We start from the raw sequence: 70500 nt of genomic DNA on the forward strand, positions 1-70500 counted from the left end.
TCCTCCCCCCCCATGATCCTCCTCCTCCTCCCCAGTTCCTCCTCCTCCTCAGGGTCCTTCTCCTCCTCCCAGCGTCCTCCTCCTCCCAGGGCCCTCCTCCTCCCAGGTTCTCCTCCTCCCCAGGGTCCTCCTCCTCCCCAGGTCTTCCTCCCAAGGGTCCTCCTCCTCCCCAGGTCTTCCTCCCCAGGGTCCTCCTCCTCCTCAGGTCCTGCTCCTCTCCAGTTCCTCCTCCTCCTCAGGGTCCTTCTCCTCCCCAGGTCCTGCTCCTCCCCGGTTCCTCCTCCTCCTCAGGGTCCTTCTCCTCGGGTCCTCCTCCTCCCCAGGTCCTCCTCCTCTCAGGTTCTCCTGATCCCCAGGGCCCTCCTCCTCCCCAGGTCTTCCTCCCCAGGGTCCTCCTCCTCCTTAAGGTCCTCCTCTCCCCAGGTCCTCCTCCTCCCCTCCCAGGATCCTCCTCCTCCCCTGGTCTTGCTCCTCCCCGGGTCCTCCTCCTCCTCAGGGTCCTTCTCTCCTCAGGTCCTCCTCTTCCCCAGGCCCTCCTCCCTAGATACCCCTTCCCCCGAAAACCTCCCCCTTCCTCCTCCCTGATCCCTCCTCCCCACTCCTCCTCCTCCCCGAGCCCACGTCCCCTCCAAGCCTCCTTTCTTGTCCTCTTCCTCAGGCCCACAGAAGCCCCTGTGAAGGCAGCAGACTGAGATGAGGCTATAATTTAAAATACATTTATTTCGTGTTTCCATTTGTTTCCGGTTCTGTGACACAAAGCTGTTAAATAAATACATTCTCCACAGTCCCTCCGGGACGGGCCACACAGATGAGGTAGAGAAATCATTGCACGCATGGAGACTCGGAGCACACATAGGGCCCCTCCCGCCCACCCACACCTGGCCAGAAGTCACCTGGGGGTCCAGGTCTCTCATGACGGGGCCCGGTGCAGAGAAGGTGGCTGGGTCCCCTGGCCAAGGAGCGGGCCGAGCCCCTCCCAGCAGCCCTTTGTCCTCTACTGCCCCACAGAAGAGAAGCGCATGAAACAGGAGGCTCCGGCCAAGCGGCCTCTTCATCCAGCAAGACATTCGAATATATGTTTGTATAGAAACCAACTCGCTAGCAGACATTTCGGTCTGCCTTGTTTAAAAAAATACTTTTCTGAATACTTATGACATAGAGCTAAATGTGGTATTTGATTAAAAATAAAAACCTTCCTCTGACTTGACATCCTTCATAGACCCCAGAGTGACTGAGTAACAGTCTTGTCATGTCATGAGGGTGTGTGGCCAGCTGCGCTGCTCGGGGTCCGGCGGGTGCGGACACAGCAGATGGCAGGGGCCACCCCCCCCAGCCAGGCCTGCACCAGACCAGGGACAAACCCAGCGTCCTGCACCCACACTGCGGTCTGGGGATGCAGCCGCAGCCACGTGTCCGGTGCACTCTGAACCACAGGAGAATAAACGTTCTTACGTACAACAACACAGGGATGGCGAGATGCACAGCAACACAAATAGGTTTTCTTTTAAAAACACAGACGCCCCCCGGGTTTTCTGGAGACCTTTGGGGCTCTGAGACACCCATTCATTCAGTAGTTCCTGTGTCCACACTGTCAGCCCACCCAGAACCCAGCCCACAGCCACCAGAACACCCACCAGATGGAGCCCGGGGTGACAGGCTCTGGGAACGTAAGGCAGCACCACGCCACTGACAGCACAGCACGGCCAAGCTGACCATGTCAGCACACACACATACACACACACACACACACACACACACACACACACTGACCATGCCAGCACACACACTCACACACACACACACTGATCATGCTAGCACACACACACAACCCACACCGACCACGCCAGTACACACACACACAGACCATGCCAGCACACACACAGAGCACACACACTCACCACGCCAGAACACACACACACACACACAAAACACACACACCGACCACGCCTGTACACACACACACACTGACCACGTCACCACACACACACACACACTGACCACGCCAGCACACACACAGACACACACACACTGACCATGCCAGCACGCACGTGCGCGCGCACACACACACACACACACACACTGACTATGCCAGTACACACACACTCACACACACACTGACCAGGCCAGTACACACACACACTGACCACGCCAGCACACACACACACACTGACTATACCAGTACACACACACACACACACACACACACACACTGACCAGGCCAGTACACACACACATTGACCATGCCAGCACACACACATAGCACACACACTGACCACACCAGTATACACACACACACTGACCATGCCAGCACACACACATAGCACACACACTGACAACACCAGTATACACACACACACACACACTGACCATGCCAGCACACACACACTGACCACGCCAGTACACACACACACACACACTGACCATGCCAGCACACACACCGACCACACCAGCACACACACACACAACCATGCCAGCACACATACACAACACACCGACCACACCTGTACACACACAGACACACACACACACACTGACCATGCCAGCACACACACACACACAGTGACCACGCCAGCACACACACTGACCACACCAGTACACACAACACACCGACCACACCAGCACACACAACACACACACTGATCATGCTAGCGCACACACACAACCCACACCGACCACGCCAGTACACACACACACAGACCATGCCAGCACACACACAGAGCACACACACTCACCACGCCAGAACACACACACACAAAAAAAACACACACACCGACCACGCCTGTACACAGACACACACACTGACCACGTCACCACACACACACACACACACACACTGACCACACCAGTACACACATTGACCACACCAGTACACACAACACACTGACCATGCCAGCACACACAACACACACACTGATCATGCTAGCACACACAACACACAGACCACACCAGTACACACAGAACACACACGCTGACCACGCACACACACACACTGACTGCACCAGTATAAACACACAACACACGCTGACCACGCCAGCGTGCACACACACACACACAAACACTGACTGCACCAGTATAAACACACAACACACGCTGACCACGCCAGCACACACACACACATACACACTGACCGCACCAGTATAAACACACAACACACGCTGACCATACCAGCACACACACACACACACACCGACGCCAGCACACACACTCTCACAACACACATGCACCACACCCTCAAAGCAAGCCAGGTTAGTGCAAGTCACACTGTCCCCAGCAAACAACAGCAGGGCCATAAAGCACGGCGTTCTGCGGCCAGATTCGAGCCCGAGACTCCCTCCACTAGCCTGTCCCAGTCTGTCCCCCAGTAACACAGAGCAAGTGGCTTCCTCATGATATGACATGAACCAAAGGGCCCTCCTGCCCCTCACAGTGCCCACACCCCACCACCATCCCCAGCCCGAGAATCTGCACTGAGCTGCCAGGCCGGGTCCTCTGCCCACAGGGTGCAGGGCCAGGGCCCCCGCTGACCCACCACGTGGCAGTGGTCAGCTGGCACGGGGCAAGGGGGGCTGCTTCCAGAAGCCCCAAGGGCTGTGGCCAGACACAGCTCACCGTATTTCCTTAACTACACACATCTATCTCGATTTAGTGGTTTCAAACGACTAAGCAGATCAGAGGCGGGGTTGGGAGGGAACAGGTCAGGGACGGAGGCAGGGCCTCCCAGACTGGGGCTTAGCCGAGAGTGGGGAGCTGCAGCCGGGGAGGTGGCAGGGATGGAGAAAATAATTATTATATTAAATAATCATAATAATTTAAAAGTCACTGATATTTACTCCAAAGAGAAGTGCTCAATGTCAGAGGTTGGCAGTGTCCCCCGAGCCTGGCACCTGCACGGCCAGGCCCCGCGGGGGCGGGACAGGCTGCGTCCTCTTCTAGTGGTTTCACTCTCTGAAGACAGTGCTGGTGTTGGGGCAGCCTGGGCCAGGCCAGGCCCCCACGGGCGGCCCACACAGAGGCCACGTGGTCACCAAGGTACACCTGCCCCTGTGCCTCAGAGGCGGTGGGGAGCAAAAGCCAGTGGGCTGGCGTGGGGCGCTGCTCCCCGGGGACTGGTGTGCTGGGGACGGGAGACAGCTCAGAAAGCATTGGAGCAATGCTCTCGGGTCAGACGGAGGAGGTCGTGGCCCAGGGCGTAAGCAGAGAGGTTGCACACACCAGACCGGAGCCAGCTCCCACCTCTGGGTCCTGGTGACAGGGAGACACAGGGCTTAGACAGCCAACTCAGATGGCCCCCGGCCCCCTGCTTCAGCTGTATGCCCCAGGGTGCCAGGAAAGACCCTCAGTCCTTGCAGGTACAGACCCCTCACACTGCATGCATGGCCCTCACCCTGCACAGCAAGGATGGCCAGGCCCAGGCAGTCATCCCTTGCAGGTGGAGACCTTCTCACACCATGTGCAATACTTGCACCCCAGGCAGCTGGGCTGGCTGGGCCCAGGCACTCAGCCTTGCAGGTGGAGATCCTCCACGCCGTGTGCAATGCCAGCACCCCGGGCAGCTGGGCTGGGCCCAGGCACTCAGCCTTGCAGGTGGAGACCCTCCACGCCGTGTGCAATGCCGGCACCCCGGGCAGCTGGGCTGGGCCCAGGCACTCAGCCTTGCAGGTGGAGACCCTCCATGCTGTGTGCAATGCCGGCACCCTGGGCAGCTGGGCTGGGCCCAGGCACTCAGCCTTGCAGGTAGAAACCCTCCACGCTGTGTGCAATGCCGGCACCCCGGGCAGCTGGGCTGGGCCCAGACACTCAGCCTTGCAGGTGGAGACCCTCCACGCCGTGTGCAATGCCAGCACCCCAGGCAGCAGGGCTGGCGGGGCCTGGGGACTCAGCCCTTGCAGGTGTAGACCTCCTCGCGCTGCGTGCACTGCCGGCACTCCACGTAGCAGCACCAGCGCACCTGGCACTGGCAGGGCCTCGTCACCACCCGGCTCTGCGTGTTATGGCCGCGGCCGCAGCAGATGCTCTCGCAGTTCTTCTCACGGTGGCACCTGCGGCCAGCAGTGCCTGGGGAGAAGCGGCCGGCCAGGCAGAAGCTGGGTGAGTCGTCCAAGTGCACAAGCTCCGGAGTGCGGGGCAGGGGGTCGCCACCACCCGTCCCCGAGACGCGGCCCCGGGGTGGGGAGATGGCGCCTGCCTCGCCCGCAGCCTCGTTGGTGGTGCTGCCCACCTTGAGTGCCGTCTCATACTTGTGCTTCAGGTGCTTGCCCACCTCGTGGAAGGGCGCCAGCTGCCGCCAGCAGGTCCGCACCGTGCAGGAGCCCGATACGCCGTGGCACTTGCAGGTGGTCTCCACCCCGGCCTTGATCACCTGGCAGGAGGGAGCAGGAGGGAGGACAGCGTGAGGGCTGTGCGGGGGGCCCAGTGAGCGGCCCCCGCCCCTGACCCCCCGGCGGACCCCGCACCTCTGCCCAGGCCACCACTGCGCCTCCCACATCCAGCTCAGGCTCCTGGCATGCAGGGCCACTCTGCCTCCTCCAGGCTGCTGACTGCACGGGACAGAGGCTCCAGGCACCTCAGCCCCCAGGGTGGCCGCCCCTGCACCTCCATGAGGGGGCTCCTGCCTGATACACACCCTGCATTGGGGGCTGCCCTCGACAGAGGCTGGACCTTCTGTCCCCGTGCTCATAATCCCAGTCCTACCCAGACTTCACGTCTGCTCTCAGCACAAGGCTCGCTAGACAGGTGAGGACAAGCGTGGCCTCACCCAGTGGCGTATGTGAGAACTGACCGTGACCTCCCTACCCCTAGAATCGGGAACCAGGTGCTATCGCGTGCAGACGCGGCCCCCAGCCCACCAGCGCTCTGGGTCAGGATGCTGGGAGGCCAGTGCAGGTATGGCAAGAGCAGGGAGGCCCACACTGCAGGGGAGAGAGCCCCTTATGCCTCTAGAGAGGGTCCAGGCCAGCCCCAGAGAGGGGTGCACCCCTCACCCACGGCAGGGAGGGCCAGGTACCCACAATCCATACTGGGGGCTGCTACAGAAGCCTGGCTGGGTCTGTCCCCTCCTGGGACTTAGGGCCCCACCTGCAAAGATGGCCTGGTGGGGAGGCCCCTTCCCAGGTGGGACCCGAGCCAGGCGGCTCAGCTCCCAGGCCAGCAGCCCCCAGGAGGGCTGGCTCAAGGAGGATAAAGACATGGCAGCCGCCTCTGGCCAGCACCCGAAGAGTCACCTTTAATGATGCTTTGCAGAGAAGCTGGGACCAATCTAATTAAAATGTGGCTGACCCAGGCTCTGTGGAGCTAAGGGCTCACCCTCCACGTTCCGCCTTCTCATTCACCTCTTACAGAGCGTGAAGAAGGGAAGGGGTCAGGCACAAAGGAAAAGAAGGAGCCTTGCCTGAGGCTTGAATCCACTCTGCAGCCTCTCCCCTGCCCACCAGCCATCCCAAGAAGGCAGAAGGAGGCACAAGAGGCCCAAAAAAGGGGGGCTGATCCTTTAGAAAGGGGGCGACTGGATATTCGGACTTCTCCACAAGTAAGGCTCAGAGCAGGGCCGGCTCTTATTACCTCGCCCTCCCCAGGCTGAGGCTCCACATTCCCGGCCTGCCTGGCGAATATGAAGATGAGGGCAGGAGGGAGAAGCGCCCCTCAGCTTCCAACAGAGGTGCCCACCCTGCCCATCCCTGCTCAGGGACTGCGGAGATGCCGGGGGCTCTGTGCGGAGTGGGGTTACAGGTCCAGCCCCGGCTCCTCCAGACACGCAGACCTGGGCACTGAAGGGCTGCAGGCAGCCACGGTCACCCCGGGCCAGCCACGGCCGCAGCCAGTGCCCTCCGCCTGCTGAAGGGCTCAGGAGAGAACTGATTCCTTTTACCTCCAAGTCTTTAGGGCGGGATACTGTCCCCCAGAACAGAGGCCTGGCCACGGAGAGGGCTGCTGGGAAGAACTGGACTCGCCCACTTGGGTGAGTGGGTACCATACCCTAGCCCTTCCCTGGGACCCCCTGCCCACCTTGCCTACCATCTTGGTCTGTGGGGGCATGTCTTCCTCCCACCAGTCTTGGAGACAAGCCTGCTGACTGGTTGGCACATGAGACGCACAGTCCCATGATCCTGGTTAGACCGCCTAACCAGGAAGACCCTCCTGGGGCCCCATGGGGTCCGGGCAGACACGGGGCACCCCTCCATGGCTAGTGCCCTGTTTGGTGGGTAGGGAGCCGTATGGGCATGAGAGGTTCCAGGGCCCTGGCTGGCACTGTACAGCCTCCATCCTCCTACAGGGAACACTCTGCTATGTGCCACCCCGGCCTGCAGCAGCCCCACCTCACCCCATCCCACCGCCATGACGCTCTTTCTGGCCCTCCCCTCCCACGCGCCAGCCCCGCGCCCCGCCTCACTTGCCTTCACACCCACTAGGTTGTTGTGGAAGTCCACACGGGCTCGCAGATCCTTGCTGGACCGCCGGCCCAGGAACTCCTTGACGAACTTGCTGCTGTACTTGAGGTTGTCCCCGCAGCCCCCCCACTGCCAGGCCTCACGGTTCTCCAGGTCGGGCGCCTCGTCGCAGGTACAGCGCTCCATGCGGCCCGCGCTGCACGCCTTGGCCAGTGCGTGGGTCAGGCCGGCCGAGGAGATGGCATAGAGGAAGGCGGTCTCCTTGAAGCCTGCAGTCGGCAGGGGCGGGTCAGTAAGCTCCCCCTTCACTGTGCTGAGCCAAACCACCCCAAGGGTATGAATCCCATGTGGGGGCTCCAATCATCTTTCCTGGGGCTGCACTCGGGACAGGATGTGGGTGTGCCCCAGGCGCAGGGCTGGCTGGGCTGGGGAGAAACCAGAGCCGTCTTGGCCACGGCTCCAGGTCCGTGGTCACAGTCCTCGTCGGGCCTTGAACCTCCCAGCCTCATCATGGGGCCCCTGGCAAGCTCTGCCTTGCCCTGGGCCTCGGGTCCCCAGTTTTTAAATGAGCTGCTGTGCTGCAGTGCGGAGGCACACGGCTGCAGCCCCAGCTACTCCCGAGGCTGAAACAGGCGGTGGAGAGCCCGTGGGAGGGGGTGGGAGGAGCCCCAGGTGGGAGGGTGGCTGAAACTAGGCGGTGGAGGGCCCCCATGAGGGCGGGAGGGGTGGGAGGAGGGTCTGCACAGGCATAGCCTACTGGGCACTGGGCCATCTGGCAGAAGCCAAGGGCTATCAGGGCAGCCCGGGGCAGCCTGGGTCCCTGTCAAAGGCTGAGCCAGCATACCCTGGCCACCAGCAATGACTGTGCCTACAGCAGCGCAGGGCAGGTGGTGCCCAGAGAGGTCAGGGGCTACCCTTTCCTCTGGCAGGAGGGTCCCCAGGAGTGCAGCCCAAGAGGGGCCTCCTGGGACACGGACGAGGCCTGGGCTGCCGCCTCTGCCCCGGCCTCCCTGAGGGCCGGGCCGGCCACACTCACCTCGCTTGAGCAGGCTGGCCCGGTAGCGGCCCTCCAGCGTGCAGTTCCAGCGCTCAAAGCGGAACTGGAACTGGCACTCCAGCGCGCTCATGCTCACGGCCTCCAGCAGCGTCTCCGCCACGCCCGGGTCCCGGCGGCACATGCGCCGCTGCTTCCGCTCCAACTTCAGCCGGTCGCAGGCCTTGTAGTGCGCCTGGGCGGCCGCCTCGGGCTCCAGTGTCAGCGGGAGGACAGTCAGGGGCTCGCTGCCTGTCAGCCTGGGCACGGAGAGGTCAGTGTGAGCCCGGCCTCGGGAAGCCCTGCTGGAGCCGGGCCAGGTGTCTCGGTGACCAGGGGACAGGGGACAGGCGTGACCATCCACGGGTGAAAGGGGCACACAGAACCCAGGATAAGCCAGGCAGGGGAGGGGGAGGGACACCCACGGCCCCCACTCCAGTGAGCATGGTCTCAGCAACCGCAGGGCTGACTCTGCTGCTGACTCCACCCCCACAGTTTCAGGGAGTCTAGCTGACTCTGGGCACACTGGACGGACGAGACCCCCACAACACACACATACGTAAGAGGACAACCCGACCCAGAACTGTGGGCAGGGAGGAGGTTCTGGAACCTGAACCCCAAGCTATGCCTGATGGGCATCTGCCACACCCTCCACCCTCTTCAGCCCCAGCTGACCCACAGGACCCAGCGTGAGGTCACCCGCCCCCCGCCATGACCCGCTGGGATGTCCCCCGGTCCTGTGGGCCCTGCAGCCTCCTAGCACTCCTACAGTCTGCGCAGATATTCTCAAGGTCCCCCCCTCAGTGGCTCGGTGTGTGGCACTGAGAAGCTGGCTCTCGGTTCCCTCCACTCCCCTCACCTCCCCAAGCCCGGATATCCTCCTTTGCAGGACAGACCCCAGCTAAACCATCCCTTAAGCCACCCCTGAGGGCCTCTGAGCTAAGGCACACCACCCTCATCTTTACACGAGGCCCGAACCGCCCCAGCACTGAGGACACACCCCCAACCTCCACTGCCCCGGGCACCCGGCTCCACCCCACTGGGTGCCCGATGTCGCCAGGCCGCCGCTGCTGGGCTCACTGCACAGGCTTCCCTCGCACCCCACCCTGGCCCAGCCCAGTCCACACTGAGCCAAGGCCGCCCAAGCCCCGAGCCCGCCCCATGTCACCTGTCTATCCTGGGACTGACTGCCCAGGCTCTGCAGCTCTGTGTCAGACCTGCCAGCCCAGTGTCCCCACACTGAACGTCAGGGTCCCCAGGCCCCATGGGGAAGGCAGGAAGGACCGGCCAGTCTCGGAGCCTAGACGCTGCCGTGGCTGACGCTGGGAGAGGCCTGGGGTGAGGGAAGGAGGCAGTGCACAAGGTCCCCTCGGACACCCTCAGGGTCAGGACAGGAGCACCGGTGGCGCTGTGGGCATCCATGCACAGATGCTTCCAAGTCCCAGGTCCAGCGATGGGCTCTCCCAGGACAGCTGGGCACACAAAGCCGGGCAGGGATGGGGGGCAGGCTAGGGAGCAGGGCCAGGAGACCTGCACTCCACACACGAAGGCAGCTTGCAGGCGGGGACCTCCATCCCCAGACGGAATGCCACAGCTGTGCCCAGAATAGCTCTCAGGAGGATGACAGCCTCCCACCTGTGCCTCTCCCCAGGCCTGGACCCGCCAGGACCCACAAGCCCAAGCCATTGTCCCAGAAAACCCCCAGAGCCAGGCTGGCACGGGCCCTCCACAAGTATGGACGGGGGACAGGGAGGCGGGAGCTGGAGGGCGCTAGGAAGAGGAGGGGGAGGGGAGGAGAGGAGGGGCCCCATCTACCAGAGCCAGCCCTCCCTCCCTGTCAATGGGGACTGAGAATATCAGCCTGCCCTGCCCCCTCCCTGTGACCCACCACCTCGCCCACACTGGTCAGGGTGAGGCCGGAGCACGCCGGGGCACTGAGAACTGGTTTGACGGTGACAAGCTGAGTCCTCCAGCCTTCCCTAGGGTGTCCCTGGAGCAGGTGGACAACAGGGCAGCAAGTGTGGCTGCACCTGGAGACTTGCTGGGCCGCTGCCCTCCCCTCCAGCCCCAGGACACCCCTCCATCAGAGGCAGCTCTATAAACGCAGCCGCAGGGGACTGACCCTGATCCAAGGCCAGGCAGGGTGGGCTGTCAGCACTGGCAAAAGGGTGTGGAGGGACAGTGACCCCCACCCCAGGAGCCATGGGGGACGGCCTGAGGCCCGAGGGCGACGTGGTTCCCTGGAGTAGTCACTGCGTGCTGTGCTGCTCTGACCACGCCTTCTTAAGCCCCCGCCGCTCACCTCTTCCGCCCCGGGTGGCCCCTGCCCCATGCCCCCTTTACTGTCAGGGTGGGCTCAGCATTGGCCAACCGGGGGAACTCAGAGCCTCGGGGGTTGCAGGTCTGAGGATTAACAGGCAGACAGGGCCAACGGGCATACTGGGGAGCATGACGGGTGATCTCGGGGTGTGAGCCCAGCAGAGGAGGCCCAGGAAGGAGGCCCAGACCCTCCTGACAGGTGCGGCTCTCAGGACAGGAACCTGCCACAACGGCTGAAGAAGGGAGGTGTGGTTCCCAACACAACCTCAGAACTGGGAGGCTTTCTTCCATGACACTCAGAACCCAGAAGACACTGAAAAGCAAATACATTTGACTACTTAAAAGTATAAAAATCAGGCCGGGCGTGGTGGCCAATGCCTGTAATCCAAGCACTTTGGAGGCCAAGGTGGGCAGATCACCCAGGTCGGGAGTTCAAGACCAGCCTGACCAACATGGTGAAACCCCGTCTTTAAAAAAAAAAAAAAAAAGTAGTATAAAAATCTCTGCATGGCAAAAACAAAACAGAGGCGGTGCAAAGTCCAGAGACCAACTGATGAACGACACCTGAGGCAAACCCTGCAACTGGCATCCAGACCAAGGCCCAGCGCTGTGCACACGTGTGTGTCTGTGCCTGCACATGTGTGTCTGTACGTGTGTCTGGATGCAAATCTCTTCCTATAAACCAATAACAAATGAACCGAATGAAGACAGACAGTGAGTATAAACCCACAGGTCAAGGGAAGGAAACCAACTGGCTCTTCGAACCCATGAGCCGACACTCAGCCCCGCTCCAAGACGTGCTGTGCCTGCTGTCCCAGCCGCTCCGGAGACCGTGACAGGAGGGTCCTTTAAGCCCCGGAACTGGAGAGCAGCCCAGGTAACAGAGCAACACCCCATCTCAGGAAAATATATATATTATATAAATAGATACATTATGCTTCATTAATTAATAAGTACATATCAAACGTGATGAGAATATTGTTAAAGACACGGGGAGACACTTCCATGGCTGGAATTCCAGACCGACATATAACCCACCGCAGGGCTCTGAATGTTTGCATCTTCCCGACATTCATATGCTCAAACCTAACACCATCGAAGTGGTGGCATTAGAGATGGGGCCTGTGGAAGATGATTAGGTGGTGAACAGGATTATGTCCTTATAGAGTCCAGGCCGGGCGCAGCGGCTCACGCATGTAATCCCAGCACTTGGGGAGGCCAAGGCGGGAGGATCACCTGAGGTTAGGAGTTCAAGACCAGCCTGGGCAACATATTGAGACCTGGTCTTTACAAAATATTTAAAAATTAGCCAGGCACGGTGGTGCATGCCTGTGGTCCCAGCTACTCAGGAGGCTGAGGTGGGAGGACCACTTGAGCCTGGGAGGTCAAGGCTGCAGTGAGCTGTAGTTAAAACACTAATAAAACAAAAATAAATAAAAGGGGCCCTAGAGAGACCGTTTCGTGAGGACACGGTGAGGAGGCACTGTCCATGAACCAGAAAGTGTTCCCACCAGACACAGAATCTGCTCCACCTTGACCTTGGACTTCCAGCCTCCAGAGCTGAGCAGCACGCTCCTGTGTCTGCAGGCTCGCAGGCTGTGGTGTTTCACCGCAGCAGCTGCGTAGACTGAGACGCCCGCCAATTCTCTTTCTGGAAGCACAGGCTGCACGCGCACTGCACCTTCCTGGCACGCCATTCAGCACAGCCTTGTGACAAGAACGTGCTGGAGACGGCAGAGCAGCTGCGGGCGTGGGACCCACATGCTCCGTGGCATGTCACGTGGTCCGTGAGAGGCAGCGCCGATGTGCATCCACGCCGAGTCGCCCCGGGCGTGCTCAGAGGATAAGCTCAGCAAGTGCTGCACGTGCATGCACGTGTTTGTGGCTGCACCGGACCAAGCAAAGACCCAAGATGGAGGAAGCGCGTTCTTCCACATAGCTGTGAGTTGTGCCGGTGCACGGTCTATTCAGAATCCACGCAGCTCATGCCACACTCAGCAAATGGTCCAGGCCCGGGCCCAGGAGGTGGGGGCTGCAGTGAGCCACAGTCATACCACTGCATGCCAGCCTGGGTGACTGAGTGATACCATCTATAAACTAACAGAAAAACCAGCTTGCATCACCCCGGTTTATATGAAGGTGACAGCAGCTACCCTGGTCTTGTTCTTCACCTTCAGAAGAATGCTTTCAACATTTCAGCATGAAGCCTGATGCGCAAACACCGTTTCAGGCCCCAGAGGCACCTTTGGTTCTTTGTTTGCTAAGAACCTTTAAAATCATAAATGGGTCCGGGCACAGTGGCTCACACCTGTAATCCCAGCACTTTGGGAGGCCAAGGCGGGCAGATCACTTGTGGTCAGCAGTTAGAGACCAGCCTGGTCAACATGGTGAAACCGTGTCTCTATTTAAAAAATAACAACAAAAATTAGCCAGGCATGGTGGCGCAGCCTGTAGTCCCAGCTACTCGGGAGGCGGAGGCAGGAGAATCACTTGAACCTGGGAGGTGGAGGTTGCAGTGAGCCAAGATAGCGCCACTGCACTCCAGCGTGGACAACAAGAGTGAGGCTCCATCTGAAAAAAAGAAAAATCCTAAGTGGATACTCAATGTTATCGAATGTCATCCCTACATCTTTCGAGGTATGACTCCTCTCTCGTCTACTAAGGTGAGAAGCTACAGAAACTGGCCCACGTTCTGTAGAAGTTTGTCTTTCCAGGCTCAACCTGACCAGGACAGGCTCCATCCTTTTCCACAGGGCTGGATGTCTTCTGATAGTGTCTTCCTAGGATTTTCACATCTGTGTGTGTGATTTCCTTCCCACTGAGTTTCAGTGCCTGGGTGAGGGGTCCTCTGTTTAACTTTCCTGGAAGAGTTTATATCAGGTGAGAATTGTATCTTAGCTGTTCTGAAGAACTAGCCATGACGCCAGCTAAGGAGTGAGCTATTCTCGGAAAAGATTTCCTTTCTGATCCAGTTTTTCTTGTCTTTCTGAACAGCTTTACTGAGATACACAGGCATACCTCGGAGATGTTAACGCTTTGGTTCCAGACCATCACAATAAAGAGAAGGTCACAGCCGGCACAGTGGCTCACGCCTGTAATCCCAGCACTTTGGAAGGCCGAGGCAGGTGGATCATGAGGTCAGGAGTTCTAGACCAGCCTGACCAACATGGAAAAACCCCATCTCTACTAAAATTACAAAATATTAGCCAGGCATGGTGGCACATGCCTGTACCCTAGCTACTGAGGAGGCTGAGGCAGGAGAATTTCTTGAACCTTGGAGGCGGAAGTTGCAGTGAGCCGAGATCACACCACTGCACTCCAGCCTGGGCAACAGAGGGAGATTCCATCTCAAAAAAAAAAAAAAAAAAAAAAAAAAAAAAAAAAAAAAAAAAAAAAAAAAAAAAAAAAAAAAAAAAAAAAAAAAANAAAAAAAAAAAAAAAAAAAAAAAAAAAAAAAAAAAAAAAACAGAGAGAGGAGGTTATATTAAAGCAAATCACATGAGTTATTTGGTTTCCCAGTGCTTCTCCAAGGCCTGTGTACACTACAGTCTACCAAGTGGGCAACGGCATTATACCTAAAAAATACTAAGAACACTTTAGTTAAAAACACTGGATCACTAAAAGGCTAACCATCATCTGAGCTTCACTGAGTTGTCATCTTTTTGCGGGGGGAGGGTCTTGCCTCCATGCTGGTGGCTGCTGACTGGTCAGCATGGTGGCTTCCATGGTGACTATGGAAATTTCTTAAAGCAACGCAGCTTTGAAGGCTGCCACCCACATCGACGGACTCTCCCTTTCATGAAAGGCGTCTCTGTAGCCGGTAATGCTGTGTGATAGCATTTTACCCACAGCGGAACTGTCTTCACGATAGGAGTCATTCTTCTCAACCCCTGCCACTGCTTTATCCGCTCAGTTCCTGTCAATTCTAAATCCTTTCTTGTCATCTCAACAATGTGCACAGCATCTCTACCAGGCGTAGACTCCATCTCAGGAAACCACTTTCTCTTTTCTTTTTCTTTTTTTTTTTTTTTTTTTTAGAGTCTCACTCTGTTGCCCAGGGTGGAGTGCAGTGGTGTGATCTCGGCTCACTGCAACCTCCGCCTCCCACATTCAAGCAATTCTCGTGCCTTAGCCTCCTGAGTAGCTGGGATTACAGGCGCCCACCACGACGCCCAGATAAGTTTTGCATTTTTAGTAGAGATGGGTTTTCACCATGTTAGTCAGGCTGGTCTCTAACTCCTGACCTCAGGTGATCTGCCCGTCTCGGCCTCCCAAAGTGCTAGGATTATAGGCGTGAGCTACCATGCCAGGCCTAAGAAACCACTTTCTCTTGTTGATCCATAAGAAGTAAGTCGCCGTCCATTCACATTTCTCACGAGGCTGCAGCAGTTCGGTCCCACCTCCAGGCTCCACTTCTGACTCTAGTTCTCTTGCTGCTTCCCCACATCTGCAGCGACTTCCTCCCTGAAGTCTGGCACCCCTCAGTCACCCATGAGGGCTGAAATCAACACCTTCCGAACTCCTGTTCACGCTGCTGTTTGACCCCCTCCCATGAATCATGAATGTTCTGAAGGCATCTAGAATGGTGACTCCTTTCCAGCAGGTTTTCAATAGACTTCTCAGATCTGTCAGAGGAATCGCTGTCTATGCAGCTGCAGCCTTATCAAATGCCTTAAATAGTAAGACTTGAACATCGAAATGACTCCTTAATCTATGGACTGGAGATGCATGTTGTGTCAGCAGGCATGGAAACAGCATTTATCTCCTGGCACATCTCCGTCAGAGCTCTGGGGTGACCGGGACATAGCCAGTGAGCAATAATACTCTGCAAGAATCTTTTTTTCCGAGCTGTGAGTCTCCACAGTGGGCTTAAAACACTTAGTAAACCATGGTGGGAACAAACGTGCCATCACCAGGCTTTGTTACTCCATTTCTAGAGCACAGCCAGAGTAGATTTGGTGTGATTCCCAACAGTCCTAGAACTGTTGCAATGGTAAATGAGCATTTAACTTTCACCAACTGCATGAGCCCCTATCAAGAGAGTCACCCCGTCCCCTGAAGCCAGGCACTGACTTCTCCTCTCCAGCTATGACCGTCCCAGATGACATCTTCCGGTAGAAGGCTGATTCACTTGCACTGAAGATGTTGTTAAGGTGGCCCCTGGTCAGCGGTCTTAGCCAGACCTGCTGAGAACCTGCTGCAGCGTCCCCATCAGCTCTTGCACGTCCGTGTTACAGAGATGGCTTCTTTCCTTAAACCTCACGAACCAACCTCTGCTCGCTTCCACCACGCCTTCTGCAGCTTCCTGGTCTGTCTCAGCCTTCAACTTCATGAAGAGGGTTGGGGTCTTGCTGAGGTCAGCCTTGGCTGAGGGGAGTGCCGTGGCTGCTTTCTCTAGCCACACCACTCACACGCTCCCCCGGCAGCGGTAAGCCTGCCTCACGGTATCAGGTGTGTGTTTACTGGAGGAGTGCCTTCCGTTTCCTTCAAGGCTTCGAATTCTTTCACTGCTTGGCTGAGGCGCAGCTTCCAGCCGGCCGTGGCCCTGGACATGCCTTCCTCACTAACCTGAATTGTAGTGACCCCACTCACAGCCTCAGGCCACCAAACAGAGCCCAAGTCGCAGGCTCCGGTCACGGCAGAGCCTGGGTCACCCACTGGCTCTTTCCTCCTCCTCCTCTGGAGATTCCCTCCGTGCCCTAAGCCCTCTGAGTTGGCGAGTTCTCTCCCCTCATGTGACATTCTATATCCGCCGAGTGTCTCTTACAGGGAATCTTAATTAGCCCCTAATCACACCTCAATTAACGCAGCCTTACACCTGGAGCAGTTCATCTCCTAGGGTCTAGGGCCTCAGTTTACCCTCTTGTTTCACCCTTTCTGCTGACCACACGTGTGCTGGTTTTTCATCCTCTTTTCCCCTTTTGGGGTTTGTTGTTCCACATTCTCCTTCTGCTCATCTGAAGTTGACATAGTCTATTTTGTAATTTCTACGGTCACCTTCAATGCTATACCATGTGTCTGTGACCTGCCCAAACTTCATGCTGGTCAGTGCCTTCTCTACCCAGGCAGCACGGGGCCAGAGAACACATTCCCTTTGACACTCCCACCCTGAGTTATGTGCTATCGCGTGTTTTAGCCCCATTTAGGGGCCCAACAAGAGCCTGTTTTGTCGGTCAGCACTCCCTCCATGGCACCTTCAGAGCCCACGCTCTGCCCTCACTCCTTCCTGCATCTTGGGAGGCGGCAGGGCCTCGGCTTCCTGAGGTTGGTGCCAGCTCGGTGGTGTCCTCACACCTCAACTGTATTCTGCTTTCTCAGATGGCTTTTATGATTCTTTGTCTTCAGTGTTGTGACTTTTTTTCCCCATTTTTTACATTTCTTTTTTTTTGAGATAGAGTCTCGCTCTATTGCTCAAGCTGGAGTGCAGTGGCGTGATCTCAGCTCACAGCAACTTCCACTTCCCAGGTTCAAGCGATTCTCCTGCCTCAGCCTCCCCAGTAGCTGGAATTACAGGCACCTGCCACCACACCTGGCTAATTTTTTTGTATTTTTAGTAGAGATGGGGTTTCGCCATGTTGGCCAAGACGGTCTCGAATTTCTGACCTCAGGTGATCCACCCACCTTGGCCTTCCAAAGTGCTGGGATTACAGGCATGAGTCACCACACCTGGCCACTTGTCTAACGTTTTGGTGTTTTTAGTAGAGATGGGGTTTCACCATGTAGTACAGGTTGGTCTTAAACTCCTGACCTCAGGTGATTCCCCCCACCACAGCCTCACAAAGTGCTGGGATTACAGGTATGTGCCCCTGCGCCCAGTTTTTTTGTTTGTTTAAGGTGTGGTCTTGCTCTGCTCAGCCTGGAGGGCAGTGGCTCTACCTCAGCTCACAGCAGCCTCCACCTTCAGAACTCAAGTGATCCTCCTTCCTCAGTCTCCCAAAGTGCTGGGGTCACGGGCATGAGGCACTGTGCCCTGCCTGCTGTGCTCTTCCAATGTGTCATGTTCCAGCGAGATTTTTACTTTCTGCCTGCGAAGAGGCTGGGCTTCTGGAATCTTCTTTACAGCTTTATTCAGTTTTGGAAAACGCTCTTCTCCCCTCATCCACACCAGCCCTGCTCGGCTCCCGCACCCTCTCGGCCTCTGGCATAGCCTCCCCGTGCCATCGAGGTACGCTGCCCTCTGTCCGCCACCTCGCCGCCTCCCCGCTACACTCCGGGTAATTTATTCTGACCTATCTTCCTGTGTGCGAATTCCCTTCAGCTGTTTCTAATCTGTAAAATCAGGCCATTACTTACTTTTTTCCCCTCTAGCTCTATTTGGTTTCTCCAGACTTGCTGGGTCAGTCTTTGTGGTTTCCCGAGCCTCGCAGCCATCCTGAGTGTCTTCCTTCCTGAGGTGCAGCGAGGAGAGCTGCTGGCTGAGGCTGTCTTTTAGAGCCCCCCCCCCCCCCCCGCTGTGTTTCTGTGCAGGCCTGGTTAGCTCTGACCCCGGCTACTCACTGTACTTGGGAACAGCTGGCAGGAACAATTTGAAGCAGAGGATAAAGGTGCTACAGTACCCTTAACCCCAAATGCAAATGGCGTCCCCACCAACTGTGTCTAACAGAACCTCAGATGGGCCTTAGGAGGAATAAGAGGCTTTGCAGAGATCACTGAGATAAGAATCTCAAGGCAAGACCATCCCAGACACGGTAGGCCCTGAAGCCAGTGGAGCCTGTCCTTACAAGAAAAAGGAGAGCCCGGGTGCTGCGACTCATTCCTGTAATTCCAGCACTTGGAGGGGGGCTGAGGCGGGTGGATCACCTGGGGTTGGGAGTTCGAGAGCAGCCTAACCAACATGGAGAAACGTTGTATCAAAAAAAAAGGAAAAGGAAAACGGAGAAGACACAGAGCCGGAGGAGAGGGCCATGTAAGGATGGAGGCTGGCGTATGAGGATGCGGGTGAGCCTATGAGGATGGGGGCGGGGCATGAGGATGGGGGCGGGGTGTATGATGGGGGCAGGGCGTATGAGAATGCAGGCGGGGCATATGATGGGGCGGGGCATATGATGGGGCAGGGCATATGATGGGGTGGGGCATATGATGGGGCGGGGCATATGATGGGGTGGGGCATATGATGGGGCGGGGCATATGATGGGGTGGGGCATATGAGGATGGGGGTGGGGTGTATGAGGATGGAGGCGGGCATAAGGTGCAGCTGGGAGAGGCAGGAAGGACCCTCCTGTCAAGCCTCCAGAGGGGCTCAGCCCTGCAGACGCCGTGATTTCAGACTTCCGGCCTCCAGACCAGAGGCAGCAGTCCTGTTGTTTGAGGCCAGCTGGTCTGTGGTGTCTGACAGCAGACCCAGGACGCTGGCACAGATTTGGAAAGGGTCTTGTGTGCACACTAGCCCAGCTCCTAAGGCCTGCAGTCCCAGAGCCAGGCCACCCAAAACCCAGCACCAGTCCAGGGCTGGACCACGTTGGTGACTCAGGCCTCTGCACACACATGGTGACTGTGTCCTGCCCTGGGGGCCACCTGGGGCCGTGGGAGGGTCTCCTCTGAGTATTCTCTCCTGAGCGGGCCCTGGCCTTTACCACGCAACCTCATCCCATGAGACCAAACGGACTTCACACTTTCTTGTACAGCATCTGTTCCTGCTATTTGCTATTTCTCGGGATCCCCGTCATCCATCCAATTCATCAGCTCCTTGACAGTTATAAAGTTAAATATACATGCGCACACACACGCACACAAAGACAATGACACACCCACACAAACTCACACACAGACACACCCATACATACAGACACACATACATACACACAGACACCCATACAAACCCACAAACCCATACACACACAGGCACACACACACAGATACACCCATACTCAGACGCATGTGTACATACACATAAACACACACAGATACACCCATACACACCCATACCAAGCCATAAACCCATACATACAGACAACACTCATACACACATGGAGGCACACCCAACACATACACATGGGTATACCCATACACAGACACACATGTACACACACACACAGATATGCCCATACACACGGACACATCCATACAAACCCATACACACAGACACACGCATATACATATGTACAGGAATGAACACACCCACACAAACCCCACACACACAGACACATGCATACACATAGACACACCTATACAAACCCATACACCCAGACATACACATACACACATGCACAGGAACAAACATATCTACACAAACCCCACCCACTCTGGCTATGATTCCAGGTGCAGCCACACAGGAGGACACAGGCCAGCTGGAGAGAAGGAAGACGGCGCAACATCCACACGTGGCTGTGGCTGCGGCTGCCTTGCCACAGAACAGTTCCACACTGTAGACAGAAGCGGTGACCTGGCCACCTCCTTGAGCCCTGGAAGCTGGCTGGGGTGGTCAGCACTGATCCCTGCAGAACCTCCGCAGAGACCATTCCCCAGCCCCACAGGGAGCTGAGCTTAGCACACACGGTGCTGAGTCTGAGTGGGGACGGCCCCTGCTCCTTGGGCTGGGCCTGTCGCTGCCATGTCCTGGCTGCTTGGGGATCGGGCCACCCTTGGAGGACCCAGACACTCAGACACTGCCCTGGGCCTGAGGGTAGCCAAGCGGGCCTTGTCCCCAGAGGCAGCCCGAGACACACAGGCATGGCCACCCTACACTGCCAGTCCGCAGAGCCACAGGCTCCTTCCTGCTCTTAGCACGATGGACAGGAAGTCCTGTGGAGGGAGCTCACATCCCCAAGCAGGCCTCCGACCTCCCTGCCTCCCGCCAGCAGGCCGGGCGAGAAAGAAGCTGCAGTTCCAGAAGCCGCAGCGCCTCGCCAGCAAAACCTCAGTCCTGCCACACAGTGTTTAATTTCTGTGTGAAACAAAATCAAAACAAATTCTAGCACTGAGAAACCGGGGCTGAGATCAACCTTCCACCCTCCCCGTGGTCTGCAAGTCACCCCAGCCCCAGCCCAGCTTCCAGCCCAACTCCCCATTCGGGGCTGCAACACCTCCGGGGCCCAGCCATCCGCAGGAGCAGGCGGGGCACATGCCACAGGGGTGCCGGTGCAGGTGAGGGGGCTCCGGTGGACTGCAGCTCGGCTCACCCAACGCAGTCCCTAAGGGAGGCGGGGCTCCTGGGGATGGAACACCCATGACACCCGACAACCTCCACTGCCCTGACACCAGGTGCCCACTAGGCCAGGCGTCCTCGGGCCTGACAGAAACACCCCCTACCCTGCTAAAAGCTCCAAGTCCCACAGCAGCCCCTGGAGCAAGCTCTGCCCTGCCCGTGTCTGCAGTACCCATGGGGTCCCCCAAACCAGACCATGGAGGCCAGCCCAGCTCCCCCAGTCCCCGAGGGCCACTTGAGCTCACTATTCTTTTCTGGGGCAAGGCCCTGGACCCCCGAGGGGGCCCCAAGACAGGCAATGCAGGCTGCACACAGGACCCCTGGGAGGACGGTGAAGAGCAGAAGCTTCTGTGCTCCGTGACCACAGCCCCCATGGCCTTCCCAGACAGCAGCAGACCCACACAGCTGCTCAACTGGTCGGAAGGACAGGGAGAACCATAGGACCTTCCAGCAGCCACCAGTGTCACCTCCCACACCATCATCCCCTCTGGAGCTCACTCCCATGGCTGTCATGGAGGGGGCATCCCAAAGTCCACCTGGCTCTCCTACCCACCCCATAGTGACCCCAGGGCTGCAGCCTCTGTCCCCATCTGGCCAGGAGGGATGCCGGCCCTGACATTCTCCAGCTCTGGGAGGCTCCAGAAGCAGCTCCTCCCGGGCCAGACCTCCAGCCCACTTCCCCTGGCTGCACCAACCTCAGGTATCGCTAAGAAAAACAAGCGCAGCCTGCGGCTTGCCTGTTTCCATCGTCCCGTCCGGCCACCGGTCCTGAGGTGCTGCGGCTGCCAGCTGGACAGCTGGGCTTCCTCCGGCGAGCAGCGGCACCCAGCCAGCCACGACCACGCCGGGAGGGGGACAGGCTCCAGGGAGGGCCCAGGCTGCAGGTCACGAAGCCAGGGGTGGCCCAGTGCCACCCAGGTCAGCGGGCACAGTAAGACCGTCCCCATCCACCTGCCACCCTGCCCGGCCTGGCCCACAGATGTGCTTGAAAATGACCCCTGAAGGAAAACCAGGTCACATCCCTGCTGAGGCTGCGCTCTGCACGGCTGCTCTGGGGCGGTCATCAACACGTGGCCCACCGTCCACACACAGGAAACTGCAGCAGCCTGGCGGCCAGGTTGGCACTGCGCCACGTCTGACTGCAGCTGTAGACACAGCCCTGCCAGAGTCAGGGTCCCATAGGAACCAGGGCTGGGCTGTCAGGTGAATGAGTGACACAGATCCTCCTGGCAGGGGGAGCTTGGGCTTGAGGGAGTCTTGGGCTGAGGGGTGCACAGAACGCAGCTTGGAGGAGACCCCACGGGACCCTCCTGGCCAATCCCAGAGCTGTGACCAGGGAGGGAAGGAGGCATCTGAGGAGACCCCACGGGACCCTCCTGGCCAATCCCAGAGCTGAGTGACCAGGGAGGGAAGGAGGCATCTGAGGAGATCCCCCGGGGATCCTCCTGGCCGACCCCAGCGTTAGGTGCGCAGGTAGTGAAGGAGGCATCTGGCAGTCACTGGGCTTCATGCAAGAAGCAGCCGAGGGTCAGGTGAGCCCTGGGGCACAGGAGAAATGGCACTGCTGTCCCCCCAGGACCTCACCTGTCCCTTGGGGACAGCCCCATCAGAGATCAACTTCCAGCCAGAAGGCTGGGGTCTGGGGAACCCACACCTGTGGCTCACCTTCTGGGTTCGGGGGCCTGGCTCAGTCCCCAGTCCCATGGACGCTCCTGCAGGGGCCGCCCTACTCCCAGACAACTGTGCCGATCTTGACCCCGCGCCCAGCACAATGCACAAAGGGAGCCCTGGGATCAGGCGGGAGACCCACGGAGGCCTGTCGACAGGTGCTGCTTCCTGCAGCCCCACCCTCCCGCAGCCATCACCTCCTCCCCTCCCGCCCGGGGCCCAGAGCATGGGGAGGAATCTGTGCCTGCGCACTCCTTCCTAGGGGAAGAATCACCCACACGCTTCTTCAATGGCCAAACCCCAGAGTGGGGCACCCGCAGCCTTGGGGCACCCCAGCAGCCGTCGGGGGGTCCGAGGCCAGGGTGGGCACTGGGGCGTCTGCAGCCAGCAGCAGGCAGGAGAGAGATGAGGCCAGCTGTCTCCCCGTCCAGACGGCCGCCGGCTGTGTGCAGGACACCTGCTCCCTCAGCTGTGGGCAGCCAGGCGCTGCTGCTCCGTCCTTACCACACACCCTCCACAACCTCCAGGGAGCCGGGACCCCAGGCGGGTGGGGCAGGGAGGGGCTGGGGGTTCCAAGGCCCCTGGGCACGGAGTGGGAGGGAGGAAGGGCCTCAGAGCCAGCAGGGGCCACCAGGCTGCCACTCCAGGCCCTCCCACCTGTGGCCCCACTGGCTGGGAAGCTGGCCACCTGGGTCCCTGTGCAGGCCATGGAGGTCCCAGGCCAGGAGTCCTAGAGAAATGCCCCCATTATCCACTGCCCCGTCCTCTCCTCTCCATGTTGAGAAGTCCCCAGGGAGCCCTGCTGTTCCCCAGCCCACCCCCAAAGCCCTCTGCTGAGGTCTGCCCCACCGAGCCACTTCCATGGTCTCTTGAAACAAGGCAGCCGCCTGACCCCTTTCCTCCCCGCCCTCCTGGCCTTCCAGAGCACTCTGTGTGGCCTTTCCTCCTGAGGCCAGGCCCCACATGCTTCCTCGGGTGTCCTAAGTGGTTGGGGGGTCTCCAGGACAGCACCTGCCCAAACCTAAGCCTGTGCTCTCAGCTACTCCAAAGCCCGTGGCCTGCAGTTCTCAGAGCATCCAACCCAGGCCCCAGCCAAGGGCTTCCCCAGATGCCCCCTTCCTGCCAGCCCCTTCCCAGGGTTCTCCTTCCCACCACACAGCCCTCTGATTCCACACCTCAGGCCCACCCCTCCTTCTCTGGCACCACCAGGGACCTGCAGGTGCCCCTCATCGAGGCAGCCAGCTGTGCCCCAGGCCTGGTGCTCAGAGAGGCAGAGCCATGGGACCAGCCAGGCTTGCCTCACCCACAGCCGGCGGCCTCCCTCTTGGACCCTGTGGGGTCTGATGTTGGCACTAATGTGGGAAACACGGCCCCTCCCCTCACCCTCGACAGCAGCTTCTCTGAAACCTCCTCTGCCTGCCCCTGGGCACCCACAACTGCCCCACACCAGGCTCTAGGAAATGGGGGACGTCCTGGCTGCCCCCACGCACCCAGTGTGGCTGTCAGGGTGTGGCTGGCTCCTTGTGCAGGGGTAAGAGTGCCCACAAGTTCAGGGGTCGAGAGGCGAGGTTCTCCTCAGTCCAAGGAGAGATCCAGAATATGGAAAGAGCTCTCATAACAGGAGAAAGACAAGCAGCCCCCGCTCACTAAAAACAGGCAAAGGAGCTGCAAGGACATTCTCCAAAGAAGACCCACGGCCCATGAGGTCAGGAAAGGGTGCTAGCGCCACTGGCCACCTGACAAACGCAGTCAGAGCCACACAAGGTGCCACTCCACACCCACTAGGACGGCCGCAGGAGAAAATAGAAAACCAGCGTCGGCGACGAAGTGGAGAAACGAGCCTTACGTGCTGCTGGCGGAAACGTCAAACGCTGTGTCTAGAGGGCAGTTTGGCAGGCCCTCAAAAACCTCAACGCAGGTGGGGAGGGGGGCTCACGCCTGTCACCCCAGCACTTTGTGAGGCCAAGGCGGGAGGATCACTTGAGCCCACGAGTTCAAAATCAGCCTGGACAACATGGCAAAACCCTGTCTCTACAAAAAATAAAACTTAAAAAAATGAGCCAGGCGTGGTGGCGTGTGCCTGTGGTCCCAGCTACTTGGGATGCTGAGGTGGGCGGAGGCTGAGCCTGGCAGGTGGAGGCTGCAGTAAGACTCCAGCCGGGTGACAGATCAAGACCCAGTCTCAATAAAACAAAACAAAAACAAAGACATGACGGGCAGAGTTCCATGTGACTCAGCAGCTCTGCTTCTAGGTATGTACCCCAAGAACTGAAAACATACACGACTTCACACATCAACGCTCACAGCAACAGTATCCATCAGAGCCGAACGGTGCACATAATCCAGATGAACGTCAACTGATGAACCAGCCAAAATCTCTGAGATTCATCCAGTCGGGTCTAACTCAGTGAGAAGGAGGAAGGCACTGTGACGCGTGCGACAGCGGTGATGCTGAGTGAGGGAAGCCAGGCGCGGAGGCCACACCGCATAGGATTCCATTTCTAGGAAACGCCCGGGACAGGCGGACCCGTGGAGACAGAACGCAGACCAGTGCTTGCCAGGGACTGGGGGAGGGGACAGCAGCGACTGCCTAATGCGCATGAGGTTTCTGGGGTGAGGAAAACGTTCTGGAATTAAATAGTGGTAAGAGCTGCAAGGCCCGGCGCGGCGAACGAGGTACTCAAAACCACGGGGATGTGTACTTTAAAAGGGTGGATTTCACAGGACGTGAGTTACATCCAATAACAAACAGCCTCCACCAGGCCCCGGTTCACAGTGGTCACTCCCTCCAGCCTGGCCTCTGGACCAGTTCTAAGCACCTTCCAGTCCCGATGGCTGGCTCTGGAGCCACAGCCGGGGCACCTCAACAATCCCTCAGTGCCAGCCTTGCTCATGCCTCTTCCAGGCAGGCCTCCAGGCTACTGAGGCCCAGAGAAGGGGACAAGCTGGCAGGGCCCGGCCTCCCACCATCTCGGCCCCCAGAGTGGTCTGCAAATGTTTCCTGAGTGATGTCATCTGCAAGGCCACCACCACAAAACAGCCTCAGGGCCTTTGGAGAAGAGCCCCCGTGGGAAGCTGCAGCCCTTGTCCAAAGCCAGCCGGGACCCCTAAGGAAAAGGCCACAGTGCCAGGGAGCCAGGAAAAGGGGCGGGGGTCCAAGCCCCGCTGGGCACCAACAGCCCCCAGCCCCAGCCCCAACACCACATCCAGAGCATGTGGGCCCAGCTGAGGAGCAGCCCCAGTATCTAATCTGGATCCACTATCTCACCTGAGACCACAACCCAGCAAGAGTGAGGCCAGAGGGGCCTCCCAACGGAGGACAAGCCATGTCCTCAGGCCACCCCCAGACCCACCCTCTCGCTGCAGCCTCGGGAGAGGGTCTGAGTCTGCACCCCAAGCCCTCCCCATGGCCTCGGGCTGGCCTCCCTGCTTACCCCTCTGTCTAGAAGGGCTTGGGGCCAGGCCAGCGAGGAGGCATGGGGACACAGCCCTGGGATAACCAGATGGAAACTCCACCTGCTAGTCAGTCAGAGGTGCAGGGCCAGGCCAAGGGAGCCTCTTCCCCACAGGGGGTCCAGCCTTGTCGACAGAGGCCTCCAGGAGGGCAGCGGGCACTGGCCAGGGTTGGGTTGCAGCTCAGGGAGGGGGTAGGGAGGGCTCCCGTGGGCCCACATGACCCTCCCCCGGGCCAGCCTCTCCCCTCCGGGTTCCTGGGCTGTAACTGGAGCCGCGTTCTTGCCCGGGAGCCTCCGTGCCAGGCAGAGCTTTCAAGAGGGGGAGGGAAAAAAAGTCCCTAGATCCCAGCCCCTTCTCCCTGCTCCCTGGACTGGAGCTGGGGAGTGCCACTCCAGCCCCGCCTGGCTTCTAATGCCCTGGGCCACCCCTGCCTTCGCTGGGCCAGGAGCCACAGCCCCAGACCCCAACCAGCAGGAGAGGCCTTTCTCAACACAAGCCAGCCTGCAGCCCTTTGTGCCTCTTCCCCTCCCCAGCCCAGCCTCAGGAGCTGACTAGAGGGGGGAGCCTGGCCTGCCCTGACCCACGATGCCTACCCAGCCCCTGGTTCAGGAAGGCGCTCACTCTCCGTCAAACAGAGTCCCAGCCGTCCTCTGCAATGCCAGCTGTCCCTGAAGGCTTTGCCCTCTGGACTTCCCACATGGCGGCTACATGGAGAACTGCCCTCAGGACAGGACTCAGGAATCCTCCCTAGATGGGTCCTTTGGAGCCAAGAAGCAGGGCCCACGGGGCCTGGCAAAGAAGCCACCACAGCATGAAAGCCTTTGCTGTGTGCCGGGCACCAGCCTGGACTCACTGTCTGCAAGAGAGCAGAAAGACACGCACACACCTAAAGCAGCAGAGCCCCTTGGCCTCCTCCAGGGCGCAAAACCCAGAGACAGATCGGAGAAGGAGAGGCCAGGACCCAGCCCCACCCCATCGCCAGGAATCGGATCACAGCAGGGACAAAGCCGCTGCAGCCCAGACAAGCCCAGGGTGTGTCCCGAGCCCAGGAGCAGAGCCTCCGCTGGGCCGGAGAGCAGGGAAGCACAGCTGGCTGGCAAGTCCCCCGTGACTCACCGCGGACCTGTGGCCCTGCCTCCTGCCCTCCCGGGTGAGGCTACGGGCTGCACAGATGGCGTGCCGTGGCGTGCCAGCCCGGGCCCAGGGCCGTACCCACAGTCGGAGCCAGGAGAGGGTTGCGGGTGGGGGCCCCAGGGAACGGAGACACCGAGCTGACCCTGGAAGACGACCCAGAAGAAAGGAACGGAGAGAAAAAAGGGGGAGAAAGAAAAACACAAAGGGAAAGTTTCCCATGAAAATATTTTATTTTCTTTGAGAACAGGATACACCTGCAGGGCTCCTCGGCCCAGGCGGCCTCTCCCCGCCCTGGCGGCTGCCAGATTCCTGGACCAACGGGGCCCTCTGCCGGCCAGGCCGCCGCGCGCCGGCGCTCAGGCCAGAGGGCCGGGAACAGGTGACCGGCGGAGGGCGGCGGCCCAGGGCGCCCAGGTCGGGGGCTGGGATCCGAAGGCCAGCCAGGGCTCCCAGGGGCGGCGCCCGGGGCAGAGGGGGGAGGGTGGCGGGGAGGCCGGGGGCGCTGCCTCGCACGGTGCCACTCTGCACCTCGGCGTGCCCGAAGCGGAGAGAGGGTCCCTATAAAGGTCGCTGGGCTGGGCATCCCCGGCCTGGAGTGGGGAAGGAAAGGCAGAGAAACGCGCCGACAGCCCGGCAAAGCGCCGCGGCAGACACGCGAGCACGGACAGTGACACCGCGGGGCGCCCCGGCCGGGCCCTACAGACGCGCTCCCGCGGGCAGCGGTCCGCGCCACGGCGTCAGAAGCAAAGCGCCAGAAAAACAAATTCCTCCAGCTTGGAGGGTTTTTTTTTTCTCTCTCCCTTTGGGGCTCAGCGCAAGGAACATCTGGATTTTGTACGTATTTTTGTTATTGTTAAATTAACTTCTCGAGGAGAGAAAGGGGGGGAAGCTGCTAGGTGGGCGATGGGCTGCGGCCGAAGACTCGGGCTCCAGCCGTTTGGCAAGGACAGGGCGGCCCCAAGAAGCCAGGACCTGATCCCAGTCCCTAAGCGAGAGGCAGTCCCGCTCACCGCCGCGGCGACCACGACGATTCCGCGGTCACGGAGGACCGCGACCCCGCGCAAGCCCGACGGGTCCGCCCGCCTCTACCGTGCCCCGCCGCGGACGGAGCGACGCGCGCGGCAAACAAACAGCGCCAGGCAACCCGGCGGCCCCTCCGCGCCCCGGCCCGAGCCACCCCGGGTGCCTCGGGGACTCCGGCGCCCCCGCCCCGGCCCTGCCGCCCCCGCCCACCCGAGCGCGCCGGCCGCGGAAGGCACCTACCCGAAGTAGGCGGCCGAAGGGCGCAGCGCGGCGAGCAGCAGCGTCAGCCCGAAGGCCGCGGCCAGCCAGCGCGCCAGCGGGGGCCCATCCAGCATCTTGCCGCGCCGCGGCGGCCGACCATCGCGCTCCCAGCTCCGCGCAGGGCGCGCCGCGGCCGCCGCCGTCTTATAGCGCCCGGAGCGCGGCCAGCTGGGCCCGGCCCCGCCCCGCGCCCGGGAGGGGATCACGCCGGCGCCGGGGGCGGGCCGAAACCCGAGCCGCGCGCGCCCGCCCGCCCTCCGCCCGTCCTGGCCACGCGGGGCCCCGGCCGCCTCTCCCGGCGCGGGTCTCAGGCGCGCCCCGCCCGCGGGGACGGAGGAAGGAGGGGCGGAGGGCGGTGGGAACCGAGGGCCGGGCGGGCGAGATCTTGGGGCGACCGCCGCGGGACTGCATTGGGGGGCCGGGGGCGGGCACCGGGACGCGGGTAGAGCGTCGGGGGCGCTGCCGGCGGAGCTTGGGGTGGCCCCGGGGGCGGTACTGAGGGGGAGGGGAGGGGAGGCGTTGGCGGCCGGGCTAGCTGCCGGCGAGGCTCCAGGCTGGGACAGTCGGGGATGCCGAGGACCCGGGCGTCTGCCCCGAGCTGGGCGCTGTGGGGCTGTTCCTGGGGAAGCCTGGCGAGGAGGAGGCGGGCCCGCCGGTGAAGCCTGCGCCCCTTGCGCCTGCTGACCCCCGCGAGGAGCGGGGCCAAGGAAGCGCTCCTCCCTGTTGGGCACGGTGGCTGCTTTGGGCCTGGGGATGAAGCGACGTGGCCTGTTGGGGCCGAGAGGTGAGTCGCTCTACCTTTTGGGGTCCTGGTGCTCTCCCCATTCTTAAACTGTGAGAGGGGAGCTAGCGGCCAAGACACTGCCACACCAGCCATCGGGCGACGCCCTTCTCCTGTTTCCTGGCCGGGACTGGGGAGAAGGAGGACTCCTGGGATGGAAGGTGCACGCCCAGGCAGCTAGAAGGGCAGAGTCGCCGCCCAGAGACTCGTCCCCGCTGCTGATGCGGATTCAGAGCTGCTTCTGAAGCAGGATGGTGTCAGAGGACCCAGTGCAGGTGCACACGTTCTAGACAGACCTGGGGGTGGGTCCAGAAGGCTTTGAAGTTCTTTGGATGAGGCCTCTGTGCCACAAAGCAAGAGACACAAGAACAGGTTCCGATCCAGGCTGGTGGTGGCATGTCATCCACCTGCCGCCTGCAGACCCTGGTCAGTGCAGGGTGGTGCCGCCCACACACGCCAGGCTGCCAAGACCAAGAACACTGATGGCCAGCAAGCCTGCCGGGCCACGTGCTGCAGGGGCCTCAGAGACCTGGGCTTGGGGGCCAGCACTGCCCCCGGGAAGGAAGGCCTCTCTAGACAGGGACCTCTGCACCTGCAGGGGCTGATTCTGGCACAGTGACCGCAGGACCCAGGGGGAAGAGCAAATGCCCTGGAAGGCTGTGAAACCTTGCCCATCAGCGACCTGACTGTGGCAGTGACAGGTGGATATGAGGGATCCTCAGAAGAAAACAAAGGAGAAGATAAGAACAGCAGAAAATGGCCCCCACGAGGGTTCTGAGCCACCCTCACCACCCCTTGAGCTCTTGGCGCTGCTTCCCTGGGAAAGCCTGGCCACGTGGGCCACCCTGGTGACCATGCCCTTCCTGAGTCCATCATGGCCAGCTTGCCACGTGAGCTCCAGGTGCATGTGGGGCAGGGCAAGGCTGGGGCAGGGAGGAGACCGGGCCTGGGCAATCACTCCCTCTCGGGGCCTTGGTTTCCTCATCTGAGACCCATCCAACTCCAGTGAGAGATGGCTTTTCTCTAAGGCGTGATGTCCTGTATGAAAGCCCTGGCCCCTGGTTCTTTCTTTTCCACTGAGTGTGACTGGCCTCACATCCCTCCCTAGGACCCCCTCCTGTGGGGTGGGGAGAGGGCACTCATTTGTCCTCTTTTGCTCATGAGGGGCTGGGCCACCTCCCTTGAAATGGGGCTGGCTCAGCAAAGGGAGGGCAGACAGCAGCCCAGCCACCCAGGCTGCAGCAACCCCGGGGAGGCCCACCTGCTGCACAACCATGGGCACCAGTGAGCCCCCAAGGTCCGGCTCCAGCACCTGGAGACGAGAGTCAGCAGAGGAGGGCAGGTGGACGGGAGACCCCCAGCGATCACATGCTTAAAGGCACAGAGGTTGCCTCCAAGAGGCGTGATATTGTAAATGTGCATCACAAGCCTCTGGCCACACAGAGCTCTCTATCCCAGGCAGCTCTCCCGGTTAGCTGTCCCAGGCAGCGTAGTGGTCCCCAAGGAAGGAGCAGCTGCCTGGTCGGCTGAGGGCGAGGGGTCTCTAGTCCCAGCCCTGGACTCTGGGACCACATCTGGTGCACGAGGGTGCTGAGAAGGAACATCCAACATCCATGGACTTGGGAAGGGCCCTGCTGTTTCCCCAGCAGAGAGAGGCCATCGGCTCCTGGCAGCCTTCTGTGGTGGTGGGACAGACAGGCCAGCCCTGAATGGCCCCACTAAACCCCACTTGAAGCCCCCGCCCAGCCAGGAGCCTATCAGGACCCAGGGCATGTGGCTGACAGGACCCAGGGCACGTGGGTGGTAGGGCCCAGTGCCCCTTGCAGGGTAATGCCAGAGATATACCTGAGGTCTGGCAGACTGGCCCAGCTCTCACCTCCCTGTACCTAGGATGATGGTGGCAGATAGAGGTGGTCCCCTCAGCCTACCCAGACCCGAGGGGAACCACGCCCCCTCCCATGAATCTCCCACGCCCCCTTCCACAAATCTCCCAGGCTCAAACTCCCTTTCATGTCTGGCTGCCCTCACCCGCCACGGTCTGCCTGCTGCCTCAACCGCAGCCGCTGGTGGCCCCTCCCAGAGGGCAGTGTTCACCCGCCCAAGGGTGCATGGCGCTAGGGAGGCAAGCGTCTGCTCCTGCCCCCTGCTCCTCCCACCTAAGCCACATCCAGACAACCTTGGGCATGGTGTGAGGGGGAGACGTTTCCCAGGAAGGGTGGGCTTTTTCACTGTCATCCAGTAGACGGCAGTCTGGCCCATGGCAAAGTGGCCCCTGTGTTTCCATTGGAGAAGCCGAGGCTGCCGGTTCTCTGCCTGGAAGGTGCATCGTACCCACAACTCCCCACAGCCTCCCAGCCCTAAGAAGCTCTCCAGGTAAGGGGAGGGGAGTAGGCAGGACAAGCCATCTCTGGCCCACAGTCAGGTGAACAGAAGTCTAACTCCAGTCAAAACCAGGCCAGGTGTGGGGGCTTACCCCTCTACTCCCAGCACTTTGGGAAGCCAAGTATGGACGTCTGAGGCCCAGAGTTCAAGACTAACCTGAGCAACATAGCAAGACCTTGTGTCTATTAAAAAAAAAAAAAAAAAGAAAGGAAAACAAATTACCAGGCTGGGCGCAGTGGCTCATGCCTGTAATCCCAGCTCTTGGGGAGGCCGAAGCAGGCGAATCACTTGAGGCCAGGAGTTCGAGACCAGCCTGGCCAATGTGGCGAAACCCTGTCTCTACTAAAAATACAAATAAATAAAAATGAAACAAGTTAGATGGCCATCATGGTGTGCGCCTGTAGTCTCAGCTACTCAGGAGCCTGGGGAAGGAGGATTGCTTGAGCCCAGGAATTCAGGGCTGCCCTGAGCTATGATTACACCACTGCACTTCAGCCTGGGCAACAGAGCGAGACCCGGTCTGAAAAAAATTATATTAAAAATTCCAAAGTCCAGGCTCCTCAGTCAAGTCCCAAATTTGAACCAGTTTGCAGACCCAGAACCTCCTGGATGGCGGGGAGGCCAGGCCCCTTGAGAGGGGACCCACTGTGCTACCAAAATCTTACTGTTCTTATCGCTCTCCCAGCCTTCCCTAGAGGCGCTTACGGCCTTTTGCCAGGGTGACTGTGCAGTGGGGAAGGAGATGGGCAGACCTTTCGGGGATAGCCAGACACAGCTCCCAGCAGACATCGACTCTAGGAGACCCAGCAGGGCGCGGTGGCCCCAGGCAGAGCAGGGGCTTGTGAAGGTCCTGGAACCCATGGAATTGTAGCTCAGTCAACTCCCAGTGGTTCCCACGGCGCCCAGAGCCCCTTGTGCGGTGTCGTCCCCAGCTCCAGATGTGTAATTGGAGTGGACACGCTGGGCAGCCGGCCGAAGCCCCAAGGGACTGCAGGAAGTGTTTAAGGCCAGGCTGGGTTTTCCCTGCCCCACCCGCCCTAGGGTTCAGCATGCTTTCCAAGGGATCGGGGAGGCACAACACAGACAGGTCCTGACGGCTGGGGAAGGAGCCTCACCGTGGAGAGAAAACGCAAAAGCAGGCCGGCTGTGAACGCGCCTCACGTCCAGGCGCTCCTGCAGACATCCACCTTCGTGCAGGCCCCTGCCCTGTGAAGTGCCGAATCCCCCACAGCCGCAGCCCCTGACTGTGCCCGCAGGACGGCATGTGCAGGGGCTGCCCGGGCTGCCACAGTGTCTGGGTGCTGCTGAGACGCTCTGCTTGGCAAAGGCAGCCACCCGCTGAGGCCAGGCTCATCCTGCCCTCCCTTCCAGGCCGGTCTGGATTCCTCAGGGAAGTGGTGTGAGCTCACACCCACCCCAAACGGTGGGCCCCTCTGGAAAGCCAGGGTGTCCACACCAAATAGAAGCCACGCTCTCCTCCGTGGATCCACTCAAGTCACCATGTGGCTGGGCAGAAATGAGGGCTTGTTCCCCTAGGCCTCACCAGGAAGCCCAGGAGGCAGGACCCTTGGGAAACGGAGCGATGCCTCCCCCGGGGCTCCTCCTGCCCCACTGCCCCTGGCCTGGGACTCCTACCCCCTCCCTCACCCTGCTCCACCTCCCTAGTCCAGTGATCCAACCTTCTCAGGCCTCTGCTCCCAGGGCCAGAGTCACAGAGAGAGGGAGACAGAGATGGAGAAAGGGGAAGAGAAAGAGAATGAGAAAAATGGAAAGACAGAGATGGAGAGACAGAAAGAATGAGAGACACAGAGGGAAGGAAAGAAAGATGGAGACAGAGACAGAATGCGAGGGAGACGAGGACAGAGAATGAGAGACAAAAAGAGGCAGACAATGAATGAGACAGAAAATGAGAAACGGAATGAGAGAATGTGAGAGAGAGAGAGAGCAGGAACGAGAGAGAAAGGGAGCGTTTCCTGTGGGGCAGGGAGGACAGAGCAGGAATCCCCGACATCGCAAGCCCCAGTGGCGTGTGCAGACCGGGTGCCCGAGCGGCCACAGTGTAGGTGCTGCCGGAACACGCTACACCCACCCACCAAGGCCTCAGAGAGCAGGGGCAGCCGTCCTTCCCAGCTGATGTGCCCCGCTCTGGACCTGGCCCAGCTAACAGGTACATGAGAACGGGGTTCTGGGGAGCCCAAACCACTGCTTGTGCCAAGAGGCCGTGGGGAGGCCTACAGTGGGGAGGCTGTTGGCACTGCCTGGGAAAGGGGGCCAGTCTCTTGGGTGGTCTTGGAGAAGTGGGGCGAGGGGCTGCTTATCAGGAAATGGTGCCTCCTTGGGAAGGTTTATGAGGCCAGGCAGGGGCTGTCCCTAGGGGAGAGGGCAAAAACCACTGATGAGTCACTTGAAATGGAGCCGGACAAAGAGCTCACGCAGAAGCAACCCACCAAGACTGCCAGCCATGGGCAGAATGAGCTCCTGGGCTGCGTGTGTGTGTGTGTGTGTGTGTGTGTGTGTGTGTGTGTGTGTGTGACACAGAACAGCCCCTGGGCTCACAAGGCCAGGCATGGGAGGCTGAGCCCAGCCCAGGGGCCTCTGGGGAGACCGGGTCCCCGCGAGGTGGGGCTGCCCCATGCAGGCCAGCTAGAGGAGGTGCCTGCATCCCTGCCGGCACACACACACACTGGGCGGCATCCAGCACAGGACCTGGCCTGCTTATTCCCATGGATAACACCATGTCCTCTGTGAGATGCATGTTGGGCACTTGCATAGGAATTGTGCAGAGAGGCCGGGCGTGGTGGCTCACGCCTGTAATCCAAGCACTTTGGAGGCCGAGGGGGGCAGATCACCTGAGGTCAGGAGTTCAATACCAGCCTGACCAACATGGTGAAACCCCGTCTTGTAAAGAAAAAAAAGAAGAAGAAATTGTGCAAAGAGACCCCTGATATCCTTCCCCTGGTTCTCCCCAATGGTAACCACTTGTAAAACTCTGGGACAATATCACAGCCAGGAAATTGCCATTGATACTTTCTACTGACCTTGTTACAGGCACTCGTGTGTGAGGGGGTGTTTAGTTCTATGCGAGCTTCATGTGTCCACTGCCGCAATCAGGATACTGGACATTTCCGTCAGCACGGGCTCCTCATGGCTGCCGCATAGACGCAGCCCATCCCAGTCGCCCACTTATCTGCTCTCCAGCTCTCATTCTGTCTTTTTGAGGATGCCATTTACCTGGAATCTTACAGCAGGTAACTGTGGGATTCACTTTTTCACTCAGCAGAATTCCCTAGAGAGCTACCCCAATGGACCAATAGTTCCATGGATCACTGGTTCATGACTTTTCACTTTGGCAGAGTGTTCCACTCCACAGATACCCTACAGTGCATTTCACCGTGCACCGTGGAATCTGGGCTGTCTCCAGTTTCTGGCTGTTACAAATGAAACTGCCGTAATATTCATGTCCATGGTTTTTGTGAACATAAGTTTCATATCTCTAGGAAATATGCCCAAGAAAGCGCAGTCTGCGTCACAGGGCAACTGCATGTTGATTTTGTAAAAATCTACGAACTGTCTTTCAGAGGGGCTGTGCCAGCAGGTACATTTTACCCCCTCACCAGCAGTGGGGACTGATGCAGCTTCTCCACACCCTCACCGGCATTTTTGGTGGCACTGTTTGTTTTTGTTTTGTTTAAGGCGGAGTTTTGCTCTGTTGCCTAGGCTGGAGTGCAGCGGTGCAATCTCAGCTCACTGCAACCTACATCTTCCCAGGTTCCAGCGATTCTCCTGCCTCAGCCTCCTGAGTAGCTGGGATTACAGGCGCATGCCACCACACCTGGCTAATTTTTGTATTTTTAGTAGAGACAACGTTTCACCATGTTGACCAGGCTGGTCTCGAACTCCTGACCTCATGATCCACCCGCCTCGGCCTCCCAAAGTGCTGGGATTACAGGTGTGAGCCACCGCTCCCAGATGTCACTTTTTTATTTTAGCCATTCTGATAGATGTCCAGTGATATGCCATTGTGGATTTAATTTGCGTTTTCTTCATGGCTAATGACATTGAACATTGATGATGTTTATTTGCCATGTGTATATCCTCCTTGATGAAATGTCTGTTCATCTTTTGCCCATTCTCTTTTTTATTTTAACAAATATTTTAAATATAGATAATTTATTCTTTTTGCCGATGGAGGCAAAAAGTCTCTGAAGGTCCTGAGAATATGTGCTCCTGCCCACTCTCTAATTGGATTTTTAATGTCGAGTTTTGAGAGTGCTTTATATATTTTAGGTATAACTCCTTTGCAAATATAGTTTGCATGTTTGTAAACTGTATTTGCAAAGGAGTTATAGTTTAGAGCCTGCAGCTTATCTTTTCATCCTCTTCACGTGGACTTTTGCAGAGCAAAACTTTTGAATTTGACGAAGTCCCACTTATCAATATTTCTTTTTGTGGATCATGCTTTTGGTGTCAAGTTTGAGAACTCTTTGCCTACCCGTAGATTCTGAAGATTTTCTCTCATTTATTTTATGTGTTTTATAGTTTTACGGTTACATTTAAGCCTGTGATCCATTTTACATTATTTTTTGTGTGACGTGTAAGATTTCGGTTCAGATTTAGATTTTTGCCGGTGGCTGCGCAGTTGCTGCAGCACCATTTGTTAAAAGGGCTGCCTTTTCTACTGAAGCGTGTAGTGCTACAAATGTCCCTCTCAGAACTGCTTTAGCTGAATCCCATATATTTGGATATGTTGTATTCTCATTTTTGTTTCCAAATGTGTACACACCAAATGACAGAGCCTCAAAATCCATGAAGCAAAAACTGATAGCACTAAAGAAGGTGTAGACAAACCCACGATTAGAGTGGAGGACTCAAAATCTCTGTCGGCAGCTGATAGAATGACTCTCAGGAAATCAGCAGGGAGATAGAAGAACTCAGTAATGCCATTGACCTGGAGGGTCTGCTTGACATCTACAGAATGCTCCACCCAATGACAGCTGAATACACATTCTTTTCAAATGCCCATGGAACTTTTGCCAGGCTAGAACACACTCTACACCTCCGTGGGCTGAACAGAATCAAAGTCACACAGGATGCACTCTCTGACCACATGGTGAAAGATAAGGACGCAAGCATGAAGCTTGCCAGTCCTGGGGGGAGGCAGGTGAGGGGCAGGGCCCGCTTTTGGGGCTTCCACTGGGTTGGCAGCCCTTCTCTCCCAGATGTTCTCCAGACCCGAGATTCGCATCTGCAGTTTCCTCCTTCATTTTGGCAGGAGCTTTGAGCAGTAATCCCACTAAAAGCAGCCCTAGATTCTGCCTGGCCTTTCACCTCCCCATGGCCAGGACCCTGCCCATGGCTACAGCTCCCTAGTGGGCCTCAAGGGGCATGAATTCCTGCATCCAGGCCCTTCCTGGCCCCAAGTACTTGTCCCTCCAAACCCCAAAACCGCCCAAATCTAGTCAGGAGCCCCTGACTAGGTCCAAGGGTGCTCACTGATTCTCCTGGGAGGAGGGCGTGGACAAGCCAGGGGAAGCTGAGCTATTCACTCTGCTCATGGGCATGTCCCTGCGGATGGGGCCAACAGCCCCCAGGGTTGGCTCTGAACTAGGAGCTCTTCCCAGCATTTGACAGGCTCAGCCTTTGAGGCCAGAGAGGCCTGTGAGTGGCCCCTTGACCCCTCTGAGCCTCTCTGCCAGATTGAATTGACTCCCTGAGCTAGAAACACACTCCAGGGAGTGTGGACCCCAGGAATTGGGTAAAGGAGCACCCTGTGTCTTCAAGCCTGGATGCAGGCACACGCAGGTGTGCCCCACCTGGCAATCAGCATGGGACAGTGACCGGGTCCATGGCTCCCTACTTCTGCTGCAGCCTATTTTATTTATTGAGGTGTGATCTCACCCTGTCACCCAGGCTGGAGTGCAGTTGTGTGATCATGGCTCACTGCAGCCTCAAGTGATCCTCCCACCTTGGTCTCCCAACATGCTGGGATTCTAGGCATAAGCCTCTGCACTCAGCTTTCCTGCTGGGTCTTTTGCCTTGGACCCTGCAACCCTAGCCAGCCAGCAGGTGCTTAATGCAAGACAAAGGGCAACATCCTCTCCTGCATGGACCCATCACTGAAGTAGAGGCTGGGAGGCCGCAGGAGAGCCCCCGGGTCCTGCTGCACCTTCCTGGGCTGTGACTCTGCCTCACAGGAGCCTCGTGTCCACCCCATGCCCATCTTCCACTCCATCTTCCATGCCATGAACTTCCAAGTCAACAGCTTTCAAGAGACAGTATAGGCCAGGCACGGTGGCTCACGCTTGTAATTGTAGCCCTTTGGGAGGCCCGGTCAAGCAGATCACCTGAGGTCAGAAGTTTGAGACCAGCCTGGCCAACCTGCTGAAATGTTTCTCTACTAAAAATACCAAGAATTAGCCGGGAGTGGTGGTGGGTGCTCGTAATCCCAGCTACTTGGGAGGCTGAGACCAGAGAATCGCTTGAACCGAGGAGCTGGAGGTTGCAGTGAGCCAGCCTAAGCAACGACAGCAAAACTGAGAGATGGTGTAACCAGCTCCCAAAGTGATGTGACTTCCAATCTCCGTCATTAACAAGTAGACACCTCAAGCTGTTTGCTTCTCCAGTCGCCCCTGACTGAGAGAAACCAGGAGGTGTGATGATGAAGACGTCTTGTCTCAGGGCAGTGGCTCAAGCCTGTTCTCCCAGCATGTTGGGAGGCTCAGGCAGGAGGATTGCTTGAATCCAGGAGGTCGAGGCTGCAGTGAGCTATGATCATGCCACTGCACTCCAGCCTGGACACAAGTGAGACCCTGTCTGAAAAAAAAAAAAAAAAGACATCTTCTTCATGTGTGAGCCAGCTTTGCAGTGGACAAAGGTGCTGTGGTCTGGAGTTAGTTGGTACAGAGTGCTTCTGGTATCCGTGTCCACATCATTATAGCAGGGCTGTCAGGATAAAACTGGGTAGATTCCAGGGCTCTGAGAGAACACTTGGTCCTGGGGATGCCCATCCCCAGCCAGACACGGACCGCAGGCCCCGAAGCCAGTGTTACCGTGTGGCCCCCTTGCAGGCGCCCAGGTGCAACCCCAGCTCGATTTGAGGAGGGAAGGAGGGAGAAGATTCCCGCAGAGATGTGCCCACGGAAAACCACTTTGGAGAGAGCAGATCAGCTGCTTCACAAATGACGAAGTCACACCCCAGCTTATGCCATAAACAATTTTCAGGTGGATTAAAGAGACTTTAAAACGATGGAAATGTAGGAAACCTTTGTATCAATTCCAGAGTGTGACAGTGCTTTATAACCATGGGAGGAAGCATTGGTACTATCTGGGTAGAATGACACAAAATTTTTGGTGGCCATCTGGCAATATACCCCAGAGGTTTTAATTTTGTCAAAGATTTGACCCAGTCACTAAGCATTTATGCTAGAAAAGTAACAGAGCTCCACAAAGCATTCTGCAAAGGGCAGTGATCAAAGCGTTATTTATAACAGTAAAAAGTTACAAGCATTATAAATGTCCCCCAGGAGAACATCTGCTTTCAAATAATGTTTCCAAGAAAGTTTAACTGTTTAAAGACATGAGGAAACTTCTTGTGGAAGACGGCAGCTCACCTGTTTAACACACACTGGTCTCTTCTTCCTGTCAAGATCTCACTAAAATCATCATGAATGAATGAAAACATAGAAGACCCATGGAGACAAGTTGATTGGGAGAAGCTCACTCAAGAGATTACAACAAATCTTTGAAAGAAAGAAAAACAGAGGGAGAAGAGGTAACTGATCAGGAGGGTGGAGGGAGCTGTAAGCAGACGGATGGCAGGGTCTCTGGACAGCAACCTGGGACTCTGCCAAGGGCAGCCAGGGCTGGGATGAGGATGGAGCAGAAAACAAGCATATCTACTATGAGACGTTTTTTTTTTTGAAACAGAGTCTTGCTCTGTGGCTAGGCTGGAGTGCAGTGACAAGACCTTGGCTCACGACAACCTCCACCTTCTGGATTCAAGCAATTCTGCCTCAGCCTCCCAAGTAGCTGGGATTACAGGTGCCTGCCCCAATGCCTGGCTAATTTTTGTATTTTTAGTAGAGACAGGTTTCACCCTTTTGGCCAGTATGGTCTCGACCTCATGATCCGCCCGCCTTGGCCTCCCAAAACGCTGGGATTACAGGCATAAGCTACCACACCTGGCCTATTGTGAGACTTCTACTCCCAGCCAAGATTAAGTAAAAAGGTTCAAATTTACCCTCCCTCCTGAAACAATGAAAAAATCTAGACAAAATAGATGGAACCACAATTTCCAACATTAGCCAACAGGCAGCACAGGACAGCCCTGGGAGGGGACTGAGTGAAGAGGGTCCCGGCAGGGGCCAGCAGTCCCCTGAGGAGACAGAGCAGGAGTCCCAGGGGCTGTTCTCAGCTGAGCCCTGACCCGTTCCCACCCTCAAAATCCATATGTCAAAGTCCTCACCCCTAGTACCTTAGAATGTGACCAGATTTGAAAACAGGGTCTTTAAAGAGGTGATTGAGCTAAACTGAGGCCACCAGGGGGTCCCTAATCCAATCTGACTGGTGTCCCTATAAGAAGAGGAAGTCTGTAGGCACAGACACCAGGCTGCGTGTGCACAGCAAAGGCCGTGTGAGGACACAGCAGGGAAGCGGCATCTGCAAGTCACGAGGGGAGGCCTCGGGAGAAACCAGCCCTGCCCACACCTTGACTCAGAATTCTGGCCTCCGAACTCAGCAACATAACATCTGTAGTTTCAGCCCACCAGCCTGAGATATTTTGTTGTGACAGCCTGAAGCAAACTAATACAGAAGCCAGGCTGGCTGGAGTTCACAGGGCAGAAGGCTGGAGAGGAGGAGGGGCTGCAGAGTGTCCTCAGCGGGACTGGGGAGTGCACAAGGGCAAGAAAACGACCTAAGATGGGGCAAGAACCTCTGGAAACACAGGAGGAAAACTCGCAGGAGCTCACACAGAACTGGGAATAGGTCGCTAATATCCAGATCAGAAAACCTTGCAATTCGCAGGACATTGAGAAGAGAACGAGGACACAGAGATGGCCAAATGAGGCCCGACTATGAGTCACCGTGCTTGTTGAAAAACACTTAAAAGCAGTCTTTGAAAGGATCAAATTGCATCCCAAAACAAGGCTCAGAAACATTTAAAGAAATAGTATTCAACAAGGTGAAGTTCATAACGCCAGACACCTGATCAAATACAACCAGGCATGCAAATAAACGGGAAAATATGACCCATAATGGGAAAACAATTTATCAATAAAAACAGGTCTAGAAATGAAAGAGACAATATAATTAGTAGATATGATAATTTAAGCAACTATTCTAGATATACCCCACATGTCCAGGAAGACAGAGGAAGGCAAGCGCAGATGGAGGAGGGCCGGGTGCAGTGACTCATGCCTGCAACCCCAGCGTTCTGCGAGGCCCAGGTGGGAGGACGGCTTAAGGTCAGGAGGTTGAGACCAGCCTGGCCAACATGGTGAAACCCCATCTCTACTAAAAATACAAAAATTAGCTGGATGTGGTGGCGGCCCACATGTGTAGTCTCAGCTACTCAGGAGGCTGAGGAGAATCACTGAAACCTGAGGGGTGGAGGCTGCAGTGAGTGAAGATCACCCCACTGCACTCTAGCCTGGGCGACAGAGCGGGGCTGTGTCTCAAATCAAACCCCGCAAAATACAGAAAAATGGAATTAAAGAAGAAAAGAGTATGTAAAGGAGACATGGAAAATATTTTAAATACCTAAATGGAGATTATGGAGATTAAAATTTTCAAATTAAAAAAAAAGCACTGGATGGGACTAATATGTAGTGTGCCCATCAGACACCACGGCAGAAAAGATTAGTGAACTGGCAATAGGGACTGTCCAGAATGAAAATTTGGAGACAAGGGGACAGCAGAAAACGGAAGAGAACGCCAGTGAGCTCGGAACGCATTTCAAGCAGTTTAACACTGTGTAATTGTGCTCCCCAGAGGGGACGGGACAGAAAAGATTTGAAGTAAAAATGACTACAGTTTTTCCAAATTGTAGGAGAACTATCAACCCACACATCCAAGAAGCTCAACAAATCACCAGCAGAAGGAACACAGAGAGGACTCCCTTGATCAAATGTGCCATAAGCAAAATAGCAAGGCAGGCAGAGCCAAGCTCTTGTCCCTAACCCCACAGAACTGTCCAGAAACAAGCAGAAACGGTCAGAATCCATTTTGTCAAGACTTCTGGGAAACAGTAAAAGGGTCGCAGCAACCGAACAAATGCTGTATCAAGAAACAGGTGACTTTAAAATGGTAGTGAGTCTCCGTGGCCCTTTTACCTGCCCTTGCCCACTCTCCCCCGTGCCACAGCAGTCCTGGAGAGGGAAGTCAATATCCCCAGTGTGGGACCCGGGTCTCATACAACAGGAGCACAGCAGGCCTGATTTACAAGTTATTGTGCATCTGTGTCCTAAGCTGCTTGGGGGCTGGAGAGAGGTGGCCTGAAGGACTCACATAAGGAGTTTGTCTTTGTTTTGCCTAACTCAGAATGCAGATGGAAACATGGCAGATAGCGTTTATATATAAACGTGTGTGTGTGTATATATATATATATATATATAATATCTGCCTCTCTCTCTCTATATATATATATATAAATATAATATCTGCCTATATCTAGGGCAGAAGATTGTAGTTGAGACCTACAATAGAACACTTAAGACCCAGTAGTAAAAGCTGGTGAGTTTCTTTGGGAAATCAGGAAATTCAAAGGCTCCCATGTGTACAAGGGGATTTAGAAGGCCACATGCATGCCCAGGGCAAGATGCGTGCTCAGAAAACACTTGAGGAGATCCTCAGCTTCCACTTTGGGCTGATCCCTCAGCGAAGCACAGGCCTGGATAAGTGTTGAAGGAGTGTCCTGGTACAGCGCAACCTGCAAAGTCTGGGAGTCGTGATTTGGTTTATGCTGTTGTTTGTTTGCTTGTTTGTTTTTAGTTCCTGATATTCAAGGAAATCTGCATCAAAACACAAGCTGAGGTCAGGTGCAGTGGTTCATCCCTGTAATCTCAGCACTTTGGGAGGCCAAGGTGGAAGGATCGCTTGGGCCCAGGAGTTTAAAACCAGTCTGGGCAACATAGTGACACCTAGTCTTTACAAAAAAAAAAATTTAGAAGTTAGTCTGGCATGGCGGTGCACACCTGTAGTCCAGCTACTCAGGAGGCTGAGGTGGGAAGATCACTTGAGCCCAAGAGATAGAGGCTGCAGTGAACCAGGATCATGCCACTACACTCCAGCCTGGGTGACAGAGTGAGACCCTGTCTCAAAAAATAAAAATATAAAATAAAAAAAGCACAAGCTGAACACGAGCTATGGACAAAATGTCAGTGACTGAACATGACGAGGAATACAGTTTTTGCAAAAAATAGTTTGAGAAAGTCGTTATAGAAATTATCTGCTACAGTATTCAACAATAAAAAATCCAGCCAACACTGGGAAAAGGGATAATCTGATTTCCAAAGCTACCACATTATATTCAAATGTCTAGTTTTCAAAATGATTCCAAGGCATAAAAATAAACATGAAAGTATGGCCCATTCAAAGGAACAAAATAGACTGAGACTGTCCCTCTGGAGCCCCGGCATTCGGCTATTGGATAAAGACTAAAATGATGACCTTAAATATGCTCAAGCAGCTGAAGACAATGAAAATCAAGAAAACCATGTGTAACAAAATGAGACTCTCAGTAAGAGATAAGAATTATAAAGTGAGACCAAACAGAATTTTTGGCCTAAAAGGTGGGATAACTGAAATGAAAATTTCACTAGAGGGGCTCAATAGCAAATTTCAGCAGGCAGAAGAGTCTGCAAACCTGAAGGTAAGACAACTGAAATGATTACATCTCAGAAATAGAGAAATGAACAAAGAAAATTACACAGAGACTAAAAGCTGATTAAGACACCATTAAGAGGACCAACACACACAGGTAGAGACCCACAGAAGAAGACAGAAAGGAATAGAAAGAATAGTTGAAGAAATAACAGCTGAAAACTTCTTAAATCTGAGGAAAGACATGAATATACATGTCCAGGAAGCTCCATGAACTTCAAGCAGGATAAACTTAAAGACACCCACACCAAGAAATTATAATCAAATTGTTGAAAGAAAAAGACAAAAAGAAAAATTTTAAACCAGCAATGTGAAGACATCTTTCATGCACATGGGATCCTCAGTAACATTAATGTCCGATTTCTCATAAGAAAAATAAATAATGCCTGAAGGCAGTAGGATAACATATTTAAATCTTGAAAGAAAAAAGAAAACCCTGTCTACTAAGAATACTATATTTAGCAAAAATGTCTCCTTATTCTCATTTGAAAATAAAAGATAAATTAAGGCCAGCCATGGTGGCTCACACCTGTAATACCAACACTTTGGGAGGCCGAGACGGGTGAATCATGAGGTCAAAAGATCGAGACCATCCTGGCCAACATGGTGAAACCCCATCTCTACTAAAAATGGAAAAATTAGCTGGGCATGGTGGCACATGCCTGTAGTCCCAGCTGCTCGGGAGACTGAGGCAGGAGAATTGCTTGAACCCAGGAGGCGGAGGTTGCAGTGAGCTGAGATCGTGCCACTGCACTCCAGCCTGGCAACAGAGTGAGACTTTGTCTCAAAAAATAAATAAATAAAGTAAAATAAGGCATTTCTAGAAAAACAGAAGCTGAGAGAGTTCATTATCCACGCACATGGACACACACACACACACACACACGTGTGCACACATGCACACACACGCACACATGCACACACACACACGATATATAGTACATATACAAATGTGATAGATGTACACAAATGTGACACATACATATGTACAAATGTTGGCCAGGCGCGGTGGCTCACACCTGAAATCCCAACACTTTGGGATGCCAAGGTGGGCAGATCACCTGAGGTCAGGAGTTTAAGTCCAGCCTGGCCAACATAGTGAAACCCCCTCTCTACTAAAAATACAAAAATTCGCTGGGCCTGGTGGCACATGCCTGTAATTCCAGCTACTCAGGAGGCTGAGGCAGAAGAATTGCTGGAATCCGGGAGGTGGAGGTTGCAGTGAGCCGAGGTTGCACCGTTGCCCTCCAGCCTGGGTGACAGAGTGAGACTTCGTCTCAAAAAAGAAAAAAAAAGTGATATATACACATATATTAAAATGTGATGTGTATATATGTAATATAGATTATATATATATGAATGAGATATATACAGTTAGCGCTTCAACAACATGGATCTGAACTTCGTGAGTCACACTCAGATTTTCTTCTGCCTCTGCCACCCCTGAGACGTCAAGACCAAGCCTTCCTCTTCCTCCTTCTCCTCATCCTACTCAATATGAAGACAACTAGGATGAAGACCTTTGTGATGATCCACCTCCACTTTGTGAATAGTTAATACGTTTTCTCTTATGAAGTTCTTAATAACATTTTCTTTTCTCTAGCTTACTATATTGTAAGAATATAGTATATAATACACATACAAAATATGTGCTGTTTATGTTATCAGCAAGGCTTCTGTGGTTAAGTTTGGGGGAGTCAAAAGTTATACATGGATTTTCAACCATGCAGGGGTTGGCATGCCAACCCCCAAGTTATTCAAGGGTCATCTGTGCACACACACACCAAAGGACACTATTAGTAGAGTGAAAAGACACCCTACAAAATGGAAGAACATACTTGCAAATTATATACCTGATAAGGGATTAATATCCAGAATATATAAATAACTCCTACAACTTAACAGCAAAAAACTAATTTAAAAATCAGCAAAGGACTTGAACAGACATTTCTCCAAAGAAGATATATAAATGGCCAGTAAGCCACGCTGGAGGAGGTCAAAGAGACATGACAGCTAAATGCAATGCACGATTCTGACCAAGACACTTTTTCCAAGCAGGGCTTTACTGGGACAACTGGTCGCCCTTGAACTGCTGCGACAATTAGATAGCAGTAATGGGTCAAGGTGGTGTCTTGATTTCAATGGTTGTATTGTAAATATCAAAGTTTCCAAGACCCTGCCTTGTGGGCACCCACCCATCCCTCAGTAGGGACCTAACCTCCCACCTAGGCCCTGGGCATTCACTCATTCCTTGGTCCTTTGACTCAGAGATCAGGCTCCTCAAAGATTAGACAGTCAGACAGTCAAGTGGAGGGGTGGGGACAGTTGTTCTCATGACATTGGTGAGGGTTCTTTCTGAATGTCAGTTTAATGATATGTAGCAAAATCTTCAATGTGCATGACACCTTGGGGCCAACGGTCCCACTATGAAGAATTCATCCTAAGAAGGCCTTCAGGGATGGAAGAACGCAGCTGCCTGTAGGCAGCCCAGGACTCAATCAACAAGCCTCCCTGAGTAATGAGATTCTCCCCCGCCTGCAGTGTCTCTTCCCCGGAGGCCCCCTCCACCCTCTGTCTCTGTCTACAGGCTTGTGAAAGCAGAGTCACCCCGGAGGGGAGGAGACAGACGGGGAGATGGGCCACATAGAGAGAAACATCCAGCACATGCCCTTGCACGTGAACCCAAGATGGAATTCTCCTTGTGTTTCTTTGTATTCTCTGGAAAGGGCCAGAATGGGTACCTAAGGAAGCGGGAAAGCCCCACAAGAAAGGGAGGGAGCAGAGACAAGAGCAAGTTAGAATCAGAGAATGTGCAGAGAGAGAGGGATGGGCCAGCCGGCCAGGATGGAGGTCTGGAGGCATAGGGGCTCCAGACCAGGCCACGTCCCCATGTGCTATGTCTGGATGCAAGTCCACAGTCTCTCTGGACTGGTTTGCCCACCTGTGAGATGTGAGGCTGGGCATTTGGGCTGGCACTCTGGGATTTTCTATTCCATGGAACTGCCTAGGACAGAGTAAGACCCTGGAGGCTGGAAGTGTGGCATTAGTGTCTATTTTCCCAATGTCACAATGGCTCCTCTTGAGTTTATGACGGTCTGAAAACTGAGCTATTTTCTGAGTCAAGCTCTGACAAAACTGGGCTAGAAGAGGGGGCTCTTCTGAAGGCAGAGCCCAGCTAAGCACCTGCCATACTGCAGTGAAGGGTAAACTGCTAACTCTGCTGCAAAACCAGTATCTCGGTCCATATTCTGTTGCTTATAACAGCATGCCTGAAACTGGGTAATTCATATTTTAAAATATATTTCTTATAGTTTTAGAGGACAGGAAGTCCAAGACAAGGGGGTGTATCTGGTGAGGGCCTTCTTGCTGATGGGGACTCTGCAGAGTCCCGAGTACCAGGCATCCCATGGTGGGGCGCTAAGCATGCTAGCTCAGGTCTCTCTTGCTCTTCTTGTAAAGCCGTCAGTCTGACTTCCATGACAACCCATTAATCCGCCGATCCGTGAATGGATTGATCCATTCACGAGGGCAGGACCCTCTGACTCAATCACCTCTCAAAGGCTCCACCTCTTAACACTGCCACATTAGGGATTACATTTCAATATGAGTTTTGGAGGAGATATTCAAATCATAGCACCCAGCTTGAACTAGGCCAATGTAAGGCCCACCTTGGACAAGTGATGAACAGGTGCGCTCTCCATTGTGGTTTTCCAGGCTGACCAGAGCCAGCTGAGCTCACACATGTCCTGACTGCAGAGAGGGCAGAGCTCACTTCCCGAAGGAAGAGCAGGGGCTCCTCATCCCAGGCTCTCCACCAGCTGCACTAGAGATTGAGCCATCCATGGCAGTAGCCCCTAGCTATGCATGGCTACCTACATTTAAGTTGAAATTCATTAAACTTAAACTTCAACACTGGGTTCCTCAGTTGCATTAGCCACACTCTCTGGAGAGAGTTCACACTGCAGCAGGGAGGAGGACTGACTCCAGGGAGTTCAAGTTGGCTGGGGTTCACAAGGCAGAGCGCCAAAGAGGAGCAACTGCATGGAGAGAACTCCCAAGACTTGCAGACGTGTTCCTCAGTGTATCCATCGGAGTGCTGAACAGTGCACACATGTGATGGAACTACTCCCTCAAAGAATTCAAGAAGCAATCCTCAGAGCTCACACAGGGCCCGCAACACTTTGTGTTCCCAACAGCCAGAGTGGAAAAATCTAGTGACTCATAGGACATCAGGTGGAATAGTCAGAAGGGGATTGCCTCAGTTCTGGGGAAAAATTAGCCGTAGAGTAAATGCTGCTTAGGTTCTGGAAAACAAAAGCAAGCCTCAGGAGAATTAAACTGTTTTCAAGTAATTTTACTGCATTCCAGAATAAAGCTGAAGAATACTTATAAGAATACAAAAGTATTCTGCACAAAGAAAGGTAAAATTCACAATGTCTGGCATCTAATCAAAACTTAGTAGGCATGTGAGTAAGCAGAAAAATATGACTCACAAATGAGGAGGAAAATCAATCAACCAATAGAAACAAACACGATGACACAGATGATAAAATTAAGACAAGTACATCAAAAGAGTGCCTCTAGTGCTTCCACATGTTCAAGAAGATAGAGGAAAGATGGAGCATGTTGTGTGTGGAGAAGGAATATATATTTAAGAGCACCAAATCAAAATTCTAAAGATGGAAACTGATATCTGAGTGGATACATGCACTGGCTAGCATTGATGGCAGTTTAACACTGCAGAAGAAAAAATGAGTGAACTTGAAAACATAGCATAGAAAAAAAAGACTGCAAATATGAAAAGAGAATCAGTGAGCTGTGAGAAAACTTCAAGCAGCCCAACATAAATGTAACTGGAGCCCCTGAAGGCAAGACAGAGTTATCACAAGGAAGTGCCTTGTGCATTTGTGGAGGCTGAGCACGTCCAAAATTCATAGGCCAGGACTTCAGGAAGAGAAGACCATGGGTAGGTGCAAACCATGGGTTTTCTGTGTCTATCCAGACAACCCAGGAAAAAGAGAAAGGACAATGACTTATATCAATAATTAGAAAGGTGACATCTCTACAGAGTCTATAGATACTAAAAACCAAACAGGAATATTAACATCTATATGCCAATAAATTCAAATTGGTAGTTGATACTACAAAAGCTCACACGAGAAGTTAATAACCAAAATAGTCCTATAGCTATTTAAAGAACTGAATTTGTAGCTACAAGCCTTCCTACAAAGAAAACTAAAAGGCCAGATGGTTCCACTGGTGAATTCTACCAAACATTTAAGCAATAAATAATAACAATTTCCACAAACTCTTTCAGAAAATTAAAGAGTTGGAAATACTCTTCTATTTTGGTGTGGTCATAAAAAAAAAGAGAGAGGAAAAAAAAAAAAAGAGTTGGAAATACTCATGAGTATTCCATGAGGCCAGAATTACCCTAATGCCAAAATCAGACAAAGACGCTATAAGGGAAAAGAATTCTAGATCAGTACTTCTTAGGAACGTAGATGTAAAAATTCTTAACAAAGTTTTAGCATATCCAGTCCAACAACATATAAAGAAGAGGATACACCATGACCGAGTAGGATTTATCCCAGGAATGCAAGGTTGGTTTAATATTTGAATATCAATTAATGTAATTTGCTATATTAGTTGGCTAAATAAAAACATATATTTGTCTCAATAGACACAGAAAAATCATTCAATAAATTCCAATATTTATATAAAAACTCTCAGCAGATTAGAACTAGCTGGGAACTTCCTAAAGCTGATAAATGGTATCTATGAAAAATCTCAGCTCACATCACACTTAAATAAATAAAACACTGCATGTTTCTTCTCTAAATATCAAGAACAAAACAAGCACATCCACTCTCACCACTTTTATTTGGCAGTGTCCTGGAGTTTCTAGCCAATGCAATAAGGCAAGAAAAAGAAATGAAAGTCATCTAGAATTTAAAGGAAGAGGTAATCTGTCTTTATTCACAGGTAACACAATTATTTATATGGAAAATGCTAACAAATCTACAAAAAAGAACAAATCACAGGAAATAATTGGTGAGCTTTGGACAGTTGCAGGAAACATCAACGTACTAAAAGTCAGCACTAGCAACAAAACACGGAAACGAAAATGGAAAGAAGTAATACCACCTTAAACAGCTTAACAGCTTCTGGACTAAGAGGAAGCTGCAGGTGGAGAGGGCAGGTGGAAGAGTTAGGAGAGGATGGAGGTGGCTGCTGAGCCTGGTGTAAGAGCCTGGAGAGAACAGGAACGAATGGTTTGCCGAAGATTCTGGAGGACAACCAGCTAGAAAATTTCACCTCTGTGGAGGGGGAGACAGAAACTTTCTGCAGAAAAAAAAAAAAAAAAGAAACTTTCTGCAGAGACTGCAGGTTGTGAACAGAAGCTGCTGGCCTCAATTTCCCCTCATGGAATGGGAGAGTAGGGTGCCGTTGATAGGGAGAAAGGGTGAGCAGGAGATGGATGCTAGGGAGGAAGCCCACAAAGGGGTTGATGGCCTCATAGGAAAAAAAAACATCATGTCTCCTTGGACCCAAAGAATGGTGAAAGTGGAAGGGAGCGGACAGAGGAAACCCTGACATCCTGGCCCACCTGGCACCCTGGCCCTGCTTTGTGCACTCACAGGAACACACCTCACTTCACCTCACCTTGCCTGGCCAGGCACAGCAGGCCCGGAGATGAATCTTAGGATTTACAGTCACGATGCCCCAGCCTCTTCAACCTAGGGAAGACGGTGGCCAATGGATACCCCAATGGCTTTCTCTCTTCACCTGTTCCCCCACTCTCCTGTGCCCTAGAACCATATCCCCACATAAACCACCTGCACAGAGCACTTGTATTAGGTTCTAAAACTCCTGCCACATCCCTGGAGCTCAGGATCTTCAAGGCCAAGGCGAGGCACTAAAGGTGAAGCTGGGGGTGAACTAGAGTGGAGGAGCGCATTTCCAGTGATGAGGGATCCAAGGTCCGTGAGCCTGGGTGATGGGGTGGACAGGAGGAGCGTGACCGTCAAGCCACCAGGCTCAGGCCCACGTGTGAACAGCCGCCCTGCGAGTCTTGTTCTTGGCCTCTGAGCCTCAGCTCTGGCTTATGCTCCAAATCTGGTGCCATTGCATCTCCCATGGTCTCAGGGATCCGCTGGGTCATGCAGGCTTCAGTACATGTGTAGCAAGCAGGGGTTGTGGTCACCACCGTTCCCATGAAATAGGTCATACCCGCAATGTAAAATCCCACTCGGGCTGCAGGACAGCCAGGGACTGGGGAGGAGGCGCCGCTCATGCCACCCACAACCTTGCCCAGAAGGGGCCCTGCCTCCAGGGGAAGATGGGACCCAGGCACCCCTCCAGGGCCGCCCTCCTCCGAATCTCCACTTGGTGGCAGTATTGGCCCAGAAGCCGAGCTCCAGCAGGCGGCCACCAACTGGCCCCAAAGAGCCACCGTGGCAGCAACAGCTAAGTCTTCCCACAGGAAAGTCTGGGGAGTCTAATGCCCTCATTTCACAGGAAAGCAAGGTCGGCCTGGGAGCCAGCATTCTGGACAACTAATCTGTAGGATTCCAGAACTCCATGATGCTGTGGTTTTTTTTTTTTTTTTTTGGAGATTTTTTTTTTTTTTTTTGGAGACGTGGTCTCAATCAGTCACCCAGGCTGGAGTTCAGTGGCACAGTCATGGCTCACTGCAGCCTCAAACTTGTGACCTCAGCCTATCCTCCCACCTCAGCCTCCTGAGTAGCTGGGACTGCAGGTGCATGCCACTGTACTCAGCTAATTTTTTACAGAGATGGTGTCTCACTATGTTGCCCAGGCTGGTCTCAAACTCCTGGGTTCAAGAGATCTGTTGGCCTCTGCCTCCCAAAGCACTAGAATTACAGGTGTGAGCTTACCTATCTGGCCCACTGTGACTTTTTTTTAATCACCAAATTTGATTTTCTTATAGTTCTAAAACTCACCATCTATGGGTCTGTGCTTGGAGAATCATAAGATTCCAAGATCTTATGATTTTTTCAGTTCTACTGACTCGGTTCCTCTGTCCTATGATTCTGTGTTTGGGCGATTCCAGCATTTCACGGCAATTCATGGGATCAGCCAGGATTTACCCCATGGCTAAAGGGAGAGGCTGAAGGCCCTACTTCCATGATTCCCGGATTCCATCGTCTTTTCCCCATGGGGAGGTCCGCAATTCCCCACACATCACCAGGCCACCTGCAAGGAGAATGAGATTGCTATGTGTCTCCTACATCATGCCCTAAGAGAGGGGGATGGCTGGGGGTGTCAACTGAGAAAGTCATGCTTGCTGGATCCCAGAGCTGACTTCCATGGATTCCAGGAGCTGCCTGTGAGAATACACTTGGCTTGGTTTGGTAAGGGATGTTCATGCAACCAGCGTGGATCACCCTTCTCAAAGGTGGCATCCATGGGGCAGCATGTGAAGGGCTCTGAGTCGACAGACATTCCTGGAAGAAAAGCGGTATGAGCCTGCAGAAGGGTCCGGGGAGGCTGGGACCCCGGAGACCAGGGTCTGGCCTGAGGGCCCCTCACCCCTTCCACTTGCCTTGAGCCGGGTCTTTCTGTCCAAGGAGGGGCTGACCTAAGGCTGCAGTTACTTTCATCAGGTGGGATCTGGTGAAGGGTCAAAATGGAACTCTCAGGGGGGTAGTTGAAGGGGTGACACCTGGGAAGAGAGTGATGTCTTGAAACTGAAATTTTTCTCAAAGAGGTGCCCCAAGCCCCTACATATGCACTCCAGGGAGCCTGGCTGCTGTGCCTTATCCCACAGGACAGCTCAGAGAGACAAGCCCATGAGGACCGGCTCGCATCCATCCACCCGCTCATTGCCCACTAGGACTCCCAAGCACGTCCCCCATCCTGGCGCCATCTTCCGCCCTGGAGCAAGGAAGGGATGGCCTTCTGAGTTGGAGTCTTGCAGTCGGTCTTCCAATCTTGGGGAGAAACACATACTCTACACTCGGTGAGCCTCAGAGAGAGCCCGGCCCTGCTGTGCTGCCTCCAGGAGGCTGTGTGTCCTCACTCAGCCTCCCTGAGCCTCAGAGAGAGCCCGGCCCTGCTGTGCTGCCTCGGGTCCTCACTCAGCCTCCCTGAGCCTCAGAGAGAGCCCGGCCCTGCTGTGCTGCCTCCAGGAGGCCCGGGCAGCTGAGCCTCCTCACTCAGCCTCCCTGAGCCATTCCACTCCCGGAACATGGTGAAATTCGCTCCCCTCTGACTAGACGGTGCTTGGTGCAGCACTGGGTACAGTGGGCACGGTAGTCACTGCGTTGCGCAGCTCCAGGAGCCCTCAAGAAATCATCTCATCCGACAACCCACATTTACCATAAGGACCTTTTGGAGGCTGGGAGCAGGGGCTCACCCCTGTAACCCCACACTTTGGGAGGCCAAGGCAGGAGGATCGCTTGAGCCCAGGGGTTAGAAACTGCAGTGAGCTCTGACCGCACCACTGCACTCCAGCCTAGGTGATAGAGTGAGACCCTGTCTCAAAGAAACAAACAAAAAAGAACCTTCCAGAGAACTGAGGGAAAGTGGAAATTTGATAAGAGATCTGGGCTGGAGAGAAGAGGTTTTAAAGTATAAATATAACAGCAGGCTCAGAAAGATAGATACAGCCAGTGGTAAGAAGCAGACAGGTCATGGGAGGTGCTCAAGGAGACAAGCAGTGCAGCGGAGTGCCGCTGTGAGGATGACACCGGGAAGCCCCCCGCAACTGGTGTGCACAGCACGGGGGCAGAACAACAACCTCTGCAGGCTGGACCTGCCCTGGGCAGGGGCCACGGGGACCGCTGTCCAGGTAAATGCACAGCAGGAACTCAGAGCCACAGATACACAGACCCCACACACAGCCTCCCACAGTGGGCAGGTGACCCGCAGGAAGACAGAAAGCCCTGAGCTCACAGCCGCACCTGCCAAGCCCCGCCAGGACATACCTGCATCAGGAATGTCCATGGGGGCTCTCCTGGCGAAGTTAACGTGGAGGAGGCAATTCCCACAGTGCCTGGGCTGAACAACGCCAACAAAGGTGGAGACGGGGCGGAGGACAGAAATGGGGAGTGCAGAGAAGGGCTGCAGACAGGAAGAGCAGTTCACGGCTGCGCAGCGGGGCTCAGCGGCTGAGACAGAAGACACACGGAGACCAACAGATAGACAGGACGGCCATAGACAGGAGGCGGGAGGCAGACAGGTCCCAGAGAGCCCACCTCGCCACAGCGGCTCTGGGAAGTGGGTGGCCAGGCCATTGTCCTTGTCTCTGTTCTGCTGACCTGCGAGTCTCAGGCCCAGCCCTGGCTGCTCTCTTTCCAGCTGCAGTTCCCAAACTGTGTGCTAAGGTACCCTGGGACGCCACAGCAAATTCCCAGGGTGTTGCAGAATATCACACCTATAATCCTAGGTCTCGGGGAGGCCAAGGTGGAGGGTGACTGGAGCCCAGGGGTTCAAGACCACCAGCCTGGGCACCATGGTGAGACCCTTGTCCCTACCAAAAAAATATATATATTTTTAAAGAAAGTACAATTGAGTCTTGAATGACATGGGGGTTAGGGGTACCTATCCCCTGCAAAATCCAAAACATGAGTATAACTTTTGACTCCCCGAAAACGAAACTACTAACAGCTTCCTGGTGACCAGAAGCCTTGCAAGTCCACATACCATCAGGACATAGGATGCAGGCCACGTGTGCCCTCCACTGTGTTCCTTCCACACACTCAGCTGGAGAAAGGAAACTCCTGCTCAACAAAACCAGAAAAGAAACCAGATTCACAGTTGATGAGGTGGCAGTGGGTCCTCACGGAGGTGCTCTGTGGAGGGGCTGCAGAGGAAGACAAGGTGGGCTCAGTCTCGTGGTGGCAGGGTGGCGGAGGCGGGAGAAGTCCCTGTGTGAGTGACCCACACCGGGCACACCTGTGCTGTTCACAGGTCAGCTGCCCTGTGTCACATCACCTGGAATACAATATAATTCATTTATTTTAACTACTGTGAAAATTTCAAATAGCTACTAATCATTCAGTTGTTGGACCTAATTACTTAATAAACAAAGCCCTTAGGTATTTCTTTTAGCCTGAGGAGATGGGGGAAAAAATGGCTATAAGTTGTTTTCTTGGTTTATTTTATTTTATTTAGAGTCAGTGTCTCACTCTGTCACCCAGGCTGGAGTGCAGTGATGCAATCACAGCTCCGTGCAGGCTTCAACTCCTCAGCCAGGTGGTCCTCCCATCTCAGCCTCCCAAAGTGCTGGGATTACAGGTGTGCACCACCGCACCTGGCCAATTGAAAGTTTTGACCTGAAGAACCCACTCCTTGTGGAAGAGGCGTTTGAAGAGTGACCCCCACAAGGGTCAGGGAAGTTTCTAGAAGGGACCAACTTCCAGTGGAGCCAAGGGCGAGTGTGGAGGGCACTCTGTCTTCTGACCCTAGACCACTACCCCATCCGGCTGCAGCTCCTTCTGGGGTCCCTCAGCCAGAAAGCCCCCAGAGCCTTGAACTCTCTTTCTGCCCAAACCCCTTCCCTGCTTTCCCCCAACTTCTTTTTGCTCAAAAGAGGAAAATGAAGGAAGCAAAAGATAACCAGTTAGTATCTGAAATCCTGCCTTGCTCCACCCATAACGGATTCACAGCCGCTGTAAACAGGGAACTCACTACCTCACACTGCAACCTGCCCAGCACAGGCGCCTTCCCACATGGCTCACCCCACCCAAGCAGAGGTCTTCCAGAGCTCCTGGGGTGGGCAGCACCTCTATCCCCAGGAGACCTGTTCTGGAAGGAGCACCTCCCTGGGCCCTCCAGCATCATCCATACATGGGGAGTTTTGCTTCATCAAACACGTGGCTGGCGGCTCAGGGCTCAGCTCCAGACCTGCCTGGCTGCCAGGCCTTCTCACACCACCCCCCTCTCAGGACCACGGCCCTTTCTGATGCCGGCTTGTAAGGTCTCACCCACCTCCCCCTTCCCACCTGTCGGAACGCGGGTCTTTGTCCCGGCCAACAGGGAGGTCTGTGGAGACAGAGTCTCAGTCACCTATCAGCACCCACCCGGCATGCCCCCAGGAGCTTGCCCGATGCCCTGACCCCCACACCAGCGCCCTCCCAGTCCCAGGGGCAGTGCTCAGGTGGGACTCAGACCTCGCAGGCTGGTCAGGGACAGCTCCCGTTAGGTGCCAGCAGAGGGCGCTTCCAGGGAGGCCCCTCGCCTTCCGCTGCACGCAGGCAAGGGCCCAGAGGTGCTGTCCCAGCACCACCCGAGCCTCGAAGACACTCAGGGCAGCCCCTCAGGCCCCTGCCACCCAGCTGGGGTCCCACCCCACCCGGCCCAGCCCCACTGACTTGGCTGCTCAGGAGCTGAGGCTCCCAGGAGGCTCACAGGGGAAGGAGGCCCACCTGGTGCAGGCAGGTGCCTGAGCTGGCCCCAGAGCCCGCACCTCCACGCAGCCTGCCCCGGCTCCCAGTACCCTGAGGCACGTTGCTGAGGCCGAGTCTTCAGAAACAGGAGCCCTCACCTGAGAGCCCGGGCTGGAGCTCCTGCCTAGGGCCCCGGCGACTGCTCCTCCCTTCATCTTCTGCAGCCTGGGAAGCGACCGGCTCTCAGTGTGCCCACTGTCAGGTGGCATGGGCAGAGGACGGGGCCTGACGGGGGAGAAGAAAGCAGCCAGGAGGAGGGGCTTGGCAAGCCAAGGAGCAGGAGGGCAGGACGGAGCAGGCTGCCCTCAGTCGCCGGGTCACGGAGGCCCATCCTGCCGGTGGGCACGGCTGCCCTCCTTTGTGTGCAGAGCTGGCATCCTCTGGAGGGCTCCCCATCACCAAGGCTCTAATCCCAGAGCCTCCTTGCTGGGGAGGTGGGGGTGGCAAGAGTCTGCGTGCCTCAGGCTGGGCTGGGGCACCCACCCCACCCGCAGCCCAGGTTTCCCCCCAGTAATGCCATAATTGGGTGGGATTTTTGCTGCGAGGCAAAGTCCAGAGGAGCACAAACACGCTCCCTCCCCTCCCCATCCCTGCCCCCACCGCGGCTTCATTCCAGAGCTCTTCCCTCCTTCCCTCAGAGGGTGGGGGCCTGCAGTACCTCGGAGAAGGGGGTGGGCGGCTGGGCATGCGTAGAGGGAACTGGATTCCCCAGGCAGTGAGGAGCAAAAGGAACTTTTCTTCAGAGAGAACAGCTGTCATTCTGAATTCAGGAAGGGACCCCTGACATAGTCACCAGGTGACCCCCAAGCCAGTGTCCCCAGGATCACAGGCTCCCTCTGCAGATGCAGAGCCAGCTGTGAGTGGGGCACACCGTGGAAAGTGCCTGCCTCGGTCCCCCAGCCAGTGATACAGCTGGGGACAGACATCTCAGCCACCCCGGCCCTGAGAAGCTGCACAGAAGCAGCCCCATGTCCTCCCTGCCTCGCCACGCACCTCCCTCCCGCAACACACATTCTGCAGCCGCATTCGAGGCCCGGCCCACGGGCTGGGCAGTGCAGGATCCCCAGAGAACACAGCACTGACGAGTGCGGGGCTGCTCCTAGCTCTCAGAAGCTCCTGGAGCCTCCTCCCTCAATTCCTACGCGGTAACCAAGATACCTGCTGAGATCAGGTCACAGAGTGACTGCGGGAGGACCAGCGGCGGTGGGAGAGCGCCTGGTAACCACCCCTGTTATCAGGTGCCCCCGGGGGCGGGGTGGGGAAGACTGGGGACACTTCCCCTCCACAAATTACAACCTCCCCTGGCGGCTCCCGGGGCTGCACAGGGAAATGCAAATGACTGGGAGCTGGAGAGCTGGCTGGTCACTGGTGACCTTGGGCAAGTCACTTTCCCGCTCTGGTCTTCCCCTCTCTTTCAGCAGACTCCTCCAGCTGACCTCAATAATCAGAAATCCCTCTGGCTGAACAGGCTGCGTAGCGCGGGCACACCTGGAGGTCGGTGATCCCAGAACCCGGGGCAGCGCTGCGCTTCACCACGGACCCAGAGCGCCAGGGGCTTCCCTGGTGGAGTGATGGGGAGAAACACGGAGGGGTCAATCCCTGTGCCACACAGTCCCACTCGCCCCCAACTGTGACTCAGAAGCGCGTGGCTGCACCTTGGAGGTCCACCCGGCGGCTGTCCCCACTGCAGGCTGCACCCCTCCCGGCCCCTCTCTGTCCGCCGCACGCGCGGGCAGCCTGGTCTCAGGAAGGAGTCCGGCCGCAGGCAGACGGGGCCAAAGGACTTGCACCCTCGACAAACGCTGGCTCGCGCCCCAACCCTGCGCCCGGGCAGGGTGATGGATGAAGGGGAGCCCTAGCCCAGCCACCTGCAGGCCAACAGACGCAGCTCGCCATAGACCAGGGGCGGGAGGAGGACTGCATGTCCCACGGTGAGCGCAGGGCGCGCGGGGCTGGAAACCTAGGACGCGGCCCGGGAGTCCTGAGGGGCGCGGCCCTGGAGCTCCAGGAGGGCGCCTGCGAACCGCGCAGCCCCGGGCCGGCCGCCTGGCCATCTGGCTCACCCCAGCGCCCCGCGCGCACCTGGGCGCCCGGACACCCGCACGCCCTTGGCACCCCCGCACCCACAGCCGCGGGAGGGGGCCAAAGCCGCCGCCGCCGCCGCCGCCGCCGCCGCTCGGGCTCCCAGGGCCCCGCCCGCCCCTGCCCGCCCCGCCCGGGCCCGGGCCCTGGCGGGCGCCCCCCGCGGCGCTGCCCCGCCCCCGCCGCCCCGCGCCGCCCCGGGCCTCGGCCCGCAGCCCGGCCGCCGGCCCACCTGGCGCAGCGCCGCCCTCGGAGCCCGCGCACACCCGCGCACCCGCGGCCGCAGGAGGGCCCAGCGACGCCGCCGCGCCAGCTCCCAGGGCCCGGCCGGCCCCGGCGCTCACGCTCTCGGGGCGGACTCCAGGCCCTCCGCGCCCTCCCGCGCGGCGATGGCCCGGCTCGGATACTTCTTACTCCTCTGCAGCCTGAAGCAGGTTCTAGGCAGCTACCCGATCTGGTGGTGAGTGAGGCTCCTCGCGTTCGCCCCTGCCCCCGTGCGCCGCGCCCGCAGCAGACCGCCCCTCGGGCAGGGACCCCGCGGTGGCCCGAGCCCGCGCCCTTCTGCTCCCGCCCCGCGTGCCGGCCGCCCGAGGTTGGTTTTCCTGGACGGCCACGTTGGACCTGTTCAGGCCAGGCTGGGACGTGTGGGTGGCGGGGCTTCCGGAGACAGTGATTCCCGAGCGGGGGTGGGGGAGCTTGCGGAGAAGATCCCAGCTGCCCCTGGCGTCGGAAGGGGCGAGCAGTGGGCTGGGGAAAGGCGGAAAGAAGGTCGGCACGCGCGGTCGCCGAGGCCAGGGGACAGGCGAGGAAAGAGGGCCAGAGAGAGGGAATTCACTGGGGACGTTCCTCAAAAACCATATCTTACAAACAAACACACACACGTTTTAAAACAAAGTCGGTGAGACAAGACTGAACAGCTCGGAGCCGCGTGGTTACGTAAAGAAAGCTGGGACCCGGCGGGGAGTGGCGCAGAGCCGGCGGCGGGGCGCACTGGGGGCCAGCTCTGGGCCCCGCGCGCTTCTCCGCCGCAGTCCGGGCGCGGGGGTTTCCAGGGCCCCTCTCTGCCAGCCCTCCGCCTGGGTCCGCCTGGCAAGGAGGGACTGCTGTAGAGAGAGGTAAGGGGAAGCTCAGCACCGGGTGTGAGGGGCTCCAGGACCCTCAATCAGAAAGCGCTGTGCTGCGCCCTCCACGCCGGAAAAGGCGCGTTCCGTGAGACCCTCCCCAGCCAGGCGATGGAAGTGCAGATAAATCAAAGGAAGGGTCCCCAAACGTCTCTCCCAGGCCTCCAGCCTCCACCGCACACATCCTGTGGAAAGGGGAACGGGGGCCATACTTTCTTAAGTGCTTGTGATTCCTCAGAGCCCTCACCAAGCAAGGGTCACCCCAGTTCCGAATTAAGGGCGCTCTGAGATGCCCAAGATTGAGGAACACAGTGGGAGGGCTGTGGGCACACGGGGCCAGGCGCAGCGCTGTAGGACCCGCAGTTGGAGAGAAGCCTCCCCACAAGCATGCACACTCCCCCCATCCTTCTCCGACGGCAGCCTGGAATTATAATAATTACGCCAAGGGGAAGGGGGGAGACTCAGCGAGCTGAGGTACATCTAATCCGATAATAATTTTTCTCTTCGAGATGGTTCAGGAGCGGGGGCTCCCGCGGTAGGGGCGCCGGGCCAGGAGCAGCCGGGCAGGGAAGGGGCAGTCCTAGGCGGCCGAAGGGCCTGGAAGAGGCCACGGGAACTCGCTTCAGGGACCCCCACTCCGCGCTCCCCGACTTCCGCGTGCCTGTTTCCCGTGCAACACTTGCGGCGCCCGGTGGCCCACCTGAGCGCCAGGCTCCGGGTGCGCCTTGGGGCGCGGGGATACTGACGCGCGTCCAGACGGCCGCAGGGGAGCAGGGCAGCTCGTCCGCCGGAGAGAGCCCCGAGGGCCGCCTGCTCACGCACCAGGCTTCTAATTAGAACCCGCCGCCGCGTTCCTGAGCGCAAAAGGAAGCGCCTTCGCCCCCGCGCCCTTCCTGTCAATGTCACCAGCCTCCTGTCAACCCCGCGCCCTAGGATCCTTGTCTTGTCGGCCCTGAGGGCTTCTAGCCTCCGTCCCCACCCACCTCATACCCATGTACACCTCGCTTTCACCCGGGCCCCCTGTGTTCCGCCCCAATGCACCCTGAGACACCCTCGGGAGAGTCAGACATTCTTCAGGGGAGCCAGGAGGAGCAGAGAAGTGAAGTCCCTGGACTCTCTCCGCCCTCCCATCAAGAGACCAGGACAGCCCTTTGGCCACACAGGGAAGGGGGGCCTGGAACCACACCTGACACTGACGGGGGTGGGTGGTGAGGACCCCTCCCCCGTCCCCACCCCCACTTTGTTCTCAGTAGGGTTCTCACACTTGGGGATTCTCTACTTCCTGAGAAGCAGCATCTTCTTCAGGGAGGCTGGCTCCCTGGGGATGAGACTGCCCCCTTCTTGATCTCCTCTCTGCCCCCAGGCAGGCTCTGGGGCAGGAGCAAGGACATGCCTTCCCCGGAGGGTGGGGGAGCCCGTGAATAGCACACAGGCATCCCAGCGGGGAAGACTCACAGGACACAGCCTGCAGGACCCCCCTGCTGCTGGACCCCTGCTGCTGACGGCCTGCAGTTTAACAGCGGGAAGATTCTCTTCCTCTGCATCTTCTACCCAGCACAGCCTCTCCTTTCTCCTGCCTCCTCACATCCACCCCAGAATAAGCATCACCGGGGAGAAGGGGGACCTTGGCCCCTGCCAGGTGGACTGCTGGTGAGCCCCAGTGCAGCAGAGCCGGCTGGGGCGGGAACCTCTCTCTAACTCCTCACCTGCGCCCCCAACCCCTCCCTAACACCCATCGCTGGCCCCTTGGCTTCTCCCGGCTCCACGGTCCCCGGCACACAAAAGTGAAAGTGAAGGGGAATCTCCTCACCTGGAGAAACAAACCAGGAAACAGCCCAAATCAGGGCAATTAGGCTTTTGAAGTCCGCAGAGGGAGAGGCAAAGGTGTCGCTGTGGCCAGCAGCCCTGCGAGAGTGTGAAGGGCCACCTGCCTCCCCAGGGCCGCTGGCCCAGAGGTGTCTCACACCACGCAGCAGATGCCAGTGGTCCCAAGGCCCGGCAGGTCTGAAATGCAGAGAGGTGGGCCTGGCCTAAGACTGAATGGCCCACAGCTGTGCAGACATCCAGGAGAGTTCCTTCTGAGCTCGTCAAGTGACAGAGAAGAGCCAGGCAGGGGAGCAGACAGGCCTGGGCACCTGACCACCTGCGTCCCAATAGGCCACAGACGGCAGGGACTAGTGGCCCCCACCTCCCTGCATGCCCCTTCCAAGCTGAGTTCTCAGGAACCGGAATTCACAGAAGAGCCCATGTGGACAGAAGACAGGGCAGCTGAGCGGCCACGACCCCATCTGTGGATAATCCCCGCCCTGCATTGTGCTCCCAGCACCTCTCCCTCCTTCTTCCCATGGTATCTTGTTATCTCCCCAGGGGCTCCACCAGGACCCTAGAGGTCCGCCTGGGCCTCCCGCCACCGCCTCCCCCGGGTCCAAGCCCGCTTCGGGGCTGAGGACTGGATGGTGTTCATCTTTCAAGTCCCCCTGCGGCCGTCACCAGACTGGGCTGTGACAGTCCCGCCACGGCCGCTTCCCGATTCTGTTCTTAGTGGTGGCCGCACTCTCTCCCCTGGGACCCACACCCTCTCAGCCACCTGGAGTTGCTGCCAGGCCTGGTCATGGCCACCACCATGTAGAGCACGGCAAGCTCTGTTCCTCACCCACGCCCGCTCTCTCAGGCCCTTCCCTTCCCGGGCCTCACCAGCTCCTGCTGCATGGTGGGCTCCTGAGCACGGAGACCTGGCCGTCCCAGGGAAGCACGGTGTAAGCCGTGCCCAGCCTTTTCCCCACCCCTGGCCCGCTCCACAGCCTGGCTTATGCTCTGTCCAGGGTCCCCTCACGTCCCTCTGGGCCTCAAGCTTGTAAAACACATCGTGACCCGCATTTTTATTGGGTCCCTCATGCAGCCCTCGGCAGAGCATGTATACCCTTTCAGGCCCCCACTCCCCTGCACACTCATGGGTGCCAACAACCTGGGCACAGAGCTCAGCCCCTGCTCCCACCCCTTGATGGGCTGGAGGGCCGGCACCCCTGGAGGCCCTGCTCAGAGGCGTCTGCACCCCCGACCAGGCATCTGGCCAGTGTCCTCAGTCCGGGTGGGCCTCACTGCAGTGGGAGACAGCCTGATTGGAACGCGGGGCAGGTGAAAAGCAGTTCAGGGGGGTAGGAGCCAGGAGGGGGTGCAGAGTGGGAAGGAACCCGGCTGGAATGAGGAGCAGGCAGAGGTGTGCAGCAGGCGGGCGGGCAGGGGGCTGCAGCACGGATGTTTTGGGGACTGAGAGGGGCCAGTTGGGCAGGGCAGGGACACAGCCCAGGGTACCCCGAAGCTCAGACGGGAAGGGCCCTGAGACAGGACGAATGGGTGCCACTCTCAGAGCCACTCTGCCTCCAGGTTAGCCTGAGACATGTGCTCCTTCCCAGGCCTGGCCTCGCCCCTTCCTCCTCCTTCCCTGTCGTCTGTGTCTCTGTCTCTGCTTCTCTCTGGCCTGTCTCTGTCTCTCAGTCTCTCCCTGTCCATCTCTCTCTCCTCCTTGTCTCTGTCTGCCCGTGTGTATCTCTAGCTCTCTGTATCTGTCTCTGCCTTTGTCACTCTTTGTCCCTCTCTCCCTGCCTGTCTCTGGCACTCTATCTCTTTTCATCTGTCTCTCTGTCTCTTGTGGTCTCTGTCTCTCTGTCTCTGTGCCTCTGGCCCTGAGGACAGCAGTCATTAGCAAATAAAACTCATGAGATGAGCTGAGTGGAGCCACCAGGCCAGCCCTTCTAGAGCTGTGGGCTCAGGTACCTGGGGGTGGCATTGCCCCTCAGAGCTGCCTACACAAACCCCTCCTGAGGGTAATGACCAGGAGTGGCCACATGTCAACTGTCTGCAACCAGACATCGGCCGTGCGTGACCACCAGGGTCTGTAGCCACTGCAGGAACCCACAGCACCTTTCCAGAGCAGAGCGCAAAGCTCCTTCTGCCTGGGGCTCATACCGCAGGAACTGGCTGCCCCTCCAACCCCCCGGGGCTTGTTCTAAGGGCGTTTGCTTGGCATAGGCCTCCTGGAATCCTCTGTGGGGGATGAGCACATACAGTCATAGAGCCCAGTCTTAGGGGTGGTGACCTCTGGGGGCCACTTCTTCCCCCGGGTGCCCTGTGCCTGCCTGTCGCTGGCCCTCAGGGAGGGAAGCTGCGGTGTCCAGCAGCCCTCCCAAGACGGCCAGCTCCATCCAGGGACCCCCGCTGGGGCTTCTCAATGTGGGGCTTATTGTGAATGCTCAGCCACCTGTCCATGAAGAAATCAGAACAGAAATGGGAATTTAAAAAGGATTTGGTGACATTGTAGCGGTTTGACAGTGCCCCAGTTATTTCTGTGGATTTTTATAATAATGGAAATTTAAAAACAAACCAGCGACATCCCTCTGTTGAGACTCTAGTCTGAGAAGGCCAGCCTGAAGCCACACCTGGAGTGATGGGGGCGGGGGGGTCTCTCCCTGTGGACCACTCCCTGCAGCGCTCGTCCATTGGATTTTTGAACCAAACATGAGACTTCTAACTTGTCCCCTTTAAGAGCAGTTGAAGGGCTGTTTGGGCTGCTGTTTCTGTTCAGAAGACCTCATGTCTCTGAAGGCTGTTGGTTGGGGAAGGAGGAGGATTAGACTCTGTGGCTCAAGGGACAGGGGCTGGGGCAGAGGCTACAGGTGCCAAGGAGGCTGGTTCTGGCTCCAAACTGGAAAAGCCTCCCTAGGGATGAGAGCCAGTGCCCGGAGCGGTGCCTGGGAGGTGCTGAGCTGCAGCCACCGCGGCTGAAGGAAAGGCCCCACACACAGGCTCTCGCTCTGTCACCCAGGCTGGAGTGCAGTGACGTGATCTTGGCTCACCGCAGCCTCCGCTCTCATGGCTCAAGTGATCCTCCCACCTCGGCCTCCCGAGTAGCTGGGACCACAGGCGTGCACCACCCATGCCCAGCTGACTTTGTGTTTTTGTAGGTACCGGTTTCACTGTCCGGCCCAGGCTGGTCTCCACCTCCTGGGCTCAAGCAATCCTCCTGGCTTGGCATTGTGAGTAGCTGAGGTCACAGGCTCACGCCACCATGCCTGGCTAATGTTTCTATTTTTTGTTGGGATGGGGTCTTGCTCCATGGTCCAGGCTGTGCACCTGAATGCTGGGCAGTCCCCCACCCCACCCCTCGCTGGGTTACAGCCCTGAGGCCACTGAGGGGCACACAGTCGGTCTCTGCCTCGGCCTCCCTCCTGGCTTCCCCAGGTGACGCCCTGGAGGTGTCTCTCACGTTGCTGCTTCCACATTCCTTCCCGAGCAAAACGTGCCGCTGCCGCCCAGGGAAACTGGCAAGTGCGTGGCCGCGGGCACAGGAGCCGCTACGCCTGCTGGGACTCGCTCAAAGTATGTGTCAGTAATCCCAGCTGGGCCGGCGGGCAGGAGGAGGTGCCGGCTGGGAGGGCTCCAGGCAGGGCCAGGCAGCCTGGACTGGGAAGGGGTACAGACACCCGGGAGGGACCTTGGAGCCTGAGGTCCCGGGAACCCCGCCCCGGCTCACAAGGTGCTCAAGCTGCCAAGAGTGGTCTTCCAGGCAGCTGCAGTTCTACCACTGGGTGTGAGGAGAAACCAGAGCCCTGGGCGTCTCCCAGGCAGGTGGGCACCCTCAGGCAGTCTCAGCCCTGGCCAGCTGGGAGGTCATCCACCGACAGGCAAATGCCCTGAGCCTCAGGTCTGAGGGTGGAAGCCTTATCCCCACCCATGGAGCCAGTCTGATCTTAGAAAGACAAAGCTTGGGAACAGGATGTTTGCTCCAGAGGCCCCCACAGAGGGGAAGCCCACCTGCCCAAGCAGGACCCTCCGTGGCAGAGACACCCCCCACCCTGGTCCTCCACACCCTCCTGCATTGCGGCTGTGCTGGAGCCAGAGGGGTCCCAGGAGGCAGCCAGCTGGGCACAAGTCGCGTCCTGGAGGGGCGGCCCTGGCAGGCCGGCGAGTTGGGTGCGCTGGGCCACTCTCCGGTCAGGAGGAGGCTGAGGTGACATCCAGCAGAGCATCAGGGCCTGGGAGCAGCACCCCCATTCCACGCACTGCTCCCCTCCTGTCTCAGAGTTTCAGGTAGGAGGGGGCCCCTTACCCCATTTGACAGATGGGAAAACTGAGGCCCGGGTTGGTGGGGGAGAAAGAAAGAGCAAACAGACGAGTGAGTAACAGGGTCCGAGCTGGAGCCCACGTCCGCCTCCCAGGCCTCCTCTCCACACCCCTGCGTGGAGCGTCACTGTGAGGTCCCCACGCCCCCAGCAAACGTGCAGGCACAGAGGCGTGCCCTTGGGGCATGGGTGCTCTGAGTTTGCTAAATTTTACTGCTGAAAGACACCAGGCCTGGACTTGAGGAACCTAAGAGCCTGCCAGCCTCAGAAGGACTTGAGCGGGAACAGTGGAGGCCGGATCTGATGGGCGCTCAGCACCCCCACAGCTGCGTGGCTGTGAGAAGGGCTGTGGCCACGGCCCCACGCTTTGCCCTGACCCTCCATCCACGGGGATTAGGTAGCACCTCCAGGGCCGCCACTCAAGATGGGAAATTGCACGTGGGACCAAACCCAGCAGGGGAGGCCGGCGTGGCCCAGGCTGGGCTGGCCTGCCGCCCGTCTTGTGGTCCCGGGCCAGCCTCCTTCCTCCCTGCATGTCACGGCCAGCGTCTCCCCGTATCCCTGGCGAGCTGCCCGGCCTTTCAACAGAAGCGAGGGAGTGGGGAAGGAAAACCATTAGTGCTTGTGGGCTGCAGGCATGGCTGCTGTGACTTCGGCCGCAGGCGTGAGCCGTGGGTCTAGGGACTGGGGCCATTCTGCAAAACTACGTTTGTGTGTGTTCTGAGTGGAAGATGCCAGCCTCCCTTCAAAACAAACTATTATTAGGAAAAACAAGCAAGCAGCTTTAGTGAAAATCTGGAAGGAAAGACAGGTCTGTGATCTTATCAACTTTTTATGTTTTCTAAGGATAGCAGCAGTTTGTGTTCTGCTAAGCATCATCTCCATTTCTGGGGCCTTCTGGATGATCACACGTGTGGGTACCCCAGGCCCCCGTGGTGCCGGAGTGTGTGGTCTGCTAGCTCAGCACTGCCGTTCCCTCCAGAGCTGGGATTCCAGGGAGAGAGGACAGAGGGGGAGAGGCGGGAGATACCGAGGAGCAGGGCGAGTTCCCTGGGGACACTGATTTTGTATGGCCGGAGGGATATCTGCTGTCCCATCCAGTTGTGTAGTTAGAATTCCAGCCGCTCAGCTGGGTGGCAGCTGGACGTGGGAAACATGGACTCCTCCTGGGACACCGTGGTGTTGGCAGCGAGAGGGAAGAGGGAATGAATCGCTCATCCGGTGAATCACAGGCTCAGGGTGCAAGGCATGGGGGCAGGGAGGGCGGGCCAACTCAGCCTCTCCCAGGGGACTGAGCCCAGCCTTCCTGCCCCTGCTGTTCCCACCACCCGGAGGCAAGGCCTGAACCTCACTGCGACCCAGATTGATGACAGGAAGTGAGCAGGGAGTGACGGATGACGAGATCACCCCCACCCCAGTGCTCACCTGTGGTTCCTGTGTGAGTGACCCTCAGCGAGGACCTTCGTCCCTGACCAGACTCTTGTTCGCACGCCTACAAAGCACGGCAGAGGTCAAAGTGGAGATGGGGGAATTCACGAGAAGCCCAAGTGGGAGCCCCGGCCCCGACTGCCGGCTGGGGCCATGCTTGTCTCAAGGCACCCGTCAGGGCAGGGGCCACCCATGAGCAGACAGGAGCCACGGACTGACAGCCAGGGCTCAGGGCCTGGCCTCGCGTGTCCCTTTCTGGGCACCGGATGTTGTGCCTTTCTGTCCCCCACACGTACTTCAAGGGTCTGCTACGACCTTGCTCTTTTGAGGACCCTTCTGACTAGAGGGTGGAGGTAGGTCCCTGACCTCACAGGGTGATTATCAGCAACGCTGACTCCCTGGAGACTGGGCCCAAGGGAGCCCCCCAGGACGCTCAGAGTCCCCGTGAAGACAGACAGGGGCTGTGGCACCAGTTTAGACTCAGGGAATCCACAGAAGTTTCCCCGTCAGCCTTAGAATGTCCAAGCCAGAGGCAGCGTGTGCTGAGTTCGTGCAAGAGCTGTTGTTAGGAGGAGCCTGGCACCCTCCCCCGCTCCCTCTGCTGCGCGTGACACACCTACCCACCCCTGCCTTCCACCATGAGTGGAAGCCCCCCGAGGCCAGCAGTGAACCCAGCACACATTCCCCGTGGCACTCATGCTCCAGGTCGCCACTGTGAGAGGACCCTGGTCTAATCCACGACTGCCCAGTACAGCTGGGGAAACTGAGGCTCCGAGAGTCCCAAAGCTGCAGGTGCAACAGTTAGGGTTACTCCCACATAGCCCTGGGTGGTCTCCTGGGGTGGAAAAGGGGCGGCGCTGGGGACAGGAGGCCCTGTGATGTCCTGTGTCCTCAGCTGCAAGGAGGCTGCCCAGGCTCTGTGTGACTGGTGCCATTTATCTCTGACTCGTTTATAAATGTTACTTCGCAGGACTGGGGCTTCATACATGTGTTAGTCCATTCTACGTTGCTATAAAGGAATGCCTGAGACTGGATAATCTATAAAGAAAAGAGGCTTCATTGGCTCACGGTTCTGCAGGCTGTGCATGCATGGCACCAGCGTCTGCTTCTGCTGAGGCTTCATGGTGGAAGGCAGAGGGGGGTACGTATGTCACACGAGGCAGAGGGAGTGGCGGAGGGAGCCAGGCCCCTTCCAACAACCAGCTCTTGCACGAACTCAGAGGGAGAAGTCCCTCATTACCACAGGGAGTGTCCACCTCGAGACCTAAATGGGTGGGGTCTACCAGGCTCCACCTCCAACACTGGGGTTCGCATTTCAACATGAAAGTTGGAGGAGACACACATCCAAACTACATGAACACACTCGAAGGCCATTGTAGGATCTTAGGGAGGCCGACATGCCAGCCCTGTTCTGCTGTGTTAGCCAATGGCCGTGGCAAAGCTCCATCTCCTGAGCCTCGGCTTCCTGCTCTGGAAAGTCCCGGTGCCACCTCTCCAGGTCATGTGGGTTTTGGGGAGCCACATAACAGAGCCTGTGGGCAGGGCACCAGTGAGCTCCGCCCAGGAGGTGGAGGCAGGTAAGGGGCTGGGTGGTGGCCGTGAGAGGAGCCGTGCTGGGGGGTAGAAGGAGAAGTAACCGGCTTCAGTAGGGCTCCCTTTCAGAGACAAGAGCGCTGGAAAGGTGGGGAGGCCCCAGGAGGGAAGAGGAGGGACGAGCTTGCTAAAGACCACGGTGGCGGGGAGCAGAGGCTCACACCTGCAGTCTCAGCATTTTGGAAGCTGAGGTGGAAGGATAGCTTGAGGCCAGGAGTTCAAGACCAGCCTGGGCAGTGTAGCAAGACCCCATCTCTACAAAAAATACAAAAATCAGTCTGGCATCATGGTACTCGCCTTTGGTTCCAGTTGCTGGGGAGGCTGAGGCTAAGATGGAAGGATCGCCTGAGTCCGGGAGGTCAGGCTGCAGTGAGCCCTCAGCCTGGGCCACAGAGCAAGACCTCATGTCTGAAAAACTAAATTAAGGCCGGGCATGGTGGCTTACGCCTGTAATCCCAGCACTTTGGGAGGCCAAGACTGGCAGATCATGAGGTCAGGAGTTCAAGACCAGCATGGCCAACATGGTGAAACCCCATTTCTACCAAAAACATACACAATTAGCTGGGCGTGGTGGCCGACGCCCGTAATCCCAGCTACTCCAGAGGCTGAAGCTGGAGAATCGCTTGAACCCAGGATTTGGAGGTTGCAGTGAGCAGAGATCACGCCACTGCACTCCAGCCTGGGCAACAGAGCAAGACTCTGTCTCAAAAAAAAAGTATAAAAAATTTTATTACAATTTTATAATTTTTATAAATTAAAATAATTTATTTTACAAATTAAAATATTATAATTGTAATAAAATTTTACAAATAATAAAGGCCATGGTGATGGGCTGGCGGAGACAGTGGTGGCCGGGTCCCTGGAGCTTACACAGCAAGATGCCCAAGGTGGTGGTCAGGCCCTTAGATCCTCCCCTTCTCTGGGTCTGAGAAGCTTAGGTGTTGGAACTCGGAGGTGGTCAGGAAACGCCCGTGTGAGCAGGGAAGGGAGAGGCAGGGTCTGCTGGTTCCCCCAGCTCTGCAAAAAATACAAAGCCAGAGAGCAGCACTGCGGCTTCGACGCCGGCTAAGCAGACCCGCCTCCCCAGTGTGGGCGTCAATGTCCCTTTCACGTTCCAAAGCCAGATCCGGGAGCCCAGGTTTCGTGGCATTTGCTGCATCCTGAGAACTTGGGCTGAGAACAGGACCCTGGGAACACACGACCCCCGAGGAGGAGGTCTGGGCATCCCGTTCACTCAGTTCACTCACGTTTGCAAAGCCCCTCCCCGATGCACTGCAGTCACTAGTCCCTGGCGAGACCTGAGACAGGCCTGTCTGTCCCTGACCCCAGGCAAGCCTGGCTCACAGGGTGTGGATGGAGGAAGTTACAGGTCAGGGTTTCCCAAGCATTGATGGATTCCGGTTATCTGCATTCTCCTTAGATTAGAAATTTGGATCCTAGGAACTTTTGGGGGTTGAGGTGGGGATAGTGCCTGTGAGGTTTAGCTTTTTTTTTTTTTTTTAGAGACAGGGTCTCGCTCTGTCACCTAGTCTGCTGGCGTAATCACAGCTCACTGTAGCCTTGACTTCCTGGCTCAAGTGATCCTCCCGCCACAGCCTCCTGAGCAGCTGGGACTGCAGGTGTGCGCCACCCCACCCAGCTAACTTTTGTATCTTTTGTAGAGATGGAGTCTTGCTATGTCACCCAGGTTGGTCGTGAACTCCTGGCTTCAAGCAATCCACCTGCCTTAGCCTTGCAAAGTGCTGAGATCACAGGCATGAGCCGCCGCGCCTGGCCTTACATTTGATTTTCTTTTTAATGACCCAGCTTGCCACCCTCCCAGGCAGGCTCTGTATAGCCCAGCCCTTCTAGTGGCCTGGTGCTGTCAGAAGGAGAAATCTCTCAGGAAGCAACCAACTCAAGGAGCTGGAGAGGCCCTCTGGTCTACAGGAGGCAGGAGAACCCACCCCGACCCCAAGTCCACAAGGGCCGGTCAAGGGAGGGGTCCCATCAGGGCTGGCAGAGGCCAGGGATACTGGTGCCACCTCTGGGCTAGCAGCTGGCCACCTGCACCCTGGCCACACTCAGGAAGGTGGTAGGTGAGGGCCCGCCCAGGGGGAGGGTGAGAGGGGGCCAGAGCTGGCTGGCTGACTCAGCCCCCTGAGGACGGAGGCTTCAGACTTGGGAGTCTCCCTCTGCTTTCCCTAAAGACCCGGGACAAGGCCGCCCCTCTAAGCCCCAAGCCTGTGAGCCGAGGTGGCCCCGACGCCATGCTGGTCATGCCCTTCTGGGGGTG

At 56.7% G+C, this 70500-nt stretch overlaps 2 protein-coding genes across 2 annotated transcripts in view; one reads left to right on the plus strand and one right to left on the minus strand.

Annotated features, from left to right (window-relative positions):
• Positions 1-3155: 3155 nt before the first annotated feature.
• Positions 3156-28579, minus strand: WNT9A (Wnt family member 9A). Its single transcript, XM_017532040.2, has 4 exons — positions 28403-28579; positions 8422-8678; positions 7392-7654; positions 3156-5359 (listed from the first exon to the last, which is right to left on the minus strand). Exons 1-4 carry the CDS (start codon positions 28495-28497, stop codon positions 4877-4879), a joined length of 1098 nt encoding a protein of 365 aa, XP_017387529.1. The 5' UTR covers positions 28498-28579; the 3' UTR covers positions 3156-4876.
• A 29635-nt stretch (positions 28580-58214) lies between these two features.
• WNT3A (Wnt family member 3A) overlaps positions 58215-70500 on the plus strand; it is a 58658-nt gene continuing 46372 nt past the window's right edge. The window contains exon 1 of the mRNA XM_017532047.1: positions 58215-58424. Within this exon, the coding sequence (XP_017387536.1) occupies positions 58354-58424 (71 nt within the window). The 5' untranslated portion in view covers positions 58215-58353. The remainder of the gene's footprint in view (positions 58425-70500) is intronic.

This window comes from Cebus imitator, unplaced genomic scaffold (genome assembly GCF_001604975.1).
Source record: "Cebus imitator isolate Cc_AM_T3 unplaced genomic scaffold, Cebus_imitator-1.0 Scaffold75, whole genome shotgun sequence".
Classification (NCBI taxonomy): domain Eukaryota; kingdom Metazoa; phylum Chordata; class Mammalia; order Primates; family Cebidae; genus Cebus; species Cebus imitator.

Excerpts from the sequence above, each read along its gene's own strand:
- WNT9A (XM_017532040.2), bottom strand. The coding sequence starts at position 28,497 with ATGCTGGATGGGCCCCCGCTGGCGCGCTGGCTGGCCGCGGCCTTCGGG. Across the intron at positions 8,679-28,402 it reads CCTTCGGCCGCCTACTTCGG|GCTGACAGGCAGCGAGCCCC; the intron begins GTAGGTGCCTTC and ends CTCCGTGCCCAG. Across the intron at positions 5,360-7,391 it reads ACAACCTAGTGGGTGTGAAG|GTGATCAAGGCCGGGGTGGA; the intron begins GCAAGTGAGGCG and ends CCCTCCTGCCAG.